The 67,630-nt window shown below is 45.2% G+C and overlaps 3 protein-coding genes across 5 annotated transcripts; 1 reads left to right on the top strand and 2 right to left on the bottom strand.

Annotated features, from left to right (window-relative positions):
- The first annotated feature begins 7,395 nt into the window (after nt 1-7,395).
- Nucleotides 7,396-9,607, top strand: LOC127008020 (proline-rich protein 2-like). The gene is given in 1 exon segment (XM_050879554.1): nt 7,396-9,607. A coding segment is annotated over 1 exon segment (849 nt). The 5' UTR covers nt 7,396-8,347; the 3' UTR covers nt 9,197-9,607.
- A 14,179-nt stretch (nt 9,608-23,786) lies between these two features.
- On the bottom strand, nt 23,787-25,077 carry LOC127007784 (proline-rich protein 2-like). Its single transcript, XM_050879093.1, has 2 exons — nt 24,887-25,077; nt 23,787-24,707 (listed from the first exon to the last, which is right to left on the bottom strand). Exons 1-2 carry the CDS (start codon nt 24,921-24,923, stop codon nt 23,869-23,871), a joined length of 876 nt encoding a protein of 291 aa, XP_050735050.1. The 5' UTR covers nt 24,924-25,077; the 3' UTR covers nt 23,787-23,868.
- Nucleotides 25,078-29,319: 4,242 nt separating this feature from the next.
- Nucleotides 29,320-60,620, bottom strand: LOC127007783 (ABC transporter F family member 4-like). Of its 3 annotated transcripts, none has more exons than XM_050879090.1 (12): nt 60,519-60,615; nt 48,323-48,387; nt 45,477-45,569; nt 43,191-43,342; nt 42,059-42,236; nt 41,010-41,196; nt 38,667-39,252; nt 37,534-37,724; nt 36,309-36,429; nt 35,208-35,330; nt 31,516-31,635; nt 29,320-30,267 (listed from the first exon to the last, which is right to left on the bottom strand). In XM_050879090.1, exons 2-12 carry the CDS (start codon nt 48,384-48,386, stop codon nt 30,145-30,147), a joined length of 1,938 nt encoding a protein of 645 aa, XP_050735047.1. In that variant the 5' UTR covers nt 48,387; nt 60,519-60,615; the 3' UTR covers nt 29,320-30,144. The 3 variants fall into 3 exon arrangements, with proteins under 3 accessions (XP_050735047.1, XP_050735048.1, XP_050735049.1); XM_050879091.1 differs by having other exon boundaries at nt 38,667-39,171; nt 60,519-60,614; XM_050879092.1 differs by lacking the exon at nt 45,477-45,569 and having other exon boundaries at nt 60,519-60,620.
- Nucleotides 60,621-67,630: the final 7,010 nt, after the last annotated feature.

The following is a 67,630-nucleotide window of genomic DNA, read 5'->3' as shown; positions in this document are numbered from 1 at the left end:
TGAAAGCAAAGAAGAGGAACAGAAGGAAAATAATGGAAAGGAAAACAAGGAGAGGAAGGGAAAGGAAAATAAGGAAAGCAAAGAAGAGAAAAATAAGGAGAAATGGAGAGGAAAACAGAGGAAACAAAGGAGAGGAAAATGAGGAAAGCAAAGAAGAGGAAATTTAGAAAAGCAACGGAAAGGAAAATAAAGAAAAGTGAGGGAAATAAGTAGAAAGAAAAAATAAGAAAATCAAAAGGAAGGAATATGAAGGGAACTGGAAAAAGAAGCAAAATAAAGAGATCAAGGTAAAAGAAGGAAAATAAAATAAATCTGTTGGAAAAAAAAAATCCTTCCACTGACGCCGGTTACAAAAAAATACTGATTCGTCAAGTTTCCGGGTTGCTCTTCCTAATAGGCCTATGTTACTGCGGCTTTTAGCGTGTCTAAAGGCCAGTCTGACAATTAACTTCAATCTCTTCTGCTTGTTCTTGTTCTTGTTTTTTTATGATTCTTGTTCTTCTTATTGTTTTTGTTCTTTTCTTTTTTTCTTTTTCTTCTTCTTCCTCTTCTTTTTCCCCCCCTTCTTGACCTTCTCCGCTTTATCTTTCATTTTTTTTCTTCGTTTTCTTCAATTTCTTCTCATTCGTAAGTTTTGCCACCATCATTAATTTGCTTTTCCTCTGTTTCATCAACCCAAAATATCCTTGTTCTTGTTCTATTTTCCTCTACTTTTTTCTTCGTTTTCTTCTATTTCTTCTCACCCATAAGTTTCATCACCATCATCAACCTTCTATTTATCTTTCTCACCACCCCCAAAGTACACCATCACCACCTCCTCCTCCTCCCCCTGATCTTTCTCCTCGTGTTCTTCCTGCCTAACTTCCTAGAACGGCCCCAGGAGTGTTTGGAGAGAGCCGCGGAGGTGTGAATCCAGACGTCAGAACTTCGAGTGATGTTACGGGAAGCCGCGTGACGTAAGGAGGAAGGAAGTACCGGCGGCTCTGGGAAAGACTACAGCAGCAACCTTCAGCGACACCGGGAACAAAAGTGAAGAGATGGTAAATACCGGAATACTAGCGTGTGTGTGTGTGTGTGTGTGTGTGTGTGTGTGTGATGATTGATGCTTGTTGTGAAGTGTTGCGGGGTCATTCTGTCTCTCTCTCTCTCTCTCTCTCTCTCTCTCTCTCTCTCTCTCTCTCTCTCTCTCTCTCTGTGATTATTTATGCTCGTTGTTAAGTGTTGCAGGGTCTCTCTCTCTCTCTCTCTCTCTCTCTCTCTCTCTCTCTATCTATCTATCTATCTATTTATTTGTCAATCTGTTATGTTTTTTTGTCTTTTTGTTTTGCATTATTTTCCTTAAGTCTTCCTTTATTTCGTATTATGGTGTGTTTCTGGTCTTATCGTTCCTCTAATTTTCTCTGTATATGTAGTCTGAATATCTATGTAAATACTCTCTCTCTCTCTCTCTCTCTCTCTCTCTCTCTCTCTCTCTCTCTCTCTCTCTCTCTCTCTCTCTCTCATTTCCTTCGCCTTGTGCCTGTTGTGGCGACGCGAAGGAAGGACGTGAGATGGTTAATTCTAATATGTCTGTGTACATAAATAACTACAAAGGGTCCATCGTGAGGGTCTTCGTAATGTGCATATAGGCGGTGACTCATGTAAAGGGAATGATGATAATGATAATACGACGAGACTTTGGGTAATGCGTAGTGGCTTTGATGTAACCTGATTTTGCCACGTGTTTTCTCCTTCCTTGCACTGACTTCTACATATTCATCACATAGATATTTACATTACAGAGGACTATTGTTAAGTTACTTTTTTTTTTTTTTTTGTTCAGACTGAGACTTGTACATCCTTTCTTGTTTGGTTCAGACTGAGAGACTTGTACATTCTTTCTTGTTTTTTTATATATATATATATATATATATATATATATATATATATATATATATATATATATATATATATATATATATATATATATATATATATATATATATATATATATATATATATATATATATATACACTGACTTTTACATATACGCTTCCTTACATTACAGTCGACTATTGCTTTTTTTTAAATTACTCGGAATTTTCTTTCACAAAAATAATTTAATATATACAGTGACTTCTGCACACACGAGTCCATATATCACAGACGACTATTGTTTTTAAGTCACTCGGAATATTCTTTCATTGTGCTTGCTTACTCACTCTACTGACTTAGGGAGTAGCGGGGCAGGACAGACAGCCCATCAACCGGAACTGTCTTTCATTGTGCTTGTTTACTCATTTCACTAACATAGAGAGCGGCGGGGCAGGACAGGCAGCCTCATTCATGCAGCGTCGGCTATATCACCTGATTCTACTAATTGTTTTTGTTCTCCACGCTGACTTCTACACATATAAGTCCTTACATTACAGACGACTACTTTTCTCAAGTCGCTCAGGATTTTCTCTCATTATACTTGCTTGCTCTGTCTACTACGTCAGGGAGTGGCGCGGCAGGACAAACAGACGCATCCAACGTTTGCCGCGTCAGCAAAAAAAAAAAAAAAAAAAACAAAAAAAAAAGGAAAAATGAGCAAACCAGTTTATCTTTCCAGGGCCGCTCCTTCTTACAGCAATACCGTCTGTAACACACGCCTGAATGATCGCAGCGGAAAATAAAAATGTATGACCAGAAAACATCTCAAATAAAATTCAATACCTTCGTTCAAGCGTTCAGAGGGAAAGATTTCCTCACACTGACACACACACACACACACACACACACACACACACACAAGGACGTATATGTCGAGGCTGCTGTTTGCGAGTGTACATATACGAGGGAAAGAAAGTAGTGGCGGTGGATGTTCAGATTTCTTTCCAGGAAAAGCCCGGGAGGGAGAGAATTGCGAGAGTGACTGTTTGCACATGCCCAACACGTCTGAAACCTCAGCCGTCGGCGGGACCAGCGAGCCTTTGTTGATCCGCTGGAGGGAAAAACCTGCTGGGGCCATGACGAAGCAAACACACACACACACACACACACACACACACACACACACACACACACACCTCCGGCCTCCTCCAACCAACCTGTTCCTCGTAACGAGTCTCCCGTTTTTTATTTAGTCCTACTTTTTTTTTTTCCTCTTTCTCTCAGCAGGCACCACACACGTGTCCACTCAAACAAAGGGGCCTCGGTGCCTTCTCGAGTCTCTTCCAAGAACACCGAAGAGGAAATAAAAATCTGTCCCGCCCGTCGGCTGTCAGCGGGGAACTGGGGCTGCGGGACCTTGGCTAACCGTCCTTCCCATGGTAATGTACACATGTTAAATAATGTTTCTATAAGTGGACGTGCATGGCGCCACACACACACACACACACACACACACACACACACACTGCTCTGTAGCTCAATCGGTTAGAGCGCTGCGCTGCCAGGCTTCACAGCCTGACAGGCGGCGGTTCGAGCCCCGCTCAGGCCGGAGTCTTTCCGCTGACAAGGAGCACGGGGGATGGGGTGTGTGGTGTGTGAGGTCCTGGCAGTACCCAGAGGTCAACTATAATGAGCATGAGTTTGCTCATGTCGGGAGGGTACTTGCGGGCGATTGCGAGTCCAACTCGTGATCAGGCCGTGGTGAATTACACACACGCGCACGTACGCAAAGACTGCTTCATCATGCCTGCGGACGAGACGAAGGCAAAGGTGGTTTCCCTGCAGAAGCCCAAGGACATACGGTGGTGGGGACGAGCATCACCATCACCTTCACCACCGCAAGCACCACCAAATCACCACCATCACCACCGCAAGCACCACCATCACCATCATCACCAGCAACTGTCACCACAAACGTAGCCTCAGAATCAGTAACACATCAAACAAACCTAACCGTCAGCATCATCACCACTACCACCACCGCAAACACCACATAATCACTACTATCACCAGTAGCTGACACCACAAACGCAGCCATGCACCACCAACGCTAACCAGTCGCAGTGAGTACCACATCAAACGAACATTACCACCAACATCATCACCACCACCACCATCGCAAACACCACAAAGTCATCACCATCACCAGCAGCTACCACCACAAATTCCGTCCCTACAACCAACACTACTACTGTCACCACAACCATCAGAAGCAGTTACATCCATTACCAACACCACCATCACAACCATGCCCAATAGCCACCACCACCACCACCACTACCACATACAACCAGTAACACCACCACCATTATGTATTATCATCACCACCACATTCAACACCAATAAAAACGACGGCTGCTATAATGTAACTCTTAACCGGATGTATAAATAAAGTGACTTCCTTCTCTTATTTTTATTCTTCTGGACTCGACTGGTAATAAGTAACGAGGTGGAAGGAATTAATATTTATAAGTAACGAGAAGAAAATGTAAATGCTTGTACAATCTTCTTGACGTTGTGTTTCTTTTTTCTTTCTTTCTTTTTTCCTGTTTGGTTATTGGTGAGATGATGCACTTGGGATGAAGCTACAGGAACAACAAGAACAACAACAACAACAAAAGCAAAAACAAAAACAATAAATTTCAACCCAAAGACAATTGATTCACATAAACAACAACAACAGAAATTCAAACTCAAATTAAGCTTAACGAATGACGCAACAAATTAATCCACACAAGTTCAAGCTATTCCCTCGATCTCCATTTTTTTCCCATTTCATCGTTATTATTTTTTGTTTTATTTTGTAACGAACCAAATGGCGCACTTAACGACAAAAGAAAGAAAGAAGGAAATCGTGATGACAATGGACGTCCTTATTCTTTTAAAGTTCACCAGGAAACACTCGAGACAAGGCCGCCGGCTGTCCTGTTTGCCTTCCTCTTAAATCTTCTACGCAGCGGCAAAGTAAAAATTATCCTTCATGAAAATATTTTGACCTGTATTCTCAGACGCTCTCGCCCCTCCCATCAACGATTTCCGAAGGTCAAAAAAAGAGATCAGTCGGGTTCTAATGAGTGTTTTCTGGGTTTCATGGTACAGAAGAAGGGTCAAACTATCACCAGGGCCATAAAACTACTGCCCCTGAAAATGCACACAACTCCTGCAAAAGACTTGTCTAATATGTGTGCTTGGCCGCTGAAATGTCAAACTACCACCAGGGCCACGAAACTGCCTCTGGAAATGCCCACAACACCTACGGGAGTCTTGTCAAATGTGTGTGCTGGGGCCCCTAATGTCAAACTACCACCAGGGCCATAAAAATACATATGAAAATGCCCACAACTCCTGCAAAAGCCTTGTCAAATGTGTGTGCTTGGACGCTGAAATGTCAAACTACCACCAGGGTCATAAAACTACCCCTGGAAATGCCCACAGCGCCTGCAAAAGCCTTGTCAAATGTGTGTGCTTGGCCGCTGAAATGTCAAACTACCACCAGGGCCATAAAGGTACCCTTGAAAATGCCCACAACTTCTGCAAAAGCCTTGTCAAATATCTGTGCTTGGGCGCCGAAATGTCAAACTATCACCAGGGCCATAAAAGTACCCTTTAAAATGCCCACAACTCCTGCAAAGGCCTTGTCAAATGTGTGTGTTTGGGCGACGAAATGTCAAACTATTACCACCGGGGTCACAAAACTACCTCTGGAAATGCCCACAGCACCTACGAAAGCCTTCTCAAATGTGTGTGATCGGACGCCGAAATGTCAAACTACCACCAGGGTCATAAAACTACCCCTGAAAATGCCTACAAATCCTATGAAAGCCCTGTCAAATGTGTGTACTTGGGGCCTGATATGTCAAACTACCACAAGGCTCATAAAACTACCCCTGGAAACAACCACAACTCCTACGAGAGCCTTGTCAAATATGTGTGCTGGGGCGCCGATTTTTTTAAGAATATGACCCTATGTCGTCTCGAGTTTCTGAGCTCCACTTACGCCCTAAACTCTATAACCACTTAATGACAGAAAAATTAACCCACACATTTTTCATACTCTCTCCCCAATAGATCCATTAATTTAGTGAGTGTGTTTCGTAACCGGCAAAATGGTGCACTTCACGACCCCGAAAAAATTCTGAAGGACATAAAATCGAAGTCCTTAATTTTTCAGCACCTCAGGAACACGCGAGACAAGGCCGCCTGCTGTCGTCCTGTTGGCCTTCCTTCTTGGTGCAAAAATATTCCTTCCTTTAAACAATTCTTAATCTTACCTCTACGTGCTCCTCCTCCTCCTCCTCCGTCATTCCCTCGTATGTAACATAAAAAATACTCACGAATTTCTGAAACAATATTATTAATTTCTTCATTTAAACAATTCTCTTTCTCACCTCTTTTTTTTTTTTTTCACGTCGTGGCCTATTGCGCCGGTAGGCTTCTTCCTGGTGGATCCTGCTGGTCGGCCCAAAGCTTCTTCCCGGTGGGGCCTGATGGTCGGCCCAGCCCGTTCTGGCGCAGGCGAGTGTTTATAGTGGAGCCATCTTGCATTGGCTCATGCTGCCCTCCCGGAGCTCATCTTTAATCCTAGAATCTAGAGTCCGGGTTGATAGGTGGTCTTCTGGACAGCATGTGGGTAGTTTTAAGCCACTCGGCGGCGGCTGAAAAATCCCCGGGCGGGGATTGAACTCGCGTCGTCCTGAACGCGGCGCCGTCACATTATCCATTCTGCCACCGGCTCCCTTATATGCTCCTCCTCCTCCTCCTCGTCCTTTCCCTCGTACGTAATCGAATGGAGAGTTAGTGCGCATACAAAAAGAACTTCACACACGGAATTTGTAAAACATAATCAATTTCTTAGACATAAAAACCACGAGAACTATCACAATACGAGTCCTAAATTCGATCCTTTCTATGTTTGTTCAACTTGCCTAAGACAAAGTCAATAAGTGGATACAAAGATGACTTAACATACATAAAAGAAAACATATATATCATAATTTCTCAACCTGACTGATTCATCCCCAACTGTGATACGACACCAATACAACAACGAGTAAACTGGGGTGCGGGGAGACCTCACTCCGAGACCAATCAAAAGAGGAAGAGAGAGTCGACCTTAAGGGGTAGTTAAGCATTGCGGCACAGTGTATGGTTACTATAAATACAAGTAAAGCGGTGCTGCGTCTACAGTCCGCCACGTGATTTGCTTCCAGTAAGAGCAGAGGATAACATAACACCCAGAGACCCCAAGATGACTCCCGCGGTGGTGGCTCTCCTCCTCCTCCTCCTGGGTGAGTCGCTGCGTTGCCAGATTGTCGTACTTAGCCTCTTATGTTTCCCGATTTCCGACCCCAAAACTGTCTTCTTCACTACAATAACTACATTTATTTATAGTTACCGTTGAAAGGTTTAATTATTAGTGTCTTTTTGCTATAGTTAGGTGTCTAAAAACGGTAAATGCAACATTGGATACGATTATCTGGCAACGCTGGTGAGTCGTCTTCTTCAAGATGCGTTTATTTAAATCTTGCTCCCATATGCTTACACGTATCGGCGGGCTCCCACTACGACTATTTCCCAAGGCCACAGAGAAGATTAATCGGGTTTTTGCGCGTTTTTCACGTTCATGGTGCAGACATCGTGTATAACTATCACTAAGATCACAAAACACTCCATGGAAATCCTAGGAACTTCTACGAGAGGCTTTTCAGACCGACGAACTGAAGTACCGAGACGTTTAATTAAGAATACGGGCTTTGGAAAGATCTAAATAAAGGGTTAGGTTAGATTAGGTTATTTAGATCTTGGGCTTTGGTTCCTTTCACGAGACGTCCTGTGCCCCGCGTCCTGCTCATGGAGTTGGGAATCGGAGGCTCAAGCTCTGCGTTCTCCGACAATCGCGACAGAGATGATTAAGTTAAGTTTGGAGCATACGTTATAATTCCGCGTGGCCTCGGTGCTCATCTCCGTCTCATTGGCCCTTGAGCCTGTGGGGGAAAATGGTCTTTGCTATCACGGTTAGTAAGGCTCCAGATTTTTTAGGCCAGTGGGGGATCATTGCAGTTTCTTGGTGCTGGATGGTGAGGGTGTTGCGAAATCGAGTCACATACATATTTGCATAATTTCACTAGCTCTTGTTTACTGAGAAGGGAATGAAAGCCAATTGTGTGTGTGTGTGTGTGTGTGTGTGTGTGTGTGTGTGTGTGTGTGTGTGTGTGTGTGTGTGTGTGTGTGTGTGTGTGTGTGTGTGTGTGTGTGAGGAAACCGGAATGCTGGAGGTGTGAGAGGAAAGTTTGCATACGTTTCTTTGAGTCATGCAAAAGTTTTTCTCTTCTACACTCAGGCAATTCGTTCCATAAAGTCGCGCTAAAGGCAAGAAAATGACCCTCTGAAGTTACGGCTAACATTTTTTTCTTATTTCATTGGCAGGAAGTTATGCTTTTGAACTGCAACTCATATTTTCCTTTCTTTTCTTGTCTCTTTTCTTCAGGAGCCTGCACGGCCTTCCCTGACAGAGACCTGGATCGCTTCGTGCCCGGCAGACCCATTGAGAACGTGTTTCCTGGAATTCAGCCGTTCGGTGGCAGCGTCGTCTCTTCGCAAAGACCCCAAAGTCAGCCTACCCCACCCCCAGGCATCAACCAAAGACCCCAAATTGACCCCACCCCGCCCCCAGGCTTCAACCAAAGACCCCAAATTGACCCCACCCCGCCCCCAGGCTTCAACCAAAGACCCCAAATTGACCCCACTCCGCCCCCAGGCCACAACCAAAGACCCCAGACCAGGCCTTTCCCTCGTCCATCCCACCAGAGACCCCAGGTTGACCCCCGCCCACCCCCAGGCTTCAACCAAAGACCCCAAATTGACCCCACCCCGCCCCCAGGCTTCAACCAAAGACCCCAAATTGACCCCACTCCGCCCCCAGGCCACAACCAAAGACCCCAGACCAGGCCTTTCCCTCGTCCATCCCACCAGAGACCCCAGGTTGACCCCCGCCCACCTCCAGGCTTCAACCAAAGACCCCAAATTGACCCGACCCCGCCCCCAGGCCACAACCAAAGACCCCAGACCAGGCCTTTCCGTCGTCCATCCCACCAGAGACCACAGGTTGACCCCCGCCCACCCCTAGGCTTGAACCAAAGACCACAGACCAGGCCTTTCCGTCGTCCATCCCACCAGAGACCACAAGTTGACCCCCGCCCACCCCCAGGGTTCAACCAGAGACCCCAGACCAGACCTTTCCCTCGCCCACCCCACCAGAGACCTTAGGTTGACCCCACCTAACCCCCTACCCACTACCAAAGGCCCCACTAGAGACCTTTTGCTCGTCCTACCAACCGCCCCCTTCTCCCCGGTGCCTCCCATTGGCAACGTGCTCTTCCGGACGCTGCCCGCCTGCCTCCAGTGAAGCCCTTACTACCCAGCTGACGCCTAACACTTGGCTTCGTGGGTCTTTTAATAAGCGTCCCATGCTCCACTAGAGGCACCGCGACCCCAGGCACACAACACCTAACATGGCCATCGACCAAGGCAGACTTTTCCTTTTCTACAACTGGGCGGTGGACTTAAGTTGTTTGTGTCAGTCTGTCGTGTTTTTCGTAGCCAGTGTGCCTAATAAAGCTTTGTAGAACTGAGACCGTGTGTGGAGTGACCTTGTTGTGTATCAGAATAATGGCAGCACTACGGGGAACTTTATTGTTTGTGATGCCTTGTCATGTTATATACTGTTCATTTACAGCAAGCTAGTGGTAGTGCCTGTAGTCAAGTAGTAGTAGGGCCATAGAATTGGATTTTTTTTTATGTAGTAGTATGCATGTATCGATATCGATCGTCTTATATGATTATGTATATGATTGAAGAGGCTGACAGTATCTGTAACGAATTTCTTTGGGGGGCCCTCAAATAATTCAGGGGGTTTGGGGGGGGACCCCCCGGATCGACCCCCCCCTGGAGTAGTAGTAGTAGTAGTAGTAGTAGTAGTAGTAGTAGTAGTAGTAGTAGTAGTAGGAGGAGGAGGAGGAGGAGGAGGAGGAGGACGAGGAGGAGGAGGAGGAGGAGCGACGATCAGCAGACGACGGTGGAGGGGGCGGCGAACCACCACCACTGAAAACCCTGCTGCTACACCCATCAGAAAAGTTTTCTTTGTTATATAAGAAAACTTTTGTTACTTATCTTCCTCCTCCTCCTCTTACTACTACTACAGCCATCATTGTTAATTTGCTAGAAATGAACAGTGACAGCAAGATACAATCTTCTTAAAGCTCTTGCTACTTTTCCTCCTGCACCTCTTCCTTCCCCTCCTTCTCTTCCTCTTAATATACCATTACCCCATTAGTGTTAACCTGCTATATATGAACAGTAACAGGACAAGGCACCACTAACAACAAACAAGTTTTCCCACAATGCTGTCACTCTTGGGAGGTCTTTCCACACACAGGTTCGGATCCAATAGGTTTTATTAGGCACATTGGTTACAACAAGCGCGGCATGCCAACAATTAAGTCTTCAGCTGCCCCGTTGTAGGATAGGAAACGTTTGGCGCTGCCTTGGTCGATGGCAGTATCAGGGATGCTGCCTGCCTATACTCGCGGTGCCTATAATGGGGCAGGGCAGGAGTCCACATCAAAGGCTCTGAAGCTCAGTTTGGGGCGGCAGCTGGATGAGTAAGGCTCACGGGAGGCGAGCAGGCAGAGTCTGGACGGGGACATGTCCTGGGGGAGGCACCGGGGAGATATGGGGGCGGGGACGAACAGCAGGTCTTGTCTGTCGGCGGCCCCCTAGCTGTGCGGCCCGGGCTTCTGGGAGGGGCGCTGGCAGGGTCTGGACGGGAACATTGCCTGAGGGAGCCACAGGGGAGACCTGGGGGCGGCCGGGGCGAGGTACAGGTCTTGTCAGAGTGTGTTTGGGCGGCACCGGGCTATTACGACTCTCGGGCAGGCTCTCAGGCAGCGTCTGGACGGGTTCATTACCGCTGGGAGCCACTGGAGATATCTGGGGCCCATGGGGGGTGAGTGGTCGTGTAAGCTCGTGCTTCGGGGGCAGCCTGCCGTCTCTACCCTCAGGCAACTGGGCAGGCAGCGTATGAACGGGAACATGGGCCGGCAGGAGAGCTGGCCTCACCTCGGGAACAGAGCGACGGCCGCGATGAGGCTGATGGGGCCTGTACCCTGGCGGCGGCCGTGGGTCAACCTGTGGCCTCTGGAAGCTGGGCACCTGCCTCGGGTCTGGACCAGCAGCCCATACCGAGCATGTCCCTGGAAAATATGACACTAACCATGTTTGCCTGGCACCAAATACTGGGGCGAGGCACTGCGCCCCGGAGAGCACCACGATGCCCAAGAACCCGACAATCGTTGGGTACAGATATTAGATATATTATATTTCAAACTGCAGTGGAGACTCACCTAAAATGAGGAGAAGAGCCACCTTCATGATGCTGCTGTTCTGCTGTTCTGCCCGTGTGCTGGTAGAGGCGCTTCTGATACCACAGCTTCAGGACCCCCATATATATATCTGCCCGTCCGCTGAAGGCCGTAGCATGAATTTGCAGCGTAATGCTTCTGGGTAATGAGTCTTCAGCAGGTTCAGTTCAGGATCTCCAAAGTAAACACGGCGCTGTGTGGTTAGGATGGGGTGGGGGCACCAAGGGGCCGCGAAATGCTTACCAATGGACTCCCCCCGCACGCTGCGTCCAAGGAGGCGGTGAACTACGGGACGCGACAAACTTTCTAATGACGAAAATTACGATTCCTGCCAAAACACATTTGCTTCGTCAGTCGCTATAGTCGTATGTGTCATCTTTCAGGTGTGTTTAGCAAACTGTTACACTCACGCGCTGAGGCTTGACTCATCGTCTATGAGAGAGGCTCTGCTGAATGCGGTTTGAGCCTTGGTTTGAGGTGTCGCACTCCTGAGAATTTTTTTAAGCGGCTGTCATGGGATAAAAAATAGAGGATGAAGCTTGTATGTTATTTTACTGACCATCCACAAGCGACCCGTTGCATCCAGGCCCTTCGTCCATTCGAGGCTTTCATATGCCGTTGCTGTGTCCTTTATGACAGTGGAATAAGATTCTGTCCTAAGGGTCTGCGTGGCAGCCGACACACTATACCTCAAGGGCTTTGGTGGACAGGAATTAGCTGATCGTGCCACATTGCGTGATGAACACCACGGGGGGGAACGGACGATCGCTTGCACCGATTTCAGGAAGCCTCGGCGTCAACAGCCACAATCAAGATTAAGGAGACGTTTCGGGCCTTTACGGACATGCCTCGGTAATCTTTGAAAATTTTATCAAGACAATTATAAGGATAAGATTTTATATATGAAGAAATCTGAAAATGCTTTGGCAATGGCTATAGGAGTTGAGTGTTGATCTTACCCAGGATGAAATACTAAATAAAAAAGAAGTAATTTAATTCATATTTGTAATGTTGCCCTGTACACAACAATGGCGCGCCCTCCGGCACCCTTGGTCATGGGGCCACGGGGCGGCTGCGCCAGGGTACTGGGTGAGGAACAGAATGGTTTCCGGGTTGACAGGAGAGCTGAAGATAATATGTTTGTGGTGAATGAGCTGATTGAAAGGAAAAAGAGAGCAGGAGAAAAGTTGTACTTAGGTTTTCTAGACAGAGAAAGCTTACGACAGGGTTAATAGGAGTGTGTTGTGTAGAGTGCTGGAGCAGATTGGATTGAGTGATAAGTTTGTGAACATAATTAGGAGTATGTATGCAGGCACAAAAGTTAAATACAGGTTAAGGAACCTAGAGACAGACTGGGTGAAGAGCGAGTGAGGAGTGAGGCAGGGTTGCATTCTGTCACCAACATTATTTAGCCTGTATACAGAGGAGCTGGCAGGTAGGATGAGAAGAATGAATGCGGGAGTGAAAGTTGGAGAGGACAAGTTGTGTGTGTTGTTGTATGCGGATGATGTTGTGATTTTGAGTGACTCTGCGGGAGACTTACAAAGAATGTTAGATGTGGTAGGGAGCTATGGAAGAGATTTTGGTGTTAGATTTAGTAGTGAGAAGAGCAAGATTATGATAGTCAATAGGTCAGAGGATGAGAAACAACTTGGAGACTGGAAGGGGATGAGTTGGAACAGACGGAAGAATACAAGTATCTAGGGGTGTGGATGGAGGTAAATGGATGCGGCAGGGCCAAGAATGTAAAGATAAGTATGACAAACCAGTGGGTAGGCCGTTTAGGGAGTGCAGCGAGGATGAGAGCAAGCAAGTATGATGTCATCCGTGAGGTTTGGAAGAGTGTGGCTGTCCCGAGCATTATGTATGGAATGGATGTGATGACATGGAATGACAGTGAGATAGAAAAATTGGAAGTGCGGCAGAATAGGGTAGCAAGAATGGCACTGAATGCACCAAGGTTTGCAGCAGTAGAGGCTCTTAGGGGTGACATGGGATGGAGCACTTTTGGGGAAAGACTAGTAAAGGCAACCTTGAGATATAAAGTGAGACCGGAACAATTGGAAGATGCAAGATTAGCAAGGAAAGTATACTTGTGGAATATAAGAGATGGCAAATGGACGAATAAATGTGGGCGAATGATAGACAGGAATGTTATGCTAAGTAGGTGGGTGTACCGACCCTTTGAAGATAGGCAGAATGTGTTTGAATGGAGAATAACAAACAGAAATGGAGAGGGGTTTGAGTGGGATGTAAGAAAGTGGAAGAATGTGATAGATATGGCAGTTAAAGATGAGGGATTGAGCAAGTGGAAGAATGAGATGGAAAGAAAGGAAACTCGACTGGTACAGGGAGAAAGAGGCCCCAAAGTGTGAGGTGTGGTATGAGGGAAGCCTGGGAGGTGAACTTCTTTTCTGTGCTAGAGCGCAGTGTCTGAATGTGAATGCAAGGAACTATAGATGGTCTGAGTCCCGCAGCAAAGTGTGCCAGATGTGTGACAGGGGTGTGGACGAGACCGTGCAGCATGTAGTGCTGGAATGTAAGAAGTATGACAGGGAGAGAACGAAGATGATGCATGTGTTTCTGAGTGAGATGGGACGTGGAGTGAATGGGAGGACTGGAAGGGAGTGGATGGTGCTGCTGCTGGGGCTCAGTGGAGAGACGAGTGGACGAGTGATTGAGGCAGTGAAAGAGTTCTTGGAAGGCATGTGGCGTGCATGATGTAGGGAATGAGATCTTGCCCCGAGAACATAGACTTTCCGCATGTTTTGTTTTCTTTTCGCAGGAGCTGCCGATACAAAGGCCTGGCTGGGGAGAAATCCCGAGCCACCTGTGACATCAAGATCAAGATCAAGATCGAATGTCCTCGAATGTAACGTCCACAGAACCGTCTGTTTGTTTTGATCACGTGACGTGACGTCATGGCATCCGGCTTCTTCATACATATTGCATAGATACGGGGGAACTCCGTGTTGAAGTACTCTGCTCCGCGAACCGGTGTGGCGAGCCCAAACAGGAGGCGAAGGTAAACAACACATATTCTTAGGCATGAAAACCACGAAAACTATCACCATACGAGTCCCAAATTCGATCCTTTCTATGTTTGTCCAACTTGCCTAAGACAAAGTCAATAAGTGGATACAAAGATGACTTAACATACATAAAAGAAAACATATATATCATAATTTCTCAACCTGACTGATTCATCCCCAACTGTGATACGACACCAATACAACAACGAGTAAACTGGGGTGCGGGGAGACCTCACTCCGAGACCAATCAAAAGAGGAAGAGAGAGTCGACCTTAAGGGGTAGTTAAGCATTGCGGCACAGTGTATGGTTACTATAAATACAAGTAAAGCGGTGCTGCGTCTACAGTCCGCCACGTGATTTGCTTCCAGTAAGAGCAGAGGATAACATAACACCCAGAGACCCCAAGATGACTCCCGCGGTGGTGGCTCTCCTCCTCCTCCTGGGTGAGTCGCTGCGTTACCAGATTGTCGTACTTAGCCTCTTATGTTTTCCGATTTCCGACCCCAAAACTGTCTTCTTCACTACAATCACTACATTTATTTATAGTTACCGTTGAAAGGTTTAATTATTAGTGTCTTTTTGCTATAGTTAGGTGTCTAAAAACGGTAAATGCAACATTGGATACGATTATCTGGCAACGCTGGTGAGTCGTCTTCTTCAAGATGCGTTTATCTAAATCTTGCTCCCATATGCTTACACGTATCGGCGGGCTCCCACTACGACTATTTCCCAAGGCCACAGAGAAGATTAATCGGGTTTTTGCGCGTTTTTCACGTTCATGGTGCAGACATCGTGTATAACTATCACTAAGATCACAAAACACTCCATGGAAATCCTAGGAACTTCTACGAGAGGCTTTTCAGACCGACGAACTGAAGTACCGAGACGTTTAATTAAGAATACGGGCTTTGGAAAGATCTAAATAAAGGGTTAGGTTAGATTAGGTTATTTAGATCTTGGGCTTTGGTTCCTTTCACGAGACGTCCTGTGCCCCGCGTCCTGCTCATGGGGTTGGGAATCGGAGGCTCAAGCTCTGCGTTCTCCGACAATCGCGACAGAGATGATTAAGTTAAGTTTGGAGCATGCGTTATAATTCCGCGTGGCCTCGGTGCTCATCTCCGTCTCATTGGCCCTTGAGCCTGTGGGGGAAAATGGTCTTTGCTATCACGGTTAGTAAGGCTCCAGATTTTTTAGGCCAGTGGGGGATCATTGCAGTTTCTTGGTGCTGGATGGTGAGGGTGTCGCGAAATCGAGTCACATACATATTTGCATAATTTCACTAGCTCTTGTTTACTGAGAAGGGAATGAAAGCCAATTGTGTGTGTGTGTGTGTGTGTGTGTGTGTGTGTGTGTGTGTGTGTGTGTGTGTGTGTGTGTGTGTGTGTGTGTGTGTGTGTGTGTGTGTGTGTGTGTGTGTGTGAGGAAACCGGAATGCTGGAGGTGTGAGAGGAAAGTTTGCATACGTTTCTTTGAGTCATGCAAAAGTTTTTCTCTTCTACACTCAGGCAATTCGATCCATAAAGTCGCGCTAAAGGCAAGAAAATGACCCTCTGAAGTTACGGCTAACATTTTTTTCTTATTTCATTGGCAGGAAGTTATGCTTTTGAACTGCAACTCATATTTTCCTTTCTTTTCTTGGCTCTTTTCTTCAGGAGTCTGCACGGCCTTCCCTGACAGAGACCTGGATCGCTTCGTGCCCGGCAGACCCATTGAGAACGTGTTTCCTGGGATTCAGCCGCTCGGTGGCAGCGTCGTCTCTTCGCAAAGACCCCAAATTCAGCCTACCCCACCCCCAGGTTTCAACCAAAGACCCCAAATTGACCCAACCCCACCCCCAGGCCACAACCAAAGACCCCAGACCAGGCCTTTCCGTCGTCCATCCCACCAGAGACCACAGGTTGACCCCCGCCCACCCCCAGGCTTCAACCAAAGACCACAGACCAGGCCTTTCCGTCGTCCATCCCACCAGAGACCACAGGTTGACCCCCGCCCACCCCCAGGGTTCAACCAGAGACCCCAGACCAGACCTTTCCCTCGCCCACCCCACCAGAGACCCTAGGTTGACCCCACCTAACCCCTTACCCACTACCAAAGGCCCCACTAGAGACCTTTTGCTCGTCCTACCAACTGCCCCCTTCTCCCCGGTGCCTCCCATTGGCAACGTGCTCTTCCGGACGCTGCCCGCCCGCCTCCAGTGAAGCCCTTACTACCCAGCTGACGCCTAACACTTGGCTTCGTGGGTCTTTTAATAAGCGTCCCATGCTCCACTAGAGGCACCGCGACCCCAGGCACACAACACCTAACATGGCCATCGACCAAGGCAGACTTTTCCTTTTCTACAACTGGGCGGTGGACTTAAGTTGTTTGTGTCAGTCTGTCGTGTTTTTCGTAGCCAGTATGCCTAATAAAGCTTTGTAGAACTGAGACCGTGTGTGGAGTGACCTTGTTGTGCATCAGAATAATGGCAGCACTACGGGGAACTTTATTGTTTGTGATGCCTTGTCATGTTATATACTGTTCATTTACAGCAAGCTAGTGGTAGTGGCTGTAGTAGTAGTAGTAGTAGTAGTAGTAGTAGTAGTAGTAGTAGGAGGAGGAGGAGGAGAAGGAAGAGGAAAAGGAAGAGGAGGACGAGGACGAGGACGAGGAGGAGGAGGAGGAGGAGCGACGATCAGCAGACGACGGTGGAGGGGGCGGCGAACCACCACCACTGAAAACCCTGCTGCTACACCCATCAGAAAAGTTTTATTTGTTGTATAAGAAAACTTTTGTTACTTATCTTCCTCCTCCTCCTCTTACTACTACTACAGCCATCATTGTTAATTTGCTAGAAATGAACAGGGACAGCAAGATACAATCTTCTTAAAGCTCTTGCTACTTTTCCTCCTGCACCTCTTCCTTCCCCTCCTTCTCTTCCTCTTAATATACCATTACCCCATTAGTGTTAACCTGCTATATATGAACAGTAACAGGACAAGGCACCACTAACAACAAACAAGTTTTCCCACAATGCTGTCACTCTTGGGAGGTCTTTCCACACACAGGTTCGGATCCAATAGGTTTTATTAGGCACATTGGTTACAACAAGCGCGGCATGCCAACAATTAAGTCTTCAGCTGCCCCGTTGTAGGATAGGAAACGTTTGGCGCTGCCTTGGTCGATGGCAGTATCAGGGATGCTGCCTGCCTATACTCGCGGTGCCTATAATGGGGCAGGGCAGGAGTCCACATCAAAGGCTCTGAAGCTCAGTTTGGGGCAGCAGCTGGATGAGTAAGGCTCACGGGAGGCGAGCAGGCAGAGTCTGGACTGGGACATGTCCCGGGGGAGGCACCGGGGAGATTTGGGGGCGGGGACGAACAGCAGGTCTTGTCTGTCGGCGGCCCCTAAGCTGTGTGGCCCGGGCTTCTGGGAGGGGCGCTGGCAGGGTCTGGACGGGAACATTGCCTGAGGGAGCCACAGGGGAGACCTGGGGGCGGCCGGGGCGAGGTACAGGTCTTGTCAGAGTGTGTTTGGGCGGCACCGGGCTATTACGACTCTCGGGCAGGCTCTCAGGCAGCGTCTGGACGGGTTCATTACCGCTGGGAGCTACTGGAGATATCTGGGGCCCATGGGGGGTGAGTGGTCGTGTAAGCTCGTGCTTCGGGGGCAGCCTGCCGTCTCTACCCTCAGGCAACTGGGCAGGCAGCGTATGAACGGGAACATGGGCCGGCAGGGGAGCTGGCCTCACCTCGGGAACAGAGCGACGGCCGCGATGAGGCTGATGGGGCCTGTACCCTGGCGGCGGCCGTGGGTCAACCTGTGGCCTCTGGAAGCTGGGCACCTGCCTTGGGTCTGGACCAGCAGCCCATACCGAGCATGTCCCTGGAAAATATGACACTAACCATGTTTGCCTAGCACCAAACACTGGGGCGAGGCGCTGCGCCCCGGAGAGCACCACGATGCCCAAGAACCCGACAATCGTTGGGTACAGACATTAGATATATTATATTTCAAACTGCAGTGGAGACTCACCTAAAATGAGGAGAAGAGCCACCTTCATGATGCTGCTGTTCTGCTGTTCTGCCCGTGTGCTGGTAGAGGCGCTTCTGATACCACAGCTTCAGGACCCCCATATATATATCTGCCCGTCCGCTGAAGGCCGTAGCATGAATTTGCAGCGTAATGCTTCTGGGTAATGAGTTTTCAGCAGGTTCAGTTCAGCATCTCCAAAGTAAACACGGCGCTGTGTGGTTAGGATGGGGTGGGGGCACCAAGGGGCCACGAAATGCTTACCAATGGACTCCCCCCGCACGCTGCGTCCAAGGAGGCGGTGAACTACGGGACGCGACAAACTTTCTAATGACGAAAATTACGATTCCTGCCAAAACACATTTGCTTCGTCAGTCGCTTTAGTCGTATGTGTCATCTTTCAGGTGTGTTTAGCAAACTGTTACACTCACGCGCTGAGGCTTGACTCATCGTCTATGAGAGAGGCTCTGCTGAATGCGGTTTGAGCCTTGGTTTGAGGTGTCGCACTCCTGAGATTTTTTTTAAACGGCTCTCATGGGATAAAAAATAGAGGATGAAGCTTGTATGTTATTTTACTGACCATCCACAAGCGACCCGTTGCATCCGGGCCCTTTGTCCATTCGAGGCTTTCATATGCCGTTGCTGTGTCCTTTATGACAGTGGAATAAGATTCTGTCCAATGGGTCTGCGTGGCAGCCGACACACTATACCTCAAGGGCTTTGGTGGACAGGAATTAGCTGATCGTGCCACATTCCGTGATGAACACCACGGGGGGGAACGCACGATCGCTTGCACCGATTTCAGGAAGCCTCGGCGTCAACAGCCATAATCAAGATTAAGGAGACGTTTCGGGCCTTTACGAACGTGCCTCGGTAATCTTTGAAAATTTTATCAAGACAATTATAAGGATAAGATTTTATTTATGAAGAAAGCTGAAAATGCTTTGGCAATGGCAATAGGAGTTGAGTGTTGATCTTACCCAGGATGAAATACTAAATAAAAAAGAAGTAATTTAATTCATATTTGTAATGTTGCCTTGTACACAACAATGGCGCGCCCTCCGGCACCCTTGGTCATGGGGGAAGGCCACGGGGCGGCCGCGCCTGGAACGTCCTCGAATGTAACGTCTACAGAGCCGTCTGTTTGTTTTGATCACGTGACTTGTGACGTCATGGCGCCCAGCTTCTTCATAAATATTGCATAGATACGGGAGAACTCCGCGTTGAAGTACTCTGCTCCGCGAACCGGTGTGGCGAGCCCAAACAGGAGGCGAAGGTAAACAACACATATTGACAATGGTGACTCGGCACGCCAACTACAAACAGAGAAACTATGGCCCTCCCAGACCCACCTGCCCTGCCGAACCCTCCCTGCCCGGGCCGTTGCTTCACCCGAGGTCCTGACGCGACTCTCCTGTCGGGTGGGCGTGCTGGGGTTCCCTTGCTCCAGCCTGACGGTGCTGCGTAGGCCAGGGGAGGGGCGGGATGCAGCCGTTGAAGGCGACGTGTGTCTTCCCCAGCAGGCCTGCATTATCCCCTCCGACCCCCTCTATACTTGGATGGCCGAAGGAAAGTCTTGAGGTATTGGCACTCACGAAATCATAACAAAAACACGCATGGCAGTCACAGTTACTTGCTTCTCGACTCTCAAGCCTCAAAGATCCATTGCGCAGGCCTCCCGCGCAATACACACCACACGCCTAAAATATCTTTCGCCTTGAACCCAGCCCGATCATTTACACCTTATATAGTTTTGTTACATTTAAAAAGCACCATAGACAAACTATCAGGAAAGAGAGATTATCATAAAAGACAGACAGGTCACACGGGGGAAGGAACGAATGGATTAAATAGAAAAATAAAACTGGGTCATGGGAGGGATCGAGAGGGGGTTTAATGTGATGTGATACTAATATTCTAAATAGTTGATTGTCGTATCGAAACTTAACATCTTGGTGCACTGAAGATTGCTTTCGCCCACACCAACCTATGAAAACCAACACATTAAATCATTCGAGACAGCCTTTGACGCAGTGTTTCATTATACCTTGCTACACTTAACTGAGCACGCCTGCCAGCACATAAATATTAGTGAGGATAAAGTAGGCTACATTTAAGCACTGTGAGCAGCGACCCCATAACATGAAAGATGGGAGAAACTAAAAAAGGAGATGAAGAAGATGTTGAAAAGAACGAAAAACCAAAAACCAGAGGAACAATAAAAAGGAAAAGAAAGGAAGAAGAAGAAGAGGAAGAAGAAAGAGATGATGATGATGATGATGAAAATGATGATGGAGATGAAGAAAAAGAAGACAACGAGAACCAACACTAACCAGATGATGCAGGTGAGATGAAATTTATGGCAGCGAGGACAAGTTAAAATAGCCTAAGAACGCAATCAACAGTATGTACAAATCAGCACCAGAACAGAAGAAAGAAAAAAAACAGCATAGGAAAAACACAACATAAGTAAAGCCAGCTACAGATAGAAGTTTCAGAAGTTACACTCGGCACAACCAGGAACTAGGCTATTTAGCAAGTTTAATCTACGAGTAGGTATTACAGACCATGATTCGGTTTGTGCGAGACGGTAAGAGACGAATGAACTTAATCAAAAGACCAGTTTGGAGAGACAGCAAGCACCCTATGACCGCGTTGAGAAGTGACATGGAGCCAAAAATAAATATAAAAAACAGTAGTAAAAACAGACCAAGAGATGAAAATGAGTAGAAAGAAGTGAAGGATAAGAAAAGAAAGACCAAAAGATAAAACTGAGAAAAAGAGATGAAGAATGAGATAAGAAAACGAAATACATGCGACAAGAAGTTAAAAGAATTGTAATCGTACCAAAAAAAGAAGACCAAGAGATGAAAATGAGTTAAAAAAAAAGGTGAAGAACATGAAAAGGAAAACAAAATACATGACAAAAAATGAAAAAAAAACAGACTAAGAGAAGAAAATGAGTAAAAAAAGATGGAGGATAAGACAAAACAAAACGAAATAAGACAAGTAAAAAAAATAATAAATAAATAAAAAAAATCTTCAACGCCAACAATCCCCAGTGAAACAATGAACGCCAGAAAGAGAAGAGGCGAAAGAGGAGGAGGAAGAGAAAGAAAAATAAGAGGAGAAAGAGGCGCTGTGGAGGAAGAGGAGGAGAAAGAGGAGCTGTGAAGGAAGAGGAAGAGAAGGAAGGGGAGGAGAAAGAGAAGGGAGAGTAGGAGAAAGAGAAGAAAGAGGAGGAGAAAGAGAAGGAAGAGGAGGAGAAAGAGAAGGAAGAGGAGGAGAAAGAGAAGGAACAGGAGGATAAAGAGAAGGAAGAGGAGGAGAAAGAGAAGGAAGGGGAGGAGAAAGAGAAGGAAGAGGAGGAGAAAGAGAAAGAAGAGGAGGAGAAAGAGAAGGAAGAGGAGGAGAAAGAGAAGGAAGAGGAGGAGAAAGAGAAGGAACGGGAGGAGAAAGAGGAGGAAGAGGAGGAGAAAGAGAAGGAAGTGGAGGAGAAAGAGAAGGAAGAGGAGGAGAAAGAGAAGGAAGAGGAGGAGAAAGAGAAGGAAGAGGAGGAGAAAGAGAAGGAAGAGGAGGAGAAAGAGAAGGAAGAGGAGGAGAAAGAGAAGGAAGAGGAGGAGAAAGAGAAGGAAGAGGAGGAGAAAGAAAAGGAAGAGGAGGAGAAAGAAGGAAGGAGGAGAAAGAAAGGAAGAGGAGGAGAAAGAAGGAAGGAGGAGAAAGAGAAGGAAGAGGAGAAAAGAAGGAAGAGGAGGAGAAAGAAAAGGAAGGAGGAAAGAGAAGGAAGAGAGGAGAAAGAGAAGGAATTTGATGAGAAAGAGAAGGAAGAGGAGGAGAAAGAAAAGGAAGAGGACGAAAAAGAAAAGGAAGAAGGAAGGAGGAGAAAGAGAAGGAAGAGGAGGAGAAAGAGAAGGAAGAGGAGAAAAGAGAAGGAAGAGGAGGAGAAAGAAGGAAGGAGGAGAAAGAGGAGGAAGAGGAGAAAGAGAAGGAAGAGGAGAAAGAGAAGGAAGAGGAGGAGAAAGAGAAGGAAGAGGAGGAGAAAGAGAAGGAAGAGGAGGAGAAAGAGAAGGAAGAGGAGGAGAAAGAGAAGGAAGAGGAGGAGAAAGAAAAGGAAGAGGAGGAGAAAGATAAGGAAGAGGAGGAGAGAGAGAAGGAAAAGGAGGAACACAAAGGAACACAAAGGAAGAACAAACAACAGCAGACCTGCTGGTCCTTACGAGGTTGTTTGTGACAAGCTACACTAACTATCTAATCAAAGGTGGAAGATGAAGGACAGCAAAGGCGAAGGCTCCTCCCCATCCCCCCATCCCTCCAGCCAAAGCTGGCAGGAAAGGAAAAAGAACCATGCAACATAGAAAAACTGCATGGAAATTATGTAGGAAAGAGGAAAGAACTACCATTACTGCTACCATTAACCGGGCGATAAAAGCGGACAAAGACACCATTCGAAAGAAAGAGAAGGAAGAGGAGGAGAAAGAAAAGAAAGAGGAGGAGAAAGAGAAGGAAGATTAGGAGAAAGAGAAGAAAGAGGAGGAGAAAGAGAAGGAAAGGGAGGAGAAAGAGAAGGAAGAGGAGGAGAAAGAGAAGGAAGAGGAGGAGAAAGAGAAGGAAGAGGAGGAGAAAGAGAAGGAAGGGGAGGAGAAGGAGAAGGAAGAGGAGGAGAAAGTGAAGAAAGAGAAGGAGAAAGAGAATGAAGAGGAGGACGAAGAGGAGAGACGCAGTGAAGGGAGAGGAGGAAGAGGAGGAGGATGCGCTGTGAAGTACTGCAGAAGAAAGAGAAGGAGGGGGAAGGGGAAAAAGGAGGAGGAGGAGGAGGAGGAGGAGGACGCGCCAGGTAGATGAGTCCAGTCACTATGGCCAACAGAAACTCGAGTATGGCATCGGAAAAGAAAAAAAAATGCTTTCGTCAACGTATCATCCATTGGTCGGTTGAGGGCGGTTTTATTCTCTCTCTCTCTCTCTCTCTCTCTCTCACGTTTATTTTACTTTTCTTTTATCCCAGACGGAAAATATTATGTACCTTCACACCCATAATGTTTATATTACTACTGATTATACGAGAGGTGAAATAATAATAATAATAATAATAATAATAATAATAATAATAATGATAATCGTCCCCCTCACTCCACGGAGATGGGTGATATAACTATTATAGTTCTTTAGGAGCCAGGCAGTATTTCTGCGCTGCGTGGGGGTCGTCGCCCCGTGCGTGGTGGCGGGGCTCGCGGGCGGGGCCTCAGTGTCACCCCGCCCAGCCACCGCCGCGAGCTCAAGCACAAGTACCCTTGAAGTGATGAGTGCAACAGGTAGAGGAAGCAGAGGCATAACAAAGGTAAGGTGGCTAATGACTTATGGCACTTATGAAAGTAATTTGTCTGGATAATATTTACGTAAAGAGAAAAAGCATGAACCTGAAACTAATTTTTAATGTTTTATAATAACATCTAAACAGAGTTTACACATTTCAGTCATCACGCCGCGTTCTCGCTCCTAGCCTCTCCATGGCCGGGGCACAGGCTTCGTCAGCTTGTAGTGGGGTGGCAGTGGAGCACGCCTGGCTTCTGGCAAAGTGGCAGGCAGGGTCTGCACGGGGACGTGGCCTTCAGGAGCCGGTGGCGAGATGTGAGGTCCCGTGGTAGGGCGAGTATTAGGCCTTGTTTCCCTGGGGGGCACCTTGGCGGGCAGTGTCTGGACGGGGACGTGGCCCTCGGGGACAGGTGGAGAGATGTGAGGCCCCTGGGGAGGGCGAGGAACAGGCCTTGTCTCCTTGGAGGGCACCTCACTGCCGCTTTCCTCTCCTGTCACTTCGGCGGGCAGCGTCTGGGCGGGGACGTGGCCCTCGGGAGCTTGTGGGGATACCCGAGGCCGGTCTGGACGTGCAACAGGTCTTGTCAGTTCAGATTTGGGCGACAGCTCGCCGGTGCGGGACTCCGGTACTTCTGCGGGCAACGTCTGGGCGGGGACATGGCCCTCCGGAGCTTGTGGGGATATCTGTGGGCGCTGGGTGGGGCGTAAAACAGGTTTTGTCAGTTCGGATGTGGGAGGCCGGTCCTCGGGCAGCTCGGCGGGCAGCGTCTGGGCGGGGACGTGGTCCTCGGGAGCTGGCGGGGATGTCCGATGCTGGGTTGGACGTACAAAAGGTCTTGTCAGTTCGGGCTTCGGTGGGAGCTCCGCTGGTCGGGTTTGTTTCTGCGGAGTTTCCTGTGGGGAGCGGCCTTGCCGATGCCTGTGTCGGCCCCCATAAGGCTGAACTCCAGGGTAGTTGAAGCCGGGGATGGGGCGGCCGGGGGTGTACTGACTCAGATCTCGGTCACCGAGGGCCACACCGGCTGTTGGGGGAAGGACATGAAGTGAGATTCTGTGGCACCGCCCACCAAAGGCTCCGTCAGTGTCAGACAGGTGCCAGTATTCACCATGAATTGAATGATGGCCGAAAACAAATGCTTAAATGTGTATAACAAATAGTAAACAGAACACTGAGACAAACTGCCGCCTTCACAAGACTCACCCAGCAGCAGCAGCAGCAGAGGCGCCACCTTTAACATCTTGCAACAGCGTTACTTGTGGCCGTAATGAAAGTGTCCCGGCTCCGGCCCGCTTTATATAAGCCCTCGCTGCCACTCAGGGATAGGGCTTCCCAGCCTTACAACCAGTTGCCACCTACGTTCAATCCTTCAACTTGATCCCGTAACGCATCACTGCATTTCGTCATGATATTTCACGCAATGCGTTGTTTCGAGGCTACACAATTACAAACATCTGCGTTGTGTTCCTTTTTTTCTTTCTGGTCGATATGTTGATGGCTTTCCTAACAGTGGAGCCTTATTTATATTGGTGGAGGATGCTTCTATAAATGATATTTACTTATAATTATTCTGCGTCATTTGGTAGAAGGACCACGCAATGGGAACAAAGAAGCTTGGAAAGAAATTTTAGTGTGCTTGTAAATCTCGACCTTTCTGTCATTCCCGAGGTGAGTGTGAAGAACTTGCTGGCCCTCAGTCTCATACAGTGTATTTTTTCCACGCACAAACAAACACACCAATATCGGCTGCAAAAGACAATCTGCTCAAGTGTATCCTCAAACTGTTCGTTCTATTAATGCAAGTTAACACCTGCACACTTCTTTCTTTTCACTAATAAACTCAGGTACGGTCAGTCATTCACTATTTTGCACTTTTGATCTTGATTTGACTACGAAAACATCTGCTCTGACACTAAGCTGACTATTTTTTTTATCATCTCCGGAGCTGAAGTCTACCGGCACTGTGAGCCATCTCTTGCCCTTGGTCAACCTCCTCTCGTTGTCAAGAGACTAGTAGTGTATCCGCAAGCCTCGTTGCGACCACAGGAATTTGCCGCAATGCAGAACCGGTAAGGCTTGCCACTCCCTTACCCCCCTCCGCCTCCCTACTCATGACAGCCAATAAAGTATGCGAAACCATGCCTTAGGGAACGCCATGAATCCTTGCCCTAGCGGTGAGCATGGAAACAACGCCGGGGCAGAGTGGAGATCCCCCGGCCGGTACTTCCCGTTTTGGGCCGGCGATGGGAGACTTGTGTGGATGCGCGGCGCCGAGCCATGACAGGAAAGTAAATATAGTGACGCCAAGAGACCGGCCGGCACTGCGCACTTCCGTCGAGAGAGAGAGAGAGAGAGAGAGAGAGAGAGACCAACAGCAGAGATGTGTAACTAGATTAAACAAAAAAGAAAACTGAGCACGAATGAAAAATAATAGGAAAAGAATATCGAGAGAGAGAGAGAGAGAGAGAGAGAGAGAGAGAGAGAGAGAGAGAGAGAGAATTATCTTCCTTCTAGTCTATGACCTTAATGCTTTCACTGATAACATTTCTCAATATGGCAGCGCAGAAGGGTCAGTAGAACAGGCGACCCGCAACTGACATCGAACTTAAGGAAAAGTCTGCGATGTGACACGTTACTTTCCTTTTCGGCGAATGATACTGTTGCCTCTATTAATAAAAGTCATCCCTGTAACCCCAGCGCGCAAAACCAGTATATATCCGGAAACCAGCAATCCGTAACTCACCCACGTAAAGAAAACAACGCAACGTGGTATTTTGTAATGTCTCCCTTCGACACGTCTTTTTTTCCTATTGCCTTTGCTAATAAAATAAAATCTCTGTAAACCCAGCGCCCTTGGATCAGTAATCACTATATATCAAGAAACCAGCAAGCGATAACTCACCCACGGGGGAAAAAACAAGCAACGTCGAATTTTCTAATGCTTCCCAACAACACGTGTTCTTTCCTGTGGTGAACGATTTGGGTGACTCTGGTAATAAAATCTTCCTCCAACCCAGAAACCAGCAGCCAGTAACTCACCCACGGAAAAAAAAAAAAAAAAGCAACGTGGTGTTTCGCAATGTCTCCCAACAACACGTTTTCTTTCCTGTGGTGAACGATTTGGGTGACTCTGGTAATAAAATCTTCCTCCAACCCAGAAACCAGCAGCCAATAACTCACCCACGGAAGGAAAAAAAGAAAAAAAAGAAAACAAGCAACGTGGTGTTTTGCAGTGTCTCCCAACAACACGTTTTCTTTCCTTTGGTGAACGATTTGGGTGACTCTGGTAATAAAATTTTCCTTGGTGTGGTGTCATCTGCCATCCGGTATCATGAGACATCCCATCCTTATTTTCGCATCGCGGAACCGAAAATTTACTATCAAAGAGCGACTAAGTGAAGCATCTAAGTGTAAAAAAAATTACCAATGAGGACCTAAAAAGCGATGCAAAACGGAACGGGTCACAAGAAGAAGAAGAGTGATTGCTGATATTCTAGTTATATACATAGATGCGTCGTCATTTGCTTTTATAATGAGTCGAAATTCATGTATGTATTCAGGATGGGATGTCTCACGGTCCCCGGATGTCTCATTACACCACACCGGAAGCCAGAAACCAACCGATAATTTACCCACGCGTAGTTTCGCGATATTTCCCAACGACACGTTTTTTCCTATGGTGAGCGACTGATGTGACTCTGGTAATAAAATCTTCCTCCAACCCGGAAACCAGGCACTCGATAACTCACCCAAGGAAAGAAAAAATGGAACGCGGAGTTTTGCAATGCCTTTCGACGATACGTGTTCTTTCATATGGTGAGTGATTCGGGTGCCTCTAATAATAAAATCTTCCTCAAACCCTGAAACCAGAAAGCAACCGATAACTCACCCAAGGAAAGGAAAAGAGGAACGCGGGGTTTTGCAATGCCTTTCGACGATACGTGTTCTTTCATATGGTGAGTGATTCGGGTGCCTCTAGTAATAAAATCTTCCTCAAACCCTGAAACCAGAAAGCAACCGATAAGTCACCCGCAGAAAGAGAAAACAAACAAACAACGTAGAGTTTCGTAATGGTTTCTTTCCAATGGTGTGCGATTTGGTTGCCTTAATTTGGTCCTTTGGTCATTAGATCTTCCTCAATGCATCAGTGTATACCAGTAAGGACCAGTGGAGCAGCAGGCAAGCCACACACAACCGACAACTAACCAACGCATAAAAAATAAAAATAAAATAAATCTGAAGTGTTGCAATGCCTCGCTTTGGGACACGGTAAGGGTGACTGTACCGAATTTATTGACGTTAGTATCATCACTACTTTTTATCTGTATTATTGTTATTATCGCTCCAGCGTCGTGTTCTGCTTGCCGACTCTCCTCTTTTTAAGATAATAGTCTTTAACATTTCTGCGCCCAAGCACATATTTAACAAGGCTTTAGAAGGAGTTTGGGGCATTTCCAGGGGTAGTTTTATGACTCTTCTCGTAGTTTAACCCTTACTATGTACCATGAACCTGAAAGGACACTCAAGAGAACCCGACTAATCTCCTTTTCAGCCTTTAACATTCCGGCGCCCAAGCACACCTATTTAACAAGGGTTTAGAAGGCGTTTGGGTCATTTCCAGCGGTAGTTTTATGACTCTTCTGGTAGTTTAACCCTTCTTCTGTACCATGAACCTAAAAGGACATTCAAGAGAACCCGAATGATCTCCTTCTCAGCCTTTGGGGATAGTTGATATGAGGGGTGGAGGCGTCTGACAATCCCGTCTTACTCTCGGGGCAGTGGGACATGACTGTTCACTAGCGCCCAGCAGGTCTTTGTTTGTTCATCCAATATTGACTGGTACCCATCCTCCTCCTCCCCTTCTCCACTCTCTCCACCGCCCCCTCCACCCGTCCCACATTCCTCTCTCCTCTTCTCCTATCTCTCCACTGCCCCCTCCACCACTCCACCACTCTCTCTCTCCATGTCCCTCCCTCCCTTCCTTCTCACCTTTCCCCCGTTCCACTTCTTCCAATGCCCCTTCGTCCACGACTCACTTCTTTCTTCATCAGTATTCCCCCTCCTCTTCCTCTTCCTCCTCCTCCTTCTTCTCCATTCCCTTCTTCTTTCTTCAGTTAATGTTCCTTCGTCCACCTCTCACTTCTTTCTTCTTCAACCCCGACCTCTGCCTTCCCCCCTTCCCTAGTTTTTGCTCTCCTCCTCCTCCTCCTCCTCCCTTCCCTTCTTCTTTCTTCCCCTCCTCTTCCTTCAGTTCATGTTCCTTCGTCCACTTACTTCTTTCTCCTTCAGCCCCGACCTCTGCCTTCCCCTCTTCCCTAGTCTTTGCTCTTCTCCTCCTCCTTTAACTTTTCCCGCAAGCAAGGAAGTCCCCCCCTCCCTTCCTCCACCGTGTTACATGATCCACGCATCCCCCTTCCTTTTCCCTTCCCCCTCCCTCTCCCCTTTCCCCTCCCTTTCCACTCCCCCATCCTTTCCCTTCCCTCTTCCACTCCCCATTCCTTTAACCTTCCTCCTCCCTATCCCCTTCTCCCCTCTCACTCCCCGTCCCTTTTCCCTCACCCCTTCCTCTCCCCTTCCCTTCCCCCTTCCCCTCGCCTTCTCCTTAACACCGTCAGAGAGAAAAAAATAATACCATCATTCTTAACTTATTTTTATTCATCATTTTATCATTTTATTTTATTACTGATTAATTGCCCGGATAGGGAAAGCATGGAGAATTAAAGAAAACATACATGAATAAATAAAGGAATAATAAATAACAAATAAATAGTGTAGTAAAGGTTAGCATGATAATGGTTTGGGTTGTAAGGTATGTACACGGACAGGGCATGATGCATCTTGCCTTTGGCGTTTCAATGACAGGGTGATACAAAATTTTGATCCTCGGTGATGCTCTACTGCTAACTACAACCTAAACGTGTCTAGAGGAGCGACACTCAACACCAGTGGCCGTGTGCGTGCGTGCGTGCGTGCGTGCGTGTGGGTGTGTGGGTGTGCCCGTGGGTGTATGCGTGCGTGTGCGTGTGTGTGTGTGCGGGAGGCCAAAAAATCTCAAGGCCTTGGGTGTGTATGTGACCATTTATGAGTGTGCGTGCGTTAGGGTGCGTGTGCGTGTGCGTGTGTGTGTGTGAGGGGAACGCAGGGATCCCTGAGACACCACGTGAGGGTTGGGCGTGAGGGCCGTGGGTGTGTGGGGGAGGCAGCTTCAGGTGGCGGGGGTCGTCTTCGTTAGTGGTTACCTGTACAGGACCCGCGCGGCACCTGGACAACCACCCCGGCCAGCCAGCAGCACGCCAGCCCCGCACGCCGCTCGTAAGTATTCCCGCCAACACTCGGCCACAAGGATCATTTTTACCTTGGGCAGAGAGCCTTCGCAGACACTCCGCCCCCCTCCCCCCTCCCCCCTCCCGCTGCTGACTGGCGGCGTCACGACACTGGGCTGTGGGCTGGGGCGGCGCGGCTCACTCCTTCTTGAGGAGTTCGTGATGTTCAAGGTTCTGCACCACATTGTCCTCCTTAAAGATGGCCTCCAGCTGCCTCCTGAAGATGCGGCCGATGCGGGACACGTCCAGGGCGTTGCGCACCTTGGGGAGGAAAGCGGCACCGATAAGGCCCTGCGTGGGTTGCCTCCTTGCATGCTCACCTCCGCCACCCGTCACCAAGCGTCACCCGCGCGGCATGCAGTCGTTACAATCACATCAAGGTTAAACTGAGCCGCTGATGGGAGTCCTGGTTATTAATTAGTAATTCCATGCACGTAAGTTCTTAATTGCTGGATCATGGATTAGTTTACATAACATGCCAATTCATGCAAAAAAAAAATTCCGGGGTCAATGGCCTGCCAAAGGACTTTAATTTGTCACATGCCTGAAGCTGATCGACACAGGAAAGACTCCCCAACAGAGTAGGATTAATATAAAATTTCTGATGCAGACAATAAATTTTCCTTCAATCTGCCACCAGATAATAATCGTTAGTATAGTTAGAAGCCGCGTGTTTGAAACTGAGCCAATGACTTTGGTAAAATAGATAAATAAATAAATAAATATATAAATAAATACAAGTAAATATATATCAAGTCATCATGCAAGAAGGAAAATGTTAAATCCAGATACATAAGATTTATAAAATGTAGAAAAGTACAAAAATATTTTCTTCCTCTTAAAGCTACACGACAACACGAACATGAATGAGACAAAACACGGACATGTAATTACGTGTTGAGATTAGAATTACAAACATGAGCAGGAACATTAAAAAGACTGTAGGCTACCAAACAAAGACATGCAACGCGAGGCAGAGGAAGGATGTTAAAGAAAAAATTGGTGACAGAGATTAAAAAAGAAAGAAAGAATGGATGAATGAATGATAAGAAAAAAAAGGTACAAATAAACAAGGAAAGAAAGGAAGAGGTAAATTAAATACAAAAAAGAAGGAAAGAACAGAAGAAAAGAAACTGTTATCTAAAAACTTAACAAACACCCAGTTCAAAATCACTACTTATACCCGTAAACAGAAAAGACAGAAGAAACAAAGAAAGAGCGAAAAAACGAAAGATAAAAGGAAAGAAAGAATAAATGAAAAAATGAGTCAATAAACGGGAGAAAAAAAAAGAAGATACAAACAAACAAATAATAATAAGTTAGAAGTAACAAAACAAAAGAAGGAAGGAAAGAAAAAAATGTTATCTAAAAAAACTATCTAAAAACCTTAACAAACATCCCTTTCTACACCACTACGCAAACCACCGCTGCTCAGACCCATAAATGGAGAAGGCAGGCAGCCTCCGCATGCATAACCTTAGAGAGAGTGGAAAAGAGAGCGTGACTTACTTCGTCCTGTGCGGCGGACACGACTTCGGGTTCCAGGGGCAGGTCGAAGCGCGCCACGTTCACCTCCTCGGGGTCACCCATGCTTAGGTCCACGAGCCTGATGAGCTGCCGGCCACGTCCCTGGAGGAGAAAGGGGAGTCAGAGGTTACGGGTGAGGAGAGGTTAGGTTAGGTTAGGGTGAGGAGAGGTTAGGTTAGGTTAGGTTGATCCTGAGGTGAGGTGAGGTGAAGGGTGAGTGGGTCGTGAGGTGAGGTGAAGGGTGCGTGGGTATGTGGTGGATACATAAGCATACACAGGATTAGGATAAGGAAAGTTGGAAAGTTTCGTTTAGTCGGCGCAACATCAGTGGTCATATGCCGGAGAAACAGAAGGGGAAGGAATTATAGGAGAAGGGAACACAACGGAACACAACCCCATATTAACATCTGGTACCCATTCACTGCTGGGTGGACAGGGGCGTAGAGTATTGGAAAAGCCGCCCCAATTTTTCCTCTCCGCCTGGGAATCGAACCCGGGCTCTCTCGGTTGTGAGCCGAGTGTGCTAACCACTGCACCACGAAGCCCCCTATTAGGATAAGGAAACTACAAGAACATGGCACCTCCTGAAGATGGGTTATCCACCAAAGTCCATTCCCATCCATGCCTCTATTTAAAGCTTTCAATTATAATGTTTGCCCCAACTACATACCAGCTCAGTTTGCTCCACTCATCCACTGGCCTGTTCGTCAACCAGTTCTTGTCAACTTCCTTCTTGAACCTGAATTTATCCAACTTACACCCGTTTGGTATACCGTGTTCTCACATATTTTTTTTAGTGCGATAGGGTTAAGTAGCGGTGAGTCTATATACGGTTCGAGTGAGGGTGGGTGAGTGATGTATGAATGGTGGTGAGGGATGGTTAATGGCTTGGTTGGATGAGGTAATGATTGGGTGGATGGGTGAATAAGTGGTTGGTTGTTATACTACATACATACTTGCAGACAGACAGACTACACAAATAAAAGAACGAAAGAAAGACCGTAACAAAGGATGAGACAGACGCCGATAAAAGAAAGACTGCATGACAAAGGAAGAGAGAAAAGGGAAGAGAAGAAGAAATAAATTAGGACAACGAAAGTTTATTAAAGGACACACACACACACACACACACACACACACACACACACACACACCAGGAAAAAAGAAGACGGATGCACTAAATAAACGAGGAAATGAGCACGTACGTCCCACAATCATCCCTATCACCATCACCATTATCACCCTCATCAGTACCACCACCACCATCATCACCATCATTATTTTCTGGGAAGACCAAAGTGGACGAAACCAGACTAACTTCCTCTCTCTCTCTCTCTCTCTCTCTCTCTCTCTCTCTCTCTCTCTCTCTCTCTCTCTCTCTCTCTCTCTCTCTCTCTCTCTCTCTTTATCTTATTTTTAAACATCGTATTGGTCTTTACTTAACAATAACGTGGCTGATTTTTTTTTTTTTTTTTTTTTTTTGCCCGTTTTTCTAGGCATGGTTAGTTGGTCTTGTTGATTATTTTTGTATCACTTTTTATATGTTGATTTAACTCTGAGCGTCCAAAACTTCTATTAAACTCCGTCCCTAAAATGCAAGGAAAGTGTCGAACTAGCCACATAACTGTTAATAATTAGACTACAAAATACAACACTGAAAAAAAAAAATATCTTTAACTCTACGGATATACCACGCCACTTTTCCGTCCAGTGACCTCCAAGCTATAAACGTAATATTTTCCTCCCTCCTCCTCCTCCTCTTCTTCTTCCCCCTCAAAACCCCTCCGCTTACGCAAACTCAAAGGGGAAAAGGTGAAGGGGGAGGAGCTTAGACACCCAGGTAGCCAATCACAAGCTCGAGAGGGAAGAATGGGCGGGGCTTGCTATGAAGTTAACTAATGAGGAGTGGCTTGGGGTAGAGAGGGGAAGGGGAAGAAGGGTGAGGGAGGGGCTGAGGGAAAGGAGGTGGAGGGGGGGGGGGGAATAGATGCCCCCTTTGTCCAATGAAGTGCAAGAGGTGTGATAATAGTTAAGATCATGACTCATTTGAATACTATTGATGAGTAAGATGATGAGTAAAGTGGTTGAAGGGAAAGATGAGTAAGAAATAAGAGTATGATGAGTAGGAAGTGATGAGGAAAGAGAATGATGGGGAAGATGGGGAAGAAGAGAGAGTATGATGAGTTGATAGTATGAGTAAAAAAGGCTGATGGGGAAGAAGAGAATGACGGGTTGATAGTATAGGTAAAAGGTTGATGGGAAAGATGAGTAAGAAATGAGAGTATGATGAGTAGGAAGTGATGAGGAAAGAGATTGATGGGGAAGATGGGGAAGAAGAGAGAGTATGATGAGTTGATAGTATGGGTAAAAAAGGCTGATGGGGAAGATGGGGAAGAAGAGAATGATGGGTTGATAGTATAGGTAAAAAGGTTGATGGGAAAGATGAGTAAGAAATGAGAGTATGATGAGTAGGAAGTGATGAGGAAAGAGATTGATGGGGAAGAAGAGAGAGTATGATGAGTTGATAGTATGAGTAAAAATGGCTGGTGGGGAAGATGGGGAAGAAGAGAATGATGGGTTGATAGTATAGGTAAAAAGGTTGATGGGAAAGCTGAGTAAGATGAGTATGATGGGTAGGAAGTAATAGGTAACGAGACTGATGCTGACATTGAATCTTTAAACACCGAGTAATATATAAGCAGAAATAAGCTCACTCATGGCTGTGGGTAACCTTGGGTGGCTGTGAAGGTGAGATTCTGGCCTAACCACTATACATGGAAACCGATTTTCAAGGCGTGATTAGTTGGTCTTGTTGATTATTTTTGTAACACTTTTTACGAATGTGTTTTTATATGTTGACTTAACTCTGAGAATCCAAAACTTCCAACAAACTACACCCCAAAAATTAAAGTAAAGCGTCGAACTAGCTGCATAAGCATTAATAAAGACTACAAAATTAATACAACATTGAAAAAAAAAAACTAATTATTTCTCTCTCCCTCTCTCCTCTCTGGCGTCCCATTGCGGTTCTGTGATGCTTTTTCTGTAATTACTGACTCCCTCTTAACTACAGCCTTCGTCTCTCTCTCTTCCTCCCTCATCTCTGCCCTTCAATAGCAGTCTTATGATGTATTTTCTTTAATTATCAACTTCCTCTTACTAAATCACTCACTCACTCAGGCATGTGCATAGTCCCTCACTCTCACTCACTTATTCATTCAGTCAACCATTCAGTCAATCAATCAATCAGTCAGTCAGATAGTCAGTCAGTCTAGTGGTGGTTAAGTCAGTCAGTCAGTCTGTGGTTGTATAAGTCTATCAGTCAATCTGTAGTTTAGTAAGTCAGTCAGTCAGTAAGCAAGTAAGTAGGTAGGTAGATAGGTAGGTAGGTAGGTCAGTTAGTCAATAAGTTAGTCAGTCAGTCAGTCAATAGTTTAGTAAGTCAGTCAGTCAATAAGCAAAAAGGTAGGTAGGTAGGTAGGTAGGTAGATTGGAAGATAGGTAGGGAGGTAGTCAGTCAGTCAGTCAGTCAGTGAGTCAGTCAGTCAATCAGAAAGAAAGTCACTTAATCAATCAGTAAGTAAATCAGTCAGTCAGTTAACTCACTCATTCAGTCAATCACTCAGTCCACCTATCCATCACTCCTACCACCACCCAACGGACTAAAGACTCACCTTGTTCTTGATCCTGAACTGCATGTCGGCCTCCAGAGTGGTGGACACCTGGGACTTGGTGAGAGCACGTGCTGAGTCTGCCAGCTGGACCATGAGGGGCCCAACCTTCACCTTGACGTCCACCTGCAGTAACGAGGGAACAGGTGACACAAGGAATGCAGTAAAGGGAAAGTGTGATCTAAGAGGGAAAGTAAGAAAATAAGGAAAAAGGAAAGGTATTATATGAAAGCGACAAGGAAATAAAGAGGAATAAGTAAATAGAAGCAAATTTTGTGAAAGAAGAAAGGCAGAAGAGAGGGAACAGGTGACACAAGGAATGCAGTAAAGGGAAAGTGTGATCTAAGAGAAGTAAGAAAATGAGGAAAAGAAAGAAAAGGTGGTATATGAAGGAGACAAGGAAATAAAGAGGAATAAGTATAAATAGGAGAAGCAAATTTTGGGAAAGAAGAAAGGCAGAAGAGAGGGAACAGGCGACACAAGGAATGCCATAAAGGGAAAGTAAGAAACAGAGAAAAATTAGGAATAGATAGGATATGTATTACGGAGGAGACAAAGAAATAAAGGGGAACAAGTATTGGGAATGAGGAAAAATATAAAAAAGTTAGATGGAGAAGGAAACAAAGAGAAAAGGAAAGGGTGTTATGGAAGCGGATGCAAATGATAAGAGGGAAAAAAGGAAAAAGGAATGCAAGAAAAGGAAAGGTGTTATCTAAGAGGGAAGTCAGAAAATAGAGGAAATTTAAGAATAGAGAGAAAATGTGCGTATAAAGGACACAAGGAAATAAATATAAATATGTAAATAGGGGAAAACAAATATGATGAAAGAGGAAAGATAGAAGAAAGGGAAAAAGCGTTATGATGAAACAAAGAAGGAGGGACAGGGAGTTACAAATGAAGCTAAGAAAAAGAAAAGAGGAAAGAAGTATGAGAACAAAAGTGAAGACACAGAAAAGAAAATACATTACAAAGAAACAGGGAAAAGCTCTAAAGATACACTCATATTTTGTCCTTTTCTACTTTTAACAAACATTCAATGAGTATCACAAAAAATAAAACATTCAGAGTAAACCTTCCAGCCTCCCTTCTACTTGAGTTACCCACCAGGATAGCGTTGGCACTGGCTTCCACCATCACATCCCCTTCACGACTGAGGGCGGTGAGGCCGGTGATGTAGGCATTGCTAAGCTCTCGCTCCTCCACCGATGGGAGCACTGGGCCGGAGCTGGGGGGGGGGAGGGAGGCAAGGTTAGGCTGTGGTACATAAAAAGGTGGAACGTAATCTTTTAGAGACACAATTTAAGGTAAGAAGGCAAGGTTAGGCGGTGCATCAAAACCATAGATCATAATATTGGGAGCATAGCCTGAGGAAAGAAGTTAAGATTCACTATAATAAGATGAGGGAGGCAAAGTGAACCCCACGCAAGAAAATAACAGAGAGATCATAATATATTTGAGAGGGATAAGGATGATGAGCAAGGCAAATAAGGTAGATCTATGATATGATATTAAGCCTGGGATATAATCTTTAGATACAAAGGAAGACTTCACTATATAAAAGAAAGGTGAGGGAGGAAAGGTGAAGCCAATGCAAGAAAATAACAAAGATCATAATATATTTGAGAGGGATGAAGATGGTGGGTGGGGCAAGTAAGGTAAATCTAAGACAAGATATCAACACTGGATCATAGGTTATCTTCTGCAGAGGCAAGGTAAGAGTTCACTATAAAAAAAGAATGGTGAGGGAGGCAAGGTTAACCCAGTAGCAGCGACGGGCCAAATTTGTGGCTTTACCCTGTAGCAGCAATGGGCCAAATTTGTGCCATGATATAAACCCCCCAAAATAGATGATGCATAAACTGATCACAAATGCTTTGATATATATATATAATGAAATGGTTTGTGTGAGTGATGATTTTTTTCTCATTTTTCTCGCTTAGAGGGACCATTAAGAAACATGATCCCTGCAGCTACCGGGTTAAGCAAAGCATCAAAAAGCAAGATGGCACCACTATAAACACTCGCCTGCACCACAACGGGCTGGGCCGACCATCAGGCCCCACCAGTGAAGAAGCCTAACAGCGCAAAAGCCCGCAACATAAAAAAAAAATAATAATAAAAAAAAGACCATAATTTTTTGAGAAGCAAGGTAAGGTTTGAGTTAGTGAAGTAAATTTAAGACATGAAAAATTAATGAACTACTCTATTAGAAATTATTACCATGGTCCAGCCCTTGTTATATTGATTATCATACTTGTTTCTTTTTTATTTAATGTATATTTTTCCACACAAAATTCAAAGATGAGAGAACAAATGTTTGGATACTCACTCTTCTCTGCTCTCCACCTTCCCATCTGCCTGGTTTTTGCGGTGCTTCTTGTTGTTATTCTTCCTGTTCTTCCTGTTCTTGTTTTTCTTGTTGCCCTTCTTGTTGCCCTTGTTGTTATTCTTCCTGTTCTTCCTTTCTGGTGCGTCCTTTCTGCGTCCCATGAAAGCTGGTGCCTCCTCGTCCTTGCCATCCTGACAGGGCATTGAAAGCATCACACAGAGGAACCCAACAGCAAAGGATGTGGGTGGCGGCCAGATTGTCTTACTCAGCCTCATATTTACCGACTTCCGACCCAAAAACTGTCTCGTGGACCCCAATAAGGAGATTCACTTATAATTATCGTTAAAATAGTTAATTCCTGATGTTTCTTGGCAATAGTTAGGCGTCGGTAAATACTATGCCCTGAGTACGATAATCTGGCAATGGTAGGAGGGCCAAGAGCAAAACAATATCAAAGAAGAATGCCTGCAACACATATACACTTTTATACACGCATGTTGGGGAAAGAGTGAGCTACAGTATATTAAAAAAGGTGGAAATAAAGTGGATCATGTTACTGAGGAGCTGCCATTGTTGGGGAAAGAGTGAGCTACAGTATATTAAAAAAAAAGTTAAAATAAAGTGGATCACGTTACTGAGGAGCCTGCCTTGCTTGTTTTTTTAAAGGCACATTTCTTAAGGACTAAAACGGATTGTAAAATTAACCCGGTAGCAGCGACGGGCCACATTTTTGACTTGATATAAAACCCCAAAAATAGAAGATGCACAAACTGATGGCGAATGCGTTGATATCTGTTATATAATGATTTGCGTGAGCGATGATTTTTTTTTCCCTCATTAAGTCGCTTTAATTTAACTCGGTAGCAGCGAGGATCATGTTTCTTAAAGGCCCCTCTAAGTGAGAAAAATGAGAAAAAATCATCACTCATGCAAACCATTTCATAATATATATCAATGCATTTGTGATCAGTTTATGCATCATCTATTTTGGGGGGTTTATATTATGGCAAAAATTGGCCTATCGCTGGTACATGGTAAAGCCACAAATTTGGCCCGGCGCTGCTACCGGGTTAAGCAACATGACCCCCACAGCTACCGGGTTAATCTCAAACACAACACACAGGAACACTTACATCATCCTCAAGCATTGCGCGGCCGTCCCTGCTCTCCGCGGCAGACCTGTTCTTCTTGCCCCTCTTGTTCTTCCTGTTGTTCTTCCTCTTGTTCTTGTTCCTCTTGTTCTTGTTCCCCTTGTTCTTGTTCTTCTTGTTCTTGGATGGCCTGGTCTCAACTACCTCCTCTTCCTCCTCTTCTGGGTTCGCTGCGTCCTTGTTCTTGTCCTTCTTGGTCTTCCTGTTAGCGTTCCTCACAGGCTCCTCCATATCAGAGTCTTCGTCCTTGTTCTTGTTCTTGTTCTTGTTCTTGTTCTTGTTCTTGTTCTTCCTGTTAGGGCCCCTCTCAGGCTCCTCCATATCAGAGTCTTCATCCTTGTTCTTGTTCTTGTTCTTGTTCTTCCTGTTTTTTTTTCTCTTGTTCTTTTTGTTGCCACCACCAGACTGAGAACCAGTTTCGCCTGCGGATTCACTCTCTGGTTCAGGTTCAGGCTCTGGTTCACTCGCCTCAAGGGCCATGAGTGCTCTGGGAAAGTAAGGATGTGGGTGAGTCCCTTCAGGTATAGACTCTGGGCTGACATCATCACTCTCTAAGGCTGAGAGAGCTCTGGGGAAGGAAGGTCCTGGGGTAAGCCCCTTCACGCCTCTTCGATTCTACACTATATACCATACATTCCCCTCTTCCCTGTTAGTCTCTCATATCATCATTATCACTATACAGCTTCTTGCCACACCTCTCCCTTCACTACCACTTAGCCTCCTTAGCAAAGCGTTCTTGCTCCCCATCAAACCCAGATACAAGGCTTTTTACTCTTAAAAGCTGGTAAAGCAGATACTTGGGGCCTTAACACATACAGTCAACCTATGTGGGATATGGTTTCATGTAAGGTCAATTTCAATCACCTAAAGAGACTCACTTCTGTCACTCTATGTACCCCAATTTAATACATACACCATCAGTCTACTTAATACATACACCTTCAGTCTACTTAATACATACACCTTCAGTCTACTTAATTTCTGGCACTACAATATTTAATAATCACTTATCACCTGACATTGCCTGAATCAACCACCACTGTCTTGTTTTGTTTTGTTTTTTACAACGGAGGAGATGGCTCAAGGGCAACAAAAACAGTGTATGAAAAAAAGCCCGCTACTTGCCGCTCCCAACAACAGAAAATAGTAGATGGTGAGATTTCTGATAAGCCTTTATACCCTCCTTAAGAAACCTGTGCACCCTCTACTTCGTATCTATCACTACGCACCCATCCACACCCCTACCTTACAAGCCCCTACAGCACATCAGGAACTCTCCAAGCCGACCTTTATACCACTTATCTACTTCATGCTACGCCCACACTCCATAGTTTTTATTTTTTATTTCATTTTATTTTTTTACGTCACGGCCTATTGTCTATTGCCTATTGCCTATTGTCCTTTATACCGACATCTTTCAAACTCCTCTTGATGCAACCCACTTTTGGTTTATGCAAAGCCCTTATGGTTGCAAGATTCTGCAGTATGAGACTCACATATCCATTATTTATATATCTGTAGGAGGCGGTGACCTAGTGAGGAGAGTCCTGCAAACCTCTGCTCATTGCCGTCTCAAGCTTTGCAGAACTTTGCTTTAAACTTTCTTCATGTTCCTAATGCTTTCAAGCCTACATTCAGATAATTATGTCAGCCATTAATCAATCAGTTAATCAATTCAGTACCAATGACTCCCTGCTACTTCCTTACCCTATCAGCACTTTATTTCTCTTGTGCAAGCGTCTACACCAAGGAGTCCAGCGTTAGAGTCCTCGCTCTACACTGACAGCATTGAATCATTGCCACTACCAGCACCTTCCCTTTGCCAGGCCCTACACATGCCAGCACCAGCACCACCAGTGACCAGGTTTGCCAAGTTATTTTTAAGAGTTACCTAGAAATTTCCATGCCCAAAGCAGCAAGGATGGAAACATTAACTTTTTTTTCAAATACTACAAAATATCATCTGCAGTACATCTAAAATTGACCTTTTTGGGCCACTCTGTTCTACTTTAATTTATAGGTACAATGCTAGTGGACTGTTTTGTTAAGTACTTTTGCCCTTGAGATGCTTCCTTTACTGTTAAAAAATGGTTCATGTTATATATAAAGCCCACAACTCCTGAATTACAAATGTTTTCTGTAGCACCTCTTCAGAAACAGCCAAATGAGAGCAATATGTCTGTTACATGTTAAACCCACAACCCTTAAACTGTAAACATTTCCTGTGGCACCTCTTCGAAAAAAAATTAAAAATTACGTCACAAAAGCACGACCTTGGCAACCCTGACCACCAGCACCACCACCGCCCCTGAAGCCTCCACTTACACGTCGTCGTTGATGGTGATGGGCAGCGGCTCCAGCTCAGACAGGGAGCGACTCAGCAGCTTCAACACACTGTCCGTCACCTCGTTGTACCGACGCACCAGCCGCCCATCGTTGTTACTGTTGTTGTTCTTGTTCTTGTTCTTTTTGTTATTGTTATTGTTGTTATTGTTGTTGACGGGTGGTGGTTCTGGGATGGGGATGAGGATGGAATGGTTGGTTATTCACGGTATAATATGGAGGCATAATCTACAAAATGAAAAGGAGGGACATAACATCACGCCTTCTTAATATAGGAAGAAAACTGAAAGAGAATGGTACAGCAGTTTACACCAATAGAATATGAGCCGTTGCGTTCTGAAGTCATGACGATTTGGCTTGATTTCTTGCTCCTAATTAATGTTTTTCGGTAACTCATGTCGTGATAACTGAAACATGTAGTGCGCGGAACGTAGACTTTCAGGAAACGCACAACTCCAAAATGTTCCCAGCCCTTCTTTCTGGTCCCTTTTCTCACTAATGTAGACTATCTTACCATAATAGTGTTGCTTTTTTATCTTTATTCCATTATTTTTCAAGCCATGTAAATAGTCAACACCATATATAAAAGTGTGTGTCCCCTTTTTCTGAGATCTAATTACTTTACTCTTTACACTCCAAGTAGAACATATCGCTTTTATTTGTTACGTTTTCACCACATTCACACTGACACCTTAACCTCCTCACTCTATATCCTTCTTATCACAGCATATCGCTTCTATTTGTTTCGTTTCCATCACACTCACACAGCCATCCTAACCTCTTAACTCTATATCCTTCACCTCACAACATATCGCTTCTATTTGTTTCGTTTTCAAAGCATTCACAATTGACACCTTAACCTCCTCGCTCTATATCCTTCTCATCACAACATATCGCTTCTATTTGTTACGTTTTCAAAGCATTCACACTTGACACCTTAACCTCCTCTCTCTATATCCTTCACATAACAACATATCGCTTCTATTTCCTTCGTTTCCATCACACTCACACAGCCATCCTAACTTCCTTACCCTCCGGCTGAGCATCGAAGGTGGGGGTGGACTCCTCGACGTCTGTGTTGTCTACGGGTGCTTTCTCTGCCGCAGCTTCGCCCTCCACCTCCTCCGGGTCAGCAGTTTGGGCCGCTAGTTGCTCCCCGCCCTGGTTCTCAACGACCTCGGCGCGCGAAGGAGGGATGGCTGGGGCGCTCTGATGGGGAGGAAGGGTCAAGGGTGGAGGAGTTGGTGATTGGTTGTTTGTGATGCTGGTAGTGAGTCTTAGGTTACGAGTTATTGGTGTAGTGGTTTATAAGGGTTATTATTATTGTCTTAGTTGTTATATAAGTGCTAGGAGGGACTTAAAGGTATGATGATAGATAGATAAATAGATAGATAGATAGGATAAAGAGTGATGGGCGGTGAGTACGTATGAGAGAAGAAGGAAGGAAAGAAGGAAGATGCTTTACGGAAACGAAGGAAGAAAAGAAAGAATTAAGTAAGGGATTAGAGAAAGGATGAGACATAAAGGATGGAATTAAGGAAAGAAGGAGGTTGACAAATTACTAATGAGAGAGACAGAAAGAAAGAAGAATGAAGGAAAGTGAATAACCAAGGAATGAAGGAAGGAAATTTTAAGATAGGGTTACGAGGAAAAGTAATTATATAAACCTACCGTGAAATTGTAAAAAACGTAAAAAATTGAAATACATAACTTGTCTAAAAGAAAAAAAACGTGAAAGAAAGACAGAGGGATGAAGGAAAGTGAATAGCCCCAGAACTCATAATGAAGGACGAACTAAGGCAGGAAGGAAGGAAGGAAGGAAGGAAGGAGAGAAGGAAGGAAGAAGAAAGGAAGAAGAAAGAAAGGAGGGAAGGAAGGAAGGAAGAAAAAAAGGAAGAAGGAAGAAAGAAAGAAAGAAAGAAAGAAAGAAAGAAAGAAAGAAAGAAAGGAAGGAAGGAAGGAAGGAAGGAAGGAAGGAAGGAAGGAAGGAAGGAAGACAGAAAGAAAGAAAGAAAGAAAGAAAGAAAGAAAGGAAAGAAAGAAAGGAAGGAAGGAAGGAAAGAAGGAAAGGAATAAATGACTCGGTTTGTGTGTGTTACTATGAAAGAAAGAAAGAAAGAAAGAAAGAAAAAAAAAAAGGAAGGAAGAACTAACATGACTTACCGGGGACAAGGATGATATGAGCCCATGCACGGTGTCAAGAATGCCGCCGCCCGAGGAGGTCTTCTGTGGGGGTGACGCCTCTGACCCCGGCTGCAACTTACTCTCCGGGGTCACGACGCTCAATTTCGAGTTCGCAAGCTCCTCCAGCGCCTCTGTGGGGAGCGAGGAAGAGCGTGCGAGGGGTGAGCGTGGAGCTGAGGTGAGGGTTAGTGGTGGTGGATGTGTGGTGCTATTGGGGGAGAGAAGTGGTGGTGGTGGTGGTGGTGGTGGTGGTGTTGATGATGGTAATGGTGGTGGTATTGGTGGTGGTGGTGGTAGTAATGGTGGTGGAGTTGAAGGTAGTGGAAATAGCGGGCGGTAGTGCTGTAGTGGTATTGGTGCTGATGGTAGTGGTAGTGGAAGTAGTGGTGGTGGTGGTGGTAGTGGTGGAGGTGGTGGTGGAGGTACTGGTGGTGTTGATGGGAGTTGAGATGATGCTGATAATAGACATGTTACTTTATTCTTACAAGATGGGACAAAAAGTGACACTGTAATAATATCTAAAGATGAACAAAAAAAAACAATAATAACAATTAAAGACAAACAAAAACAAATGTATAAAACAAAAGCGGACACATTTAAGACATAATATAAGGGTGAAGACATGCCAAGTGAAAGGCCAATACATGAACATCTAAAAGCAAAAACACACACGAGAAAGTAATTGGATGCGTAGGGTAGGCAAATTGTGAAGAGGAGGAGGAGGAGGAGGAGGAGGAGAAGGAGGAGGAGAGGAACAGATGGAAGAAAAGTAGAGGAAAAGGAGGAAAGAGTGGAGAGAAGAGGAAAGAATAAGTATGATGAAAAGTAAGGATACATAACACAGAGAAGATTGAACGGAGGAGGAGGAGAGGAACAGACGGAAGAAGAGTAGAGGAAAAGGAGGAAAGAGTGAAGAGGAGAGGAAAGAATAAGTATGATGAAAATTAACGATACACAGCAAAAAGTAAAAGACAGGAGTTAGGAGGGGAAAAAAAGTAGTAAAGTAAAAAAGTAAAAAAAGTAAAAGACAGGAGTTAGAAGGGGAAAAAAGTAGTAAAGTAAATAAAGTAAAAAAAAGTAAAAGACAGGAGTTAGGAGGGGAAAAAAAGTAATAAAGTAAAAAAAGTAAAAAAAAAGTAGTAAAAAGTAAAAAATAAGTGAATAAAAAGTAAGACAGAATAAAGAGAATGAGAGAAAAGTAACATGACACTAATTGTAGAGTGACACTATGAATGCACAGGCACATGCAAAACAAACAAACAAACAAATAAACAAACACTACAACACTACATTGATTCATATTTTCTTTCTCTCCTAGTATTCTCATTCCTCCCGTCGGCATTGAAAAACTAACCAAAGAAACCTACAATTATCATTTCCCAAACTTAAACCTAAAAAAAGACAGCGTTAACCTGAGCTAAGTGCTTCTCTGTGTTTTGTTTTACTCTTCTTCCTTATCGGCGGTAATACTGTAAATGTAAGTAAGTGGTATTGTTTTTGCTATTGTTGTTGTTATTGGTGGTGGTGGTGTCGCTAAGTCACACCCACACCCACACATCATTTCTCTTCCACAAACATACTCGACAGACTACACCTCTCCTCTACAACCGTGTTAGTAATCAGAGGGAACACACTACGAGCGGCACACACATAGGACAAGGTAAGCACGTTAATAAAGCGGTAAGCGGGTGGAGGGTGGGCGGGAGCTGCATCTGTTTATATTAGTGTACAGAAACGATAGTAAGTTTGGGCGTGTTTGCTTACCATAACATCTTTACATACTGAACAACAACGTCATCAAAGAATTTATCCATGAGGAGCAAATTTAAAACAGTTCCCAACCCCACTTAAATAAATAGCACTTTGAGCCCCTGGGTGCCTGGCAAGATTCTTTCCATGCATCATAGCGTTGTACACGTCATCTCAGTGCTGCCAGGAGGAGGAACAAAAACGGACACAGAAAGAGAAGGATGTCCGCCTTTTCATGTTAGCGTGCGCCTTTTCTGTGCAGGGAAGATAGGGAGGGAATGTAGAGAGGGATATAGAGAGGGACGGACATTAGGACACGGGGATGGACACAGGATCTTTATATGTTAGTGGTTAGTAAGCTCCACTCCAGTGCAGCGACGTAAGACAGAGGGGATATAAGACGGGAGGGGGGGAAAGGAGCGAACAGAGGGACACGGGTGGACAGGGGGACACAGGGACGGACAGAAGGACACAGGGGGTACAGGGGGAGGGGGGGGGGCAGAGGGGGGGTCGTACCAAGCCTTGACTGCATGGCGGCGCGGCTCTGCATGGATTGTTGAGGCGAAGTGACCAGATGAATCACAGTGGACTTAGTACCCGGACTACCTCCTGAAAATTAAAACTCTTTCATTAGCCTCCTCCTGTGCGTGTGCGTGTGTGCGTGTGTGTGTGTGTGTGTGTGTGTGTGTTACAAGGCTATACTCTATCAATCGTTTCTCGGAGGCGCTGAGTTGATGGCCGCGCTGGTGTCTGCCTGTAGCCGCTGAGCTGTGACCTCCTGTGCTCTACGGGAGGTCAGAGGTCGCAGCAGGGCAAGGAAGGGGCGGGACAGGTGCGAGAAGGGGAAGGGGAAGGGGAAGGGGATTAAGGGATCTTTCATGCTTAAGATTATGTGCAAAACCTTTATCCCGTGTAGGAAAAGGAACAGCAGTACAGGAGTGAGTGAGTAAGGCAGGGAATACATTTGTCCGTGATCCGTGCTTGCTGTCCATGACCGTGTCCTTAGCAGTGGCCTTGAGGAATCGAACATATGAAAACAGGCAGAGGAGACTTAACTGACTTTACCGCAGGCTAACAGTGGTGTAGCCACGGGGTGGCACAGGAGCGAGGGGGGTCATGGGGGAGCCTTCATGCCCAGTATTGATCTATTCTTAGAATATGCCCTTGTGACCTCCTATGTGGCATTCGAATGCTCCTGAGTCCACCTGCCTAGCGCCCCCTTACCCAGCAGTGCCCCCCATGTGCCCCCCCGTTGACAAATACCTAGCTAGGCTATTAATGGTTAAGGCAAAAACTGAACCATTCTTTTCTCTAAAATTTCACTGTGCTTCAAATTTTCAGTAAGCCATTGCACATTAAAAAGACTATGACACGAACATGGATCACGGTCAAATCGATGCCCAGACTGAGGTAAGGACTGCTAATTAACCTGCAAACATGTAAACAAGCAAGACAGGTGACCTCGGCGCTGCCAACCCACGCCATGCGGCGAACAGACATACGTCCTCACACCACCGCCAACCCACCGCCGCCAAGACCCCGCGCTGAACGTGTGCAATGGTCCAGAGGAGGGACCTTCAGAGCACGGGTTCGAGCCCCAGAAGTGAGTCGCGGTTGAGTACTCACTGGCTCGCAACTTTACACATAGATAAATAGTTAGTCCAGAAAGCGAAGGTAATATACATCTCTCAGAAGTGTTAGGAAGAGGAGGAAGAAGAGGAGGAACTAGAAAAGAAAAAAAGAAAAATGGCAGGAGAGATGAGAAACAAGAAAAGGAAGAAGAGGAAGAACCGAGTAAGAGAAGAAAGAGGAGAAGCAGATGAGCCATAAGAGAAATGATAAACCTTGGTCATAGAATCATAGCAGGAAAGACTTGAGGCACACTACTTAGAGGTTTAGGATTACACAACGACACTCGCATAGAAAGAAGTGATGTTGAGCTTATAAACACCGACGAGTGCTCTGTGTAAGGTCCTTCCCCTTAGCATGAATAACCTAAAGCTCTTTACACTTACTAACAACCCGCACACATGCCTGTCTATCCACCTCCCCGTCTACCTGTCTACCTCTACATGCATGCAGGAATTCCACTACCTGACAAGTAATAGTTTCTTCGATAACACGATAAAAATAAAAGACAACCGAGAAGAGGGAAAGAAATAAGGAGGTGGTGCAAGAAGATGAGAGGAGGAGGAGGAAGAGGAAAGGAGAAGGTAGAAGAAGAGGAGATAAGAAGGAAAGGAAGAGAGGTAGAAAATGAAAGGCCTGGAGAAAATGAAGAAGAGGAGATAAGGAGGAAAGGAAGAGGTAGAAAATGAAAGGCCTGGAGAAAATGAGAAACAAGAAAATGAAGAAGAGGAGATAAGGAGGAAAGAAAGAGAGGTAGAAAATGAAAGAAATGGAGAAAATGAGAAACAAGAAAATGAAGGAGAGGAGATAAGGAGGAAAGAAAGAGAGGTAGAAAATGAAAGGAATGGAGAAAATGAGATACAAGAAAATGAAGAAGAGGAGATAAGGAGGAAAGAAAGAGAGGTAGAAAATGAAAGGAATGGAGAAAATGAGATACAAGAAAATGAAGAAGAGGAGATAAGGAGGAAAGAAAGAGAGGTAGAAAATGAAAGGCCTGGAGAAAATGAGAAACAAGAAAATGAAGAAGAGGAGATAAGGAGGAAAGAAAGAGAGGTAGAAAATGAAAGGCCTGGAGAAAATGAGAAACAAGAAAATGAAGAAGAGGAGATAAGGAGGAAAGAAAGAGAGGTAGAAAATGAAAGAAATGGAGAAAATGAGAAACAAGAAAATGAAGAAGAGGAGATAAGGAGGAAAGGAAGAGAGGTGGAAAAAGAAAGGACTGGAGAAAATGAGAAACAAGAAAATGAAGAAGAGGAGATAAGGAGGAAAGAAAGAGAGGTAGAAAATGAAAGAAATGGAGAAAATGAGAAACAAGAAAATGAAGAAGTGGAAGAAACGAGTGTATGGTGATCAGAGGAGAGAAATAAAGAGAAGTGGAAGGAGAAGGAGGAGGAGGATGCATGAAGAGAGAAGGAAAGGAAGTGGGAGGAAGGTGATAATGAGGTGGAGTATAACAATGAGAGAGGGAGAGAGAAAAGCGGATGGGGGAGGAGGAAGGGAAAGGCGGATGCGTTGAGAAGAAAGAAAGAGAAAGGAAAAAAGACGGAAGAAAAGAAAAGAAAGAAGGAGGAAGAAGAGAAGGAAAAGGAGAAGGAAAAGAAGGAGACGAAGGAAAAGGAAAAGATGGAGAAGGAAAAGGAGAAGAATAAGGAAAATGAAAAGAAAGGGAGGGGGCAAAGACGGAGGAGAAGGAAAAGGAGAAGGAGGAGGAGGAGGAGGAGGCTGCTACTTACCCTCTTGGGCCGCGCAAAGGGCAGCGAGGAGGCCCAGCAGCGGGACCCAGCTGAACGCTCTCATCCTGCAGGAGGGAGAAAAAGACGAGATGAGTCATTGAATACACACACGCACATATACAAGTGAATAAATGAATGAATGAATAAATAAATAAATAATAAAATAATATAAAATAAAAAGAATGAATGGAAGAAAGAAAGAAAGAAAGAAAGACAGAAAGAAAGAACTAGAATATAAACAATGAAACCCACAATAAGTCTGCAAAATAAATTAAAAATAAAACAACACTAAAAAAATAAATAAAAGCTAGGGAAGGAACGAAACAACGGACGAACGAACGAACAAACTAAGGAACGAAAGAAAGAAATAAAGTAATAAAACAAAAAAATAATGACACAATGAATCCGTAGAATAAATAAATAAAAGAACACACACACACACACACACACACACACACACACACACACACACACACACACACACACACACACACACACACACGAAAAAAAAAAAAAGGCACCTTCGTTCCATACATCGGCGAGAACACGTGAAACTCGATTTTACGGTACTACGAAAACCACTTGATGGAGAGGGAACAGGAGGGGCGAGGGGGGGGGGGGCAAAGGAGGGAGGAAGAGGGTGCAGGAGGAAGGGAGAGGATGCAAGAGGGAGGGAGAAAAGGAGTTAAAGGAGGGAGGGAAACAAAGAGGGAAGGGAGTTGAGGAAGGAGAGAGTGAGTTAAAGAGTGGAGGAGGAGGAGGAGGAAATGAGTTAGGGAGGAAAGTAGGAGGAGGAGGAGGAGGAGGAGGAGGAGGAGGAAATGACTTTGGAAAGGAAGCAATGAGTTAGAGTAGAGAAGAGAAGCGAAGGAAAGGAGTTGTGAAAGGAGTCAAGCATTTAGAGAAGAGGGAAGGGAAAGAAAATAATAAGTTAGAGAAAGGATGGAAATAAGTTTGGAGGAAAGGAAGTTGCAATGGAAAGAAGGGAGCTAGAAAGGGAGGAAAGGACGGAGAGGAAGAAGGGAAGACGGAAGGAAGACAGGGATGGTAGGGGGAGGGAGTGACCAGACGACCAGCGCGGGGCGGGGAGGAAGCGGGTCACAGGGGGGGGGCGTAGCGGGCGGGGGTCAGTGTCCCGCCTCACCCGCTGACCCAGAAACCGGCAATGGAACGCGGCGCGGCGGGTTGAGGCGCCGGAAGGACCGCGTGGCCTCCTTTGGCGCAGAGGCGAGTCCTTGGCCGCGGCGAAGGAGGCAGGGCATGGCGAGGGTCGATGCCCTGATGGGGGGGACGAAGGGGGAAGGGGAGGATGAAGTTAGAGAAGTTAGAGAATACAATCAGGAGGAAATTAGAGAAGGGAAAGAATCAGAAAAGAAGGTAATGGGAAGAGTCGAAGGAAAGGAAATACAACGACCACCGCCACCCTCGCCATCACTTAGATCGTAACGCAAAGATAAGAGACACTCGTTCCTCCCCTTGTGTCACACTTAGACCAGATTCAAGGCCACATCACCGGCTGTTTGTACTGTATATATCATGTTTCTCTGTGTCTGTTACTATGTTTCTGTGTACTGTGTTATGGTTCTCTTAGTTACATCATCAAGTATAGCCTAGGTTACACACACACTCCTTTTGTACTGTCTATATTATGGGTCTTTCTGTCTGTTAGTATGTTTATGTATACGTTATGTTGCTCTTAAGTTCCGTCATGTACCATAGTCTACCCTAAAATATCGCACACATTCCTTTCCTTCCGTCACCTCTAACTATATGGAAAAGTAGATTACCTATTTCCTGTACCTCACTTTCTTCCTTCTTCCCCTTCGTCCCTCTTCGTCCCTTCTTCCCTCTTTTCCTCCTCCTCCGTTCTCTTCTCTCTAACTCCTTCATTCTCTTCTTTCCTAATTTTTTCCCTTCTCCCTTCTCTAACTTCCTCCTGTACCTCCCTTTCTTCCTTCATTCCCTTCGTCCCTCTTCGTCCCTTCTTCCCTCCTTTCCTTCTTTCCTAACTCCATTTCTTCCGTTCTCTTCTCTCTAACTCATTCTTCCGTTTCCTAATTCTTTCCCTTCTCCCTTCTCTAACTTCCTCTTGATCGTGTTCCTTCTCTATGTTGAAATTCAAGAAAGGTTAAAGAAAAGTCACCTCCATACTGCTAGTTTTAAATATCTCACCTGTGTTTATTCAAGGGCAAATTACTTTTATTTTTTCGTGTGCGTGTGTGTGTGTGTGTGTGTGTGTGTGTGTACCGTAAAGGATATGAGAGTTTATGTTAATGAGTGATTATACGCGTAACTCTCCCCCTTCTCCCCTCCCCCGATGCAAGCTCGTTCTTTGTATCCGCAGTGACGCATAACGTAACTCTTCTCTTTCCTGACGCCAAACAATACTGTATGAATAACGCATGAGCGGGGTGTGGGTCTTCCTGGGCGTGGAGGCAACGAGGTGACTGACTGACATGACGGTGGAGTAACGAGAGTCCACGAGAGAGAAAAGTGATGAGTTAGCATGACGGGGCGAGACTGATGATGGCCATTCTTCACTCCACGCCCTGTTTACGTTCGATTGGTGTCTTCATGCATGCCTCCTTCGTTCTTCCGTGCCAGTGAAGTGTTCGTGCATAAGTCCTTTGTTTCTTTCCGTCTCTTTTAGTTATCTCGGTCAACGCCCCATGCTATGTAAACTATCTTACACCACAGTTTGTACTAGTAACGATAAACCAAACTTCAATAGACCCATTCTCACATTTACTGTTTGCTATTCTTTAACCCAACAATTCTTAATATCATAATCTACAACAAACCATTCAATGCTAAACCAAGAGCTGTTTCACGTATACAACCAACGTAAAAACAGTATCCCATAACAGATCCCTTCCCACGTCTACTATTTGTAACCTTAGTAACCAAACAATCCTTCGTTAATAAGAAAAAAATTATCATATACTCATGTTCAGAAATAAAGACCGTTGCGTATTTTTTGGTATCCTTGTGTAAATCTCCATAAAACCTCGTTCGTCAGGAAGGCACTTTGGACAGGAAGAACTTTTACCGTCTATTGCCAGTCATGTCATCGCCAGTCATGTCATCGCCAAATATGTCATCGCCAGTCATGTCATCGCCAATCCAGGAAGGAGGTCGAAAAGAAAACAACAGCAGCAAAGAGTTGATTCCGGTGACCTTTCCACGCCGTTATGATGGGGGGGGAGGATGGCAAGGGAGAGGGAAGGGTGAAAAAGGGGAGGGGAGAGCGGGGAGGGACGACGAGGATGTGGGAAGGGGGGGGGAGGGTCAAGAAGAGGAGGACGTGGGCTTTGGGAATGTGGGTCACTCAGACTCGAGCTGTTTTCACCGTAACATAACGTGGCGGATTAATAGTAAAAAATAGTTCCTGAGGCGAAGATGCTGAAGGTTAAGGAAAGCGTAGACGGACACGTAAGGAAGGGGAGGGACTGGAAGGGGGAGACAAGAGGAGGAAGGCAAGGGGGGAGGTTTTCTAAGGGGTTGGGAGAGGGGTGATAGGGTGGGTGGAGGCAAGGGAGCAGGTCTTCTATGGGGTTATGGAGATGAATGGCCACGTTAAGGTCATCAGCCCTGCCAGACCCAAGCATAGTCAAAGTAAGGTGTGGCAGAAAGGGCGGCAGCGGGGAAGGAGGTTTTCTATGGGGCTATGGAGATGAATGGTTACGTTAAGGTCATCAGCCCTACCAGAGACCCAAATATAGTCAGGCAAAGGCCACAGAACCTCCTCAAAAGTCGCCGAACCCGGAACTCGAAGACCCGATTCATGGATCACTCATAGCATCTCCTTCGAAGGCTCCCGTTAGCTCAGAAGGCGAAGATTGAGAGAGGAAGGAGTGACACGGCTCTTCGAAGTTCATTATCCAGTTCCGGGTCGCGATGTCACTTAAGGTCGGAGTTTCTTCATAAACAAATACCAGACAGCGGGAGGCACACGGGTTTAAAGGTCGTATTTTAAAACATTTCGTCGCCCAAGTTCACATATTTGACATGGCTTTCGTAGGAGCTGTAGGCCTTTCCAGGGGTAGTTTTATGACCCTGGTGGTAGTCTGACCCTTCTTCTGTACCATGAACCTTAAAAAACACTCATGAAAACCCGATTGATCCCCTCTTTGACATTTAGAAATAGTTGATGTGAGAAGCGATGGTGTCTTAAAATACGGCCCTAAGGACTATATGCTTGAAAATTTCGGCGTTCAGGCACACACGTTTGATAAGGACTTCGTTGGAGTTGTGAGCATATCCATTGGGGGTAGTTTCATGACCCTGGAGGTAGTTTGACATTTCGGACCGCAAGTACATACATTTGACAAGGTTTTCGAAGGAGTTGTGAGTATTTCCATTGGGGGTTAATTTTATGACCCTGGAGGTAGTTTCACGTTTGACATTTCGGCCCGCAAGTACATACATTTGACAACGTTTTCGAAGGAGTTGTGGGCATTTCCATGAGGGGTAGTTTTATGACCCTGGAGGTTGTTTCAAGTTTGACATTTCGGCCCGGAAGTACATACATTTGACAAGGTTTTCGAAGGAGTTGTGGGTATTTCCATGGGAGGTTAGTTTCATGACCTTGAGATAGTTTCAAGTTTGACACATCGGACCGCAAGTACATACATTTGACAAGGTTTTCGAAGGAGTTGTGGGTATTTCCATGGGAGGTTAGTTTCATGACCCTGGAGATAGTTTCAAGTTTGACACATCGGACCGCAAGTACATACATTTGATAAGGTTTTCGAAGGAGTTGTGGGCATTTCCATGAGGGGTAGTTTTATGACCCTGGTGGTGGTAGTAGTTGGAAGAAGATTCTGTACCATGAGCGTAAAAAAAGAAAACACATTAATGAGAATCGTGCAATCATCAAACGAAATTTCTGTGCCATGAAGGTGAAAAAAAACACTAATGAAAACCCGTGTAATAACTTTTGAAGCCTTAAGCTGTAGTTGAACTGAGAGGCGGAAACGTGTGAGAAAACCGATCTTAGTATTATCACGAAGCTTGCATATTTGTCATGGGAGTAATGCTTAGTGAATTGTGTCGCAGTAGAAAAATATATAAGGTCTACTGTAGTGTGATGCAGCCCAGCACGTACATGCACTACACGGAACACGAAGCAGAGGTGTCAAGCGTCTGGGTCCCCGAAGCGTAGGAAAACCCGTTGTCAAGAATGCTCCAGCGGGCGTTCTGAAGGGCACAGCGTAGGCGAGGAAAGACGAAGGGAGTCCTCGTCCTCACTGGCAAGGCGTCAAAGTCAAATGATCTTGGTTCCCTAACAATAAAAGAACACATAAACTGATGTAGGATAACCCGTTGTCAAGAATGCTCCAGCGGGCGTTCTGAGGGGCACAGCGTAGGAGAGGAAAGACGAAGGGAGTCCTCGTCCTCACTGGCAAGGCGTCAAAGGAGAAGTCAAATGATCTTGGTTCCCTAACAATAGAAGACCTAAACTGACGTAGGATAACCCGTTGTCAAGAATGCTCCAGCGGGCGTTCTGAAGGGCACGGCGTAAAAGGAGAGGAGAGACGAAAGGAGTTATGTTCGTCCTCACTGGCAAGGCGTCAAAGGAGAAATGAAATAATCTTGGTTCCCTAACAATTGAACAACGCCTAACATGACGATCCATTCATTCGTCAAGAACACGATTAGCTTCAAAGAGATAAGATGTTGCGTTCCGATGGAGTCCAATCAACGTTGCCAGATTGTCGTACTCAACTTCTTATATTCGCCTATTTCAGACCAAAAACCGTCACACCCATAAAACTAACGATACCCATTTCTAGTTAGTGCTAAAAATGTTAATTATAGAGGGTTATTTATGATCGTTATGCGTTAGAAATAGGAAAATCCAGTGTGGTGAGTACGATAACGTGGCATCCCAGAGTCCAACCCTCTTCAAATCCAAGTCCTGACAAGGCATCGGAGGAGCAAGCGCATGATCTTGGTTCCTCAGCAATAGAACAGCACCTACACTGACGGTCCATTCATGCGTAAGGCACAAGAAGAGCTTCAAGGGAGTCAGGCATTGCTTTCTGAAGGATTCCAACCCTCACACAGATCTAAAGGCCCGGTCACACCGCCCGAACTTTGTTAGAGCGTTCCTTGAACGGTAGGGAGAGGTGGCCGAATTTCAACAACGCTCGTCACCGCGCACAAAATGGGGAAAAAACTGGAAAACACGGGCGTTGCCTTAGCGGTGCACCGCTGAAGTCGGCGTTGCTTTAGCGTTGGTTTAACGGTAGCTAGCGGTAGCGAGCGTTGGTTTAGCGGTGACGCGACCGTTGATAGAGCGGCGTTCTGCGCATGCGGGCGTTGGCTTGGCGGGGGTTTAAATTTGGTTTAGCGGCATACCGCTTTTGACTACGGAGCTGAACGGATCGCTTTGATGGACGTTCTGATACATTTTTGATAGAAGTCTCATGAAGTGCTTGAAGGCTCGGGGATCCTCATTCCTCAGCTCCACCATCAGCTTCTCATACAGTCCATGTTCGGGCCTTCTCAGTATCCACTGTCTGACCCACACAACTCTGTCTCTCCTCCTTCTCTCTCTTCTCCTTCTGTCAACAGTTTGTTGCAATCTGAGGAGGTTCTGATTCTGCTGCTGGACTAGTGCACCAATCATACCAAGTCTCTCAGCATCCATGGTAGTACATTTTTTGAGCAAAATTTGATATAAATGAGGTCTGCACTCAACGGCAGCTCGATTCCAAATGGTCTCCTGGTTCATTTCTCTCCGTATTTATAGCCAAATTCTGGTCCCGCTTCGACACCTCCATACCAACGCCAAACCAAAGTTCATCACCGCAATGGATCGCTGCTTCAACGTCCGACACCGTTCCAGCAATCGTGTGTCCGCTCGTAAAACGCTTACAACCTCTCTGCCAAAGTTTGTGCAACGTTTAAAAACCGCCCGGGCAAAGCTGGTGAATCAGCGGTGGTCCAGCGTTCAAGATTTCTGCGTTGGCCTAGCGGACCCAAGCGTCCACGAACTTGCGTCTAGCTGTGCCACACTTTGACTGGACGTTGTTGTAGCGGTGGTGAACTTTGCCGGAGCGGAAAATTGACCGCTCTTCACCGCTCGCAATATTTTGTGCAGCTCAAAACTTTCGGAGCGGTAGGAGGGACCATCAGCGGTGGCCGAGCGTATACGGCGTTGCCTTAACGGGGGCCAACTTCTGTTTAACGGTGGTGAACGGTTACGAGCGGTGATGAATTTTTTTCACCGCTCCAGAAACGCTCCAGCAAAGTTCGGGCGGTGTGACCGGGCCTTAAGTTATAGTAATTCCGTGTAGGATGACAAAAATAAAAATAAAAGTAAAAAACACATTCCTCTTTCTATCAAACAAAGTGAACTACGATGCAAACTAAGTGGTATCTACAGCGCTTCCAGTAGTATTAGTATTAGTAGTAGTAGTAGTGGCAGTAGTAGTAGTAGTAGCAGTAGAGAGGTTTGACTCTTCGTGGTGCGGTTTACCCAAGTCAGTCGGGTTCAGGCAGCTTGGTGAGGGATATGATTATGTACTCTGCTAGGCCGCCTGTGGTTTTTACGCTTCCATTCTTTCCATCAGCCAAAAGTCTTACCGTTCTACTTATGGTTGGGTGGCCAAGAGATTTCAACGGTAAGTCTGATAGTAATCCACGTAAAGCAATATATTTGGATTACTATCAAGACTACCGTTGAAATCACTCGTCCACTACCAGGAGTAACATGGTAAGAATTTTGACTGATAGAATGATGATAGAAAGATAAAATGCATGATGATAGAATAGACAGAGTGAAGATGGTAGAAAGATGATAGAATGACAGGAGACATTAAACATTCCCGACAACCAACAGGCAGCAACGAATACCAACAACTATTTCAACTACCACTGCCTCTACTACTACTACTACTACTACTACTACTACTACAATACATAACTTTAAACAAGACATATGGAGAGCGCAAACTACCACCAAAGCTGAACATTTTTCTTATTCCAAATTTACTGTTTTAATGAAGGGAAAAAATCATAAAAACGCTTGAAAATATATGCGTAATTTGCGTCTTGAACCACATCCGCCTCAGAACACAAGATGATGAACACTTTGCGGGATTCGAACTGAGATGATAACGTGCATTAGAAGCTGAAAATTGCCCAGTCCAATTTCGCCAAGTTCATATATTTTCCGAAGCTTTTCCGCACAGCCATCTGTTTTCTGTCTGTCTGTCTGTCTGTCTTTCTGTGGGCCTTTCTGTCTGTCTGTCTGTCGGTTGGTCGGTCTGTCGGTTGGTCTGATTGCAAGCGGAATGTCTAAAACTCTAAACAAACAAATGTGGAATAAGTTCAATTGCACATTTTTGTATTCTTTTTCTTTTTACAGTATGGCGCGTGTGGGTTATGCTCAATTAGCTTTTTATTTCATTTTCTTTTTAGTGTCTATAGTATTTTCTTCATGGAGCGTGCAACGGATATTTCTTTTTTTCCGTGCAGTTCCTGGTCTGTCTCCTTTAGCGAATAAAAAAAAAAAAAGTCACGGGCCGAGGAACACTATTTTTAGTTTACTCATGTGAATCCAAACGAAAGAAAAAAAAAGTACACGAATCTTAACGGCCTCATTTCTAGGAACCGTAAGCGACCCTTTCGTGCTGGTGGCCCCGTCAATAACCCTTCCTCCTCGCCCCACGCAATGGCATAAGAGAAAGCAGAGGCGATGCGCATTATACGGTAAAATTAAAGTTGATTTGAGACGGTGACTTTCTTCAAGCTCTCGACAACGGCTTTTTTTTTTTTCCTACGATCTGAGGCACACATTGACACATAGGTTAGCGGTCTTTTTTTATTCGAGGGCTTTCTTTTTCCTGTTTAGCGGGCTTTTTTTTGTTGTTGAGGAGGCATTTTTTTTATTTGTTGTTGCCCTTGACCTGCTTCCTTTACAGTGTTTCATTATAAGGGGGGGGGAGGAAAAGGGGGATAGAGGTGGGAAAGGGGAAGGCTGCCTATATCTACACCTTCGCATCGTAATCAGCATCTTATAATTTGCTTCATTGATTCTCTTTACATCAACTGTCCTTAAGTACTCAACCCATGCTTTTCCGGTACATCGTCTCAAACGCAACCTCAACCACCATCAGATCTCCCTTTAGAGGTCTTCAGTTTCATATTCCTTGGTTTTATGGCTTCATTCTCCCTCTCGATGCAAGTTCAAGGGCCAATGTGACGGAGATGAACGCCGAGGCAACGCCCTTTCGTCTATCTGTATCCTTGTCATTAATCTGCTTACGATCTCTCATTTCTTTCGGGTAACTTCATCTCGCTATCCGATATTGTTGTTCCATTCATCGGTCCCTTCGCAGGAATTAAAGAAACGAAGATCCGATAGAGCGTAGAGGACTGGGAAGACGAAGTGGAAAAAAGAGGGATTAGGGAAAGACTGGCAGACGGGCAAGAAGCTGAAACGTGGAAGAAGTCAAAGAGTGGAAGATTTACACTCCACTATCTGCCTCCCTGTCTATAATTTTCTTACGCTCTCTCATATGTTGCCTTGTTTTGTTATTTCATCTCGCCATTGGATATTCTTGTACCATTTCTCAGTCCCTTACACTCCACTATCTGCCTCCCTGTCTATAATTTTCTTATGCTCTCTCAGATATTCCCTTGTTTTGTTATTTCATCTCGCCATTGGATATTCTTGTGCCATTTCTCAGTCCCTTACGCTCCACTATCTGCCTCCCTGTCTATAATTTTCTTACGCTCTCTCAGATATTCCCTTGTTTTGTTATTTCATCTCGCCATTGGATATTCTTGTACCATTTCTCAGTCCCTTACGCTACACTATCTGCCTCCCTGTCTATAATTTCTTCACGCTCTCTCTTATATTGGCCTTTTTTTTCAGTAACTTCACCTTCCCGTTCCACATTGCTGTATCTGTCTTCCTCGGTCTCTTGCACTCCCTCGCGTCTTTGCCTCGCCTAACAACTAGCTTCGGGTTGCGGGTGTTTTCAAGGTTGCTGCGCCGCTTGCCTGTCTAACGGTACTGCGTCTGCCTCTCTCCCTGACCTACCAACCTCCCGACCCCGATATGCTAAGCTTGATGCAGGTTATGTTATGTTAGTTTGGTTTCGAGTGTAGCTTAGCAATGATTTCAGATTGACTGCCTTGGTATTGTAGCTACGTATCCTACTCTGACTGATGTTGTTTTAGTTTTGAATGCATAACTTTGAAGATTTTAGATTTATTGCCTTGCTGTTCTACTTATCCTCCTCTGACTTGTGGTATCTTAGCTTTGAATGCATAACTACGATTTTAGATTCACTGCCTCTCTGCCACTCGTTTTGTGATTTCCTACGACTTAAACTTTTTCAGGTGAAGGGAATCAGTGTACTCGACGAATAAGTTAACTCTGCACTTATAATTTCCTTCTACTTTTTTTTTTAAGGCGAGAGACGAATTGACATTTTTTGTAGTAATTAGATATTTTTAAACCCTAGACATGTCTCTCCTTGGTAAACTCAAAATAATGTAACGTTTAGCAATGGTAATGTGATTTTTCCCCCTTGCTGTGTCGTTTGGAAATATAAAAAAGGCGTTAGTGCAATTCTTTTTTTTCTTGTTTGTTTTTTTTTTCATTCTTTTCCCAGTCACGATTGATGGGCTAATAAATATGATGGAACACAACCACATCAGTACGCAACACACCGACAAACGCAACACCACAACAACCATCCGCATCGGTGAGAGGAGAAAACAAGAGAACAAAACTAAAACCACAAAAATAATACCCTTCCGTCCATGACACAACAGGCTGAAGAACCCCACTCTAACGGTAGGTACTCGGCCCGCTCAGCCTCGCCACCACGCGTCCAAGACCACATCCTAGGCTACGGGGGAGATAATATGTCCACCACCGCTTCATACTATCCACCCACACAGACCATAAGACCCTAAGATTCCCAGGCCCATATTCTCAGACGCTTTCTGCTCTCACAAAACAAACATTTACCACCCACACAGACCATACGACCCCAAGATTCCCAGGCCCATATTCTCAGACGCTTTCTGCTCTCACAAAACAAACATTTACCACCCACACAGACCATACGACCCCAAGATTCCCAGGCCCATATTCTCAGACGCTTTCTGCTCTCACAAAACAAACATTTATCACGGCCACAAAATAAGATTAGTCGGGTTCTCGTGAGTGTTTTTTTCACGTTGCTGGTCCAGAAGCTTTGTCAAATTATCACTAGATTCATAAAACTACCCATGGAAATGCCCACACAACCACCTCTACGAAAGCCTTATCAAATGTAGGCGTGTAGGCCGGGAAATGTTTGAAAATATGGGTTTACGCCTTGAGACTCAGAAACCGTGAATATTACAGCACCATAATTATCTGTAACCGTGAACTTGGCAGTGGAGAGCCGTTAACCTTGAATCAAGTCAACGCTTCATGCGCCAAACGCCGAACCTTCATAGAGCAGACAGCCTCACCAGCTCAAACCCTTCACAGGCTCAACAAACGGGAAGCAAAGGGAAGCAAAATATAACTTGGGAGACCCGTTAACATTGAATCAAGCCGATATTTCTTGCGCTAAATGCCGAACCTTCACAACAGACACCCTCACAAAATCAAACCTTTCACAGATTAAAAAAAAGAGGAAACAGAGGGAAACAAAATATCATCACCGACTCCAGTGGCCTTGAACTTGGCAGATCCGTTATTACTGAGGCAAGTCAACATTCCTCACGCCCTCAGAAGCAAAACACGACGCCTAGTTTCACGTCATGGAAGAGCCTCGAGGTTTGGGCTTACATGAGGATGCAAGAACGTGGAAGGTTGACTTCATAAGGACTTCGAGCTACAAGAAACCAAGAATAGATGGAGACTGAAGTGGTATATAGGAGGAGGAGGAAGAGGCTGACTTTAGAGGACTGTTCTTCAAAGCCTGCAAAGACTACTCACTGGGACGCCTCTTCTTCACATGTAATAACTAAAAATCAGACGCCGGAGACACACAACGCTTAGTAACATATGATGACTTGCAAATGAATCGTGAGGAATATATTTAAAAGGGTCGCAGCCAAAGAAAAATGTTAAACTTCTCCGGAACACTGATATAAGTACAGGAGGAGGCAGAAATGGTAAGAGGAGGAGGAGGAGGAAGATATACACGGAAAGAACGACAAAAGAGAGGCTCACGTGTTATGTCTTGAGCGGATGAGCGAGCGACGTCGACTGGTGGGAAGCGGGCAACCACCTCTCGACGGAGCCTCCTGCCTCGCCTCCTTCCCGCTGACCTACTCCCCTGACCGCCGCCGCCGCCATACGCCCCGTGCCTCATAAAGAAGTCCAGATGCGCAGGTGCGTCCACCCAGACCAGCACCACCACCACCACGGAGGCGTCAGGTGTCGGCAAGTGGCGGTGCGGCCTCAGGTGACCCTACAGAACTTCCTCCTCCGTCCATAGTAACGAAGACTTGTAGTTATTGGCCTTGTTGAGCATACTGTTAACCTCTACAGATATAAACGATACCACCAAGTGACCCTACAATGTTTCCTCTTAAGCCTTCTTCCTCCTCCTCCTTCTCCTCCCATAGTAACGAAGACTTGTGGTTATTGGACTTGTTGAGCATATTGTTAACCTCTACAGATATAAACGATACCACCAAGTGACCCTACAATGTTTCCTCTTAAGCCTTCTTCCTCCTCCTCCTTCTCCTTCCATAGTAACGAAGACTTGTGGTTATTGGCCTTGTTGAGCATATTGTTAACCTCTACAGATATAAACGATACCTTCAAGTCACCTTATAATGTTTCCTCTTAAGTCTTCTTCCTCCTCCTCCAGATATAAACGATACCTTCAAGTCACCTTATAATGTTTCCTCTTAAGTCTTCTTCCTCCTCCTCCTTCTCCTTCCATAGTAACGAAGACTTGTGGTTATTGGCCTTGTTGAGCATATTGTTAACCTCTACAGATATAAACGATACCTTCAAGTCACCTTATAATGTTTCCTCTTAAGTCTTCTTCCTCCTCCTCCTCCTTCTCCTCCCATAGTAACGAATACTTGTGGTTATTGGACTTGTTGAGCATACTGTTGACCTCTACAGATATAAACGATACCTTCAAGGGACACGCTAATACTTCTTAGTTTCCTTCCTCCTTTTCCTTCTCCTCCTCCTCCTCCTCCTCCTCCTCCTCCTCCTCCCAAACTAACGCAGACGTCTTGTTGAGCATTTAATCGACCCTCAAATCTAATGCTTCCTTTTAGTTCTCTTCCTCCTCCTCCTCCTTATAGTAACGTAGGCTAGAGGCGAGGGGTGAGGTCAAAGGGTCGCCAGAGATGAGAAGTGTTCAAATTCTTCTGAGGACAGATAACTTTGAAATAACGTCTTTAACATTTCATGTGAAATTCAAACATATTAAATTTTCTTCTTGTTTCCAATGAGCTACAGTACTCCATTCCTGCTAGAGATAAAACAGAAGGGTCAAGGTCTGTAGATTATAAAACAGCTGTAGGTGGGTGCATATGAGGCAGCTAATTAATACACTTATACATATTCCACGCCGCCAGTGTTGCATGATTTATTTTTTAACTGCGATTATGAGTCTCATTTCCCATGATGATGATGATCTATAATGTGACTTGCCATGTCGATTACTCTTGCTTAATAAGTCCATCATCTGTCAGGCTGATGATCTATTACGTGAATTACAAGTCGATTACTCTTGCTAAATTAGTCCATCATGTCAGGAGTTGTGCACAGTTACTGTCACATAATATATATATATATATATATATATATATATATATATATATATATATATATATATATATATATATATATATATATATATATATATATATGGATGATGGATAATATACGTATACATCCCTACTTGAACCTGACAATATGAACGAAATGCGAAGATGTTTACTCGAACCGAAATGGTTGTCTGGGAGCTTTTTATTAACGTATTAGGGAGACGAAAACACCTGACGCGTTGCTGGTTTAAATGTTCCGTCAAAATAACAAACGTGCGTGACTTTCTCCAACACGACATCTGGCGAGGCCTGTGTGCATGTCTTCACGTTATTTTTTATTGTTGTTTTCTTTGGTGACTTTCTCCTTCTTTGGCAATACTCTTTTTTTATCTCGCTTTCTATCTATATCTATCTATCTATCTGTCTATCTATCTCACAAAGCAACTTCCCCTTCCATCAATTCAGTATTTCTTCCTCCCTCTCTCTTTCTCTACCTATCCGTCTATCTATCCATCTATCTATCTATCTATCTATCTATATCTACCTATCTATCTCACACAACCATTTCCCTTCCCTCAATTACGTATTCCTCCCTCCACCACCCATACAATTACTACACTCCCTTCTCCCCAAACTCCCTCCCTCCCTATTAGTTTCCCTCCCTCTCTCCCTCCCTCTGCGTCACCACACAAGGCAAGGGAAAGGATCATGTCCATCACCGTCAACCCGGAAGCCACTGTTACACTCTTAGTAGGCCAACGTACTGAAGACTGCCGGGGCGGGGCGGGGCGAGGTGAGGGGGAGGAGGGCCGGGGGGGATAGAAGAAGGGTGACGCAAGAAGGAGGGTGAGGGGGGCAGAAGATGGGAAATTTGGACGGGAAAATGGATATGAAACGGACAACGCTGACTCCGCTATAATAGATGAGGATGCAGATGTAGAGAGAGGACAAGAGGACAAGAGGATGATAATGCAATAGGTTGATAGAGGAGAAGGGGACAAGAGGAGGATGAGAAATTGATTAAGAAAGAGAATAGGAGAAGGGAAATAAGGAGTCTGATAAGGGATGGATGCGAACAAACGGAACCCGAGAAAATGGAAAAAAGGGAAGGAAAGAATAAGGGGAAGGGAAAAGAAAACAAGGGAAGGGAAAAGGAAAAGGAAGGGAAAAGAAAACAAGGGATGGGAAAAGGAAATAAAGGGAAGGGAAAAGAAAACAAGGGAAGGGAAAATGAAAAAAAGGAAAGTGAAAATAAAAAGACAAAGGGAAAAATAGGAAACGGGAAAAGGAAAAAAGAGGAAGGGAAAAGGAAAAAAAGGGAAGGGAAAAGGAAAAAAGGGAAGGGAAAAGGAAAAAAAGGAAGGGAAAAGGAAAAAAGAGGAGGGGAAAAGGAAAAAAAGGGAAGGGAAAAGGAAAAAAGGGAAGGGAAAATAAATAAGGGAAAAATAGGAAACGGGAAAAGGAAAAAAGAGGAAGGGAAAAGGAAAAAAAAGGGAAGGGGAAAGAAAAAAAAGGGAAGGGAAAATAAAAAAAGGGAAAAAGAGGAAACGGGAAAAGGAAAAAGGGGAGGAAAAGTGGAGTGATTGAGGAAGATGAGGAAAATTGAGGGTAATTGAAGGAGGGGAATGGGAGAAAAGAAAGGTAGCTGACAAAAGGGAAATGGGAGGGAAAAAGGAAGTGATTTGGGGAAGATGGGAACAAAAGGATATAGAAAGGGAAAAAAAGGGAAAAGAAAAGGTTGTAATTAGGGAAGATTAGGAGAAAAAGGATAGTTAAGGAGGAAAAGGAGAAAAGAAATGTAGCTGACAAAGAGAAATGGGAAGGAAAGAAACTGATTTAGAGAAGATGGAAACAAAAGGATATGGGAAGGGGAAAAGGGGAAGAGAAAGGGTGTGATTAAGGAAGACTAAGAGAAATAAGGGTTGTTAAAGTGGGGGAAAGGGAGAAAAGAAAGGTAGTTGAGAAAGGAAAATAGGAGAGAAAGGAGTTGAATTAGAGAAGATAAGGGAAAAAGGGGATATTTGAGAAAGGGGAAATAGGAAACAGAGTGACTGACAAAGGGAACTGGAAAAAGGGATATATTTGCGGAAGGGAAATGGGAGTAGGGATGTTTGGGGAAAAGGAAACGTGGGGAAAAAAAGGTGGTAGAAGAAGGGGAAGAAGAAAATATAGAGTTGGGGAAGAAGAAAGGAAAAAAAAAGTGTGCTTAAGGAACTGAAAAGGGAGAAGGGAGATGAAAGCCATTGGAGGAAAAGGAAGGGAAGAGGACGATGAAAAGGGGATGTTTGGGAAAGTAAAACGGGGAAAAATGGGGAAGGAGAAAGAGGAAAAAAGGGATGGATAGGAGGGGAATAGCGATAAAGAAGTAGCTGGAGAAGGGGAATGAGAAAAGGGGAGGTGAGGGCCATTGAAGGAAAAGGAAGGGAGGAGGAAAATGAAAAGGGGATGATTGGGAAAGTAAAAGAGGGAAAAAATGGGGAAGGAGAAAGGGGAAAAAAGGAGTGGATAGGGAAGGAGGGGAATAGGGATAAAGAAGTAGCTGGAGAAGGGGAATGAGGAAATGTGATGTTTGGGAATGGGAAATTGGATAAAAAAAATTTGGGGAAAGGGAAGGGGAAAAGGATGCTAGGAAAAAATAGATATATGGGAAAAGGAATATGGATAAGAAGAATAGGAAATTGAATCTTTGGGAGAGGAAAATAGGGAAAAAAGAACCATCGAGGAAAAGGAATAGGAAAAGGAATGTTTACGAAAAGGTAAAATAAAAAAATAGGAATAGCTGGGAAACAGGAATAAGAAAAGAGGACGTTTGGTAAAGAAAAATAAGGAAAGAATAGTTAGGGAAAGGAAAGGGAGAGGAAAAGGGTTGGTTGGGTGAGGAGGATAGATGACGAAGATGGCAGAGTAGATGATAGTGTTTGAGGAAGTACTTGAGGAAGGAGATGAGGGGATGAGGGGGGGGAGGGGGGGGAGGGTATGAGGGGGAGGAGGGAGAGGTGCTCTGGAGGCCGCGCGGGACTGGAATCCAAATGCCTTTTCTTACGGTAAAAATAACATGGTCGGCTGGACGGTGCTTGCTTGTGTTTGTTTCTATTATTTCATTCATCAATTTCTATTTTCTTATACATACACAAACAATAAATGAATAACAAAGCACATAAACAACACGAAAAACAAACAATGGCAAAGAAATGGCGATGAAAAAAAGAATACACACACACACACACACACACACACAATGATGAATAGATCTTACACGTTTTTTTCCTTTTTTTTTTTTTTTTACTTGTCATGACACTATCCATCTGCCTTTTAGTGTGTGTGTGTGTGTGTGTGTGTGTGTGTGTGTGTGTGTGTGTGTGTGTGTGTGTGTGTGTCACCCTGTATATCCGGTAAGGCGAGGGGGTTCGAGTGGCTGACTGGCTAACTGGTTGACTGGAATAGAAAGTTTTATAATCTCAGCCTGAAAGCCGGTTAAGTCCAGCCGAGAGAGAGAGAGAGAGAGAGAGAGAGAGAGAGAGAGAAAATATGCAACACATTCCGGAAACACCAAAGCAGTGAAGAAATAGAAAGCGAGATAGAAGAAGGATGTGATGCTATTATATTCTCTCTCTCTCTCTCTCTCTCTCTCTCTCTCTCTCTCTCTCTCTCTCCAAGTGAAGTAATCAGGTGAGTAACGTGTTCGAGGAGGAGAAGGAGGAGGAGAAGGAGGAGGAGGAGGGGGAGGAGGAGACGAAGAAGAAGAAAAGAAAGACGAGGAGAACGAGGAAGATCTATGCAAATCTAAGCAAATGAAGAATAAAGGAAAACATGTAATATAGAAAAACAACATAACGGAAAAAAATAATCAAACAGAAAGTGGAAGAATGGAATTGGTGGGTGTAAGAGGGTGGAGAAAAGAGAGGAGAGGAGAGAGAAGAAAGGTGGAGAAAAGGGAGAAGGAGAGAAGGTCAAGGGTGAGAGAGGTGGAGGGAAAACTGAGATGGATGAAGGTGGAGACGTAAGAGATAGTCATGCTGGAAAAATGTGGAGGAGTGGAGGAAAGGAGAAGAAGGAGGAGGAGGAGGAGGAGGAGGAGGAGGAAAAACAGGATTGAGAGATACAGATACATAGATAGATAGATAGATAGATAGATAGACAGACAGAAAGAGAATATTTAAAAATTTGAAGAAGAAGAGGAAACAGGAAAAGGTGAGGGAAAAAAGAAAGTAGGAAAATCAACGAGGGAGAGGAAAGAGGGTTGAAAAAGAGGACGGAGAAAGCAAAAAAAGAGAAATAAAAGGAGGGAGAGAGAGAGAGAGAGAGAGAGAGAGAGAGAGAGAGAGAGAGAGAGAGAGAGAGAGAGAGAGAGAGAGAGAGAGTATAGTAAAGATTTGAAGCAAAGGAGAAAAGAGAAAGAGGTAAGGAATAAAGAGAAGAGGAAATTATTGAAGATGGGAAGAGAAGGTTGAATGATAAAGGTGAGAGGAAGGAATGAGAGAGGACGAAAAGGAGGGAGAGGAAGGTGAGAATGCAGTAAGAGGAGGGGGAATTAAAGAGGGAAGAAGAGAAGGAGAGAGGAAGGAAAAGAGCAAAAAGAAGGGAGGGAGGGAAGGAGAGTGAAAAAGAGAGGAAAAGGAGGGAGGAAGGGAAGAAGAGAGGAAGGAAAAGAGAAAAAAAGAAGAGAAGGAGGGAAGAAGAGAGAAAGGAAAAGAGAAAAAATGAGGGAGGGAGGAAAGAAGAGAGGAAGGAAGAGCAAAAATAAGGAAGGGAAAAAGAGAGGGAGGAAGAGAGGAAAAGGAAGGAGGGAGGGAAGAAGAGGAAGGAAAAGAGAAAAAAAGGAGGGAGAGAGGACGGGGGGATGGGAGGGAGGGAAATATATAGTTAGAGGGAGGGGAAAGGATCGAGGGAGGGAGGGAGGAAGGGAAGGAGAAAAACAGGAAAGAAAAACACGAAGGAAAAAAAAACACAGGAGGCTACCGGGGACGTTTTCACCAATAGTTTCGTCACAACAAACACGAAGAAAAACACTCAATTTCCCCAGATTTTCACCCTTTTTTTCTATAGACATATCGTGAAGGGAGTGTTACTTTCTCCATTATCGTACCTGTCACACTTAGATGGTTACTACTGACACACACACACACACACACAAAAGAATGCCTGTTGATTTTTTTTCTTCTATTGGTTGTGTTCCTACCGATGCTAACTCTATCGATTGAAGGTTGAATCTCCTAATAATGCTCAAATCACCGCTGCGTATTTCTCTTACTTCGTTATAGAGAAAATGTACGTAACTGTGAGGTTCGTAAAAGTTAGAACGCACTGGAAAAAATAATTGTTTTGTCTCGAATGAACTACTTTAAGATTAAGGCTGTATCTCCTAATAATGCTCAAATCACCTCTGCATATTTCTCTTACTTCGTTATAGAGAAAATGTACGTAACTGTGAGGTTCGTAAAAGTTAGAACGCACTGGAAAAAATAATTGTTTTGTCTCGAATGAACTACTTTCAGATTTTTTACAGCAAAGGAAGAAGCTCAACGGCAAAAACAAGCTACTTTAAGA

This window comes from Eriocheir sinensis, chromosome 36, assembly GCF_024679095.1.
Source record: "Eriocheir sinensis breed Jianghai 21 chromosome 36, ASM2467909v1, whole genome shotgun sequence".
NCBI lineage: Eukaryota > Metazoa > Arthropoda > Malacostraca > Decapoda > Varunidae > Eriocheir > Eriocheir sinensis.
Note: the sequence above shows the minus strand (reverse complement) of the source record. Positions and strands in the feature narration are given on the sequence as shown.

Coding starts and splice junctions, on each gene's coding strand:
- LOC127007783 (XM_050879090.1), bottom strand. CDS start 48,386: ATGAGAGCGTTCAGCTGGGTCCCGCTGCTGGGCCTCCTCGCTGCCCTT. Junction 39,253..41,009: donor ATCACCATCAACGACGACGT/GTAAGTGGAGGC, acceptor TTCCTTCCCCAG/AGCTCTCTCAGCCTTAGAGA. Junction 30,268..31,515: donor TGTCCGCCGCACAGGACGAA/GTAAGTCACGCT, acceptor TTCCTCCCCAAG/GTGCGCAACGCCCTGGACGT.
- LOC127007784 (XM_050879093.1), bottom strand. CDS start 24,923: ATGTTAAAGGTGGCGCCTCTGCTGCTGCTGCTGCTGG. Junction 24,708..24,886: donor TCTGCTGCTGCTGCTGCTGG/GTGAGTCTTGTG, acceptor TTCCCCCAACAG/CCGGTGTGGCCCTCGGTGAC.